Here is a 71,972-nt window from a genome sequence, read left to right on the forward strand (position 1 = left end):
AGGAGGACAATAACTGAAAAGTAAAACAGCTGCAACTGAGTTGCAGACACAACGTCAAGGGTTTTTACTCACAAAGAATGCATGGAAACTCCAATTACAACTGCTCAGCCATATTTTTTCGTAATTTATCACAATGTCAAAGATCACAACTACAATTGCTATTTAAGACCTTGTTTCCTCTGTGTATCTAGTTAAGCTACACAGCAAAAACAAGTTTTGGATGTGTTGTGTAATGGGGTGTCAAAAGTTAGGGATATTAGTGGTCATTTGTGGGTCTTAGTTGTCAATTGAGGGATGCCAATAGCAATCCCTTAACCAATAAATCAAGTTTTGGTGTTGTTGGGTTTGGGTCCAATATTTGATCCTATCCATTGTCACCTGCAAACTCTACTGCACAAGACTAGAGCAATTTAAAAGACAATGGTTCAATCAACATGGTTACTAAAAAACATTGTGTCATTGAAGAGCCGAAACCTAGCAACTAATACTACTTAAGCAATAATATTTGTTTTAGGATATATTTAGTTTAGAAAAAGAAAGTCAGTGAAAAGAGAGAAAAGGAAAATAATTAAAAGGAAATAGATGATTTTATATTATTTGATAATATTGAAAGAAAACATATATGCTTATAAAATAACATAAATATCCTAAATAAAAAAAATGAGATGTGAAACATATAAAGGTATTCTTGTAGTTGTATAAATTATAAAAAAAAGACTTTTTTTTCTCTTTTTCATTCAAATTGGATCCATGATTAGAGTGTATTAGCATTAGGGTATGTTTGTGTTGCTTATCCAAAAAATACTTTTAACAGAAGAAAATTAAGAAGAATTTTGTCCCTAAAATTTTTTTGTATATTTTTAGTTCTCCTAAAATTAAAATATGTCATAGTTTTACTCAAATTAGGTTTGAGTTAACCGAACTTAGTTTCAAGCCAAATAATGATATATTTTAATTTTATAACGACTAAAAGCATATAAAAAAATTTGTAGAGATTAAAAACGAATATTTCTATTTTATAGGGACAAAAAAAATATTTATTTATAATTTTTATTGGTTAGTTATAATTAATTAATCCAATTAATCACATTTTTCAGGTAAATATGGTCAGAGGTCAAGTCATGGATCTTCCCATGGGAAGTGCATCATGATTTAGGACTAGGTTGACAAAGTAGTAAGGAGCTAAAGAGAAAAGATGATAAATTAATTAATGGACTATTATCATTTAATTAAAAAAACTTATTACAAATATAAAATTTGAAATGTTGATTTTGATCCTTACAAAAAAAATTATTTTTTTATTAAAAAAATATTTTTTACAAAAAAATATTTTAAAGACAAAACATAAAATATAATTTACAACAAAAAAAAATTATAAATACGAAAAAGAAAAAATACTAAATTGAAACAGCTAAAAAGTTATTTAAACAATTAAACCTAATAATAATGAATCAATGATGATGATTCCATAAAAGTGATGAAAATGATAACCACGATTAGTTTTGACAGGCATGCAAAAGGCATTGGTTGGTGGTGACATGTTCTTAACTTAAAAAAGTTAAAATTAAATTAAAAACTAATCGTACTCTATTGAATCAAAATATATTTTACCACTAAAATTGAAAGCTTATTGATTAGCATGTTCCTCGGGAGATGGTGGTGGTCCTGGTGAGTTATATCTATCACGTGAGGTGGGTCCTACGATGATCCATCGACAAGAAATCCATATTTAAAAATTGAGCTTCGTTTTGCCCTAGCGTCACTGGATATACCTCAACTTATGGCTGTCCCTGTGCTGTTTTAAAGTAGTTGAAGTCAAATAAATTAACATTCAAGAATCAAGACTCAGCTACAAAAAAACAAAATAGTTGCATTCAAGACTAAGCTACAAAATACTAGTAGTTGCTTCCTTTTTCTTTATTGGAATCTACGAGTATTTGGAGGCTTTAAATGGTAATCTAAATTCTAAACACACTTCATCCACCCAACCAAAGTTGCAAAGTTAATTAAAAATTGAAAAATTAATTTATTAATTATAATATTTAATAAAATTAATTATTGGAGCAGTTGAAAAATATAGAATAACTATAAAATAATAAAATTATGATTTATTTAAATAAAATAATCAAAAATTGATAAATTTATTAAAAATTAAAAAAATATATAAAAAAATAGAAGCTAACATTTTTTAAAACACTAAAAATTACTAATAAATTATTAAATAACGTTTGTTTACTGAATAAATAAATGAATTTTTCACCTAATAAAAAAAATGAAAAATTAACTCGATATGATAACTCATGTCTCACATTGAGTTTTTGAAAAGAAAAAAAAAAGCTTAAATTCGACACTAGTAAAATATACACTTAAATTTCATCCTAATAAAATATTCTCCTCAGTAAGAGTAAAAAAAACACACACTTGTTGGTTTCAAGTATAATTAATTTAAATTATTTAAAAAATATTTTGTATTTAATTAAGGATTAAAAAATATAATAATTGAAATTGGAGAAAAATATCATTACCAAAGCAAGATTTGTTTGGAACAGTCAAATCAAAATGAAGTGAGTCACCCACCACGCCGAGTCGCCGAGAGAATTTTATTTTATTTAGGCCCTAGTTGTGAAAGCGATGACATGACCTTCCAAAGGAAGAATATACAATACGACACGAGTCACTTTGGTAACAATAATGGCATTTTTTATGGAATGAAAGAAAAATAAGAAAGGAAGAAAAAATGGTTTTGGTAAGACATAATCAATACAAATCCTTTCAATAATAATATTAATATTTTTTCTGAATAAAAAACATTAATATTTTAGGTGATTTGATGAATTTTAAAATTCATGTAAAAAAAGTGAAATCATTTTTTTACAGAACTCCTTCGCTTTAATAAGAGATTTGATTGTTTTCTATTCTTTTGCATTCAGTTTTTTTTTTCCATTAACATGAAAAGCCTCTTATTACACAATATTGATTAACGAAACGACTCTTTCTTAATTTAATTCGGAGATCAACCAGTATGTTTTATAGATGAATAATTAATTTGATTATATAAGGGAACTAAGTTTATGCATAAAAAATAACGATATTAGTTAATGATGCATTTAAGGGTTGATTGGTATGCACTTTTAATATCAATTAGACAATAATCAATTCATATCACTTTAATAATAATATCAATATTTTACATGAATTTTTGAGAGGGATTTACATACAAAAAGGGTGGAAATTTTCTCTGCATAACTTTTTCACTTTAATAATAAGAGATAAAAATATATTCGGTAAATGTAATATTTTTTTAAAAATAAATGGAACTATTTTTGGTGGACATACAATTTTTTTATTTCTATATTAAGTTATATACCAAAACAAATGTCCTAAGAACATATTTTTGAAATCAAATTTTGGTCCATTAAATTGTAATTAAATTATTTTTTACAATAAAATTCAGTGGAAATTTTATCATGCTTATCCATACTATTAAAAAAAATTATTTCATTAATTTCAGCATGTTTTTAATAATTTTTTTAAAATAATTTATTTAGTTCAATAAAACAAATTTTATACAGGAAAATAACTCAATTGTTATTTCATGGACCAAAAATTTGCATTAGTCAAAAATAATAACGGATGAATATAAATATGTAATAATTTATATAATTAGAATATCTATTTAAATATAAACCATATCTATATTATTTGTTTATTATCACACAATTTATGCATTTAATAGAATTTTGATAGACGTCCAAAAAAATTTAATAATTTAAAATTGAAAATTAATTTGACCTTAAAATGCATTGTTCATTTGTTAAATTCTTAATGGATTTTTTTTTTACTTTTCTTACAAATAATATTTTAAATAGAGATAAATTGTTTTTTCTTTCAAATCCACCCGTGATTAACATCCATATCAACTTAAATAATTATAATAATTAACATAATTTCAAACTAATAGTCCTATATTTTAATTTTAATTAATTAACATAATTATGACACTTTTTAATTAAAAAGGTAAGATTATTTTATAATAAAGATAAGACAAAAATAACCAAACAAATAATCACTGGCACAAAGAATATCAAATAACTAATTGTGCAATACATTTACGCTGATAATGAATTGCTCAGGGTCTTGTAGTAATTTGCTAAATAATTTATCAACAAATTGTCCTAAACACGTGAGACGACCCCATTAAGAATCTTCCGTTACTTTGACTAATTATTGTTCGACAACACATCAACACGATCGAATTTGTTATTATATAAACAAAACATTATATACACAACTAATATTTAGGTTGTTTTATTTAAAGTATATTTCTTATAACTTCATACATTAAAAAAAAACATTTGTCGAAATTTAAACTTAGCATAATTATAATTGTAATCTCTACATTTAATTTAGATTTTCATTTAATCTTCTAACTTTTTGTAATTCAATTTAATCCTTCAAAGTTAATTTGGGTTTTTGTTTTGCTCCTCTACCCATTTTTTTTCTTAAAGTTTAGTCTTCAAAACTTTTTTGTTTGACTAAGTTCTCCACTGATTTTACTCCGTCTTTGAAACTTTATTGATTCAGATAAGTTTCCGCGTTTAACATTGATGTGAGATTCCGACAAAAGTGATTTACAATAACAGAAATAGTGGCTGGACATTTGATCCACGATAATGACTTTACAGTAGTGTTTAAAAAGTATAACAAAGGAGAAAGTGTGAACAAGTGACTAAATAAAGACAATTTGCAGATATTTTCATTTATTAAGATATTTTCATTAAATTATAATCATTAACTATACAAGCTACAAGTAAAAGAAATCATAATCATTATTCAAGATCTTATCATTTATTAAGATATTTTCGTTAAATTGAAGGACGAAACAAAATTAAAAGAAAATATTTAAAACAAAGGAAATTTAGAAGATTAAGTTTAATAAAAACATTATTAAAAAAAATTAGAGAATAAAATTAAAACATAAATTAAAATACAAATTAAATTTAACAAACGAAAATTATTATTTTTCCTTTAAACTTTTTTCTCCTTAAAAACAAGTTTAACAATTTATCATTTTTTGTGTGAGCCTTAATAATTTATCAATTATCATTTTGGGTCGTCCAGCCATTCTTAATAATTTTATTGATAATTATTTTTTGTGAAAAGAAATTAATTGACTATAAATATGGTGTGACAAGAATGAAAAATAATATTTTTCCCTAAGTAATGACTTCAAGGATTTGATCTTAATCTATGCCTATATAAAATCATGTATTGGAAGATGAAAAAATGTTAGAAACACATTTGTGTGACATATTTTTTAGCACACACTCTTTGATTAGTTAAAATTTATTTAAAATGACAATTTTATGGATCTCTCATCATATTTGATACTTTTTCTCCTAAATTATTTGTAATTTTTAATAAATTTTAACTCATCATAAATGATGTATTTGAATGTGTATCTCTAGCACTCATTGTATAGATCTTAGTACTTTTAAGGGATTAGTTTTTATTCCTGAGTCTCCACCGAAACACATATCAAGTTTAATTATAAATGTTAATGAATCACCTTTAATAAATTCTCCTTCCAACTGGATCTTTTTATTTTATCGGTAGGAATCAAATATATTACTAATAAATTGAGGGGTTAATATCATTTTTGGTCTATTATATTTTACAATTATTTTGTTTTTATATATTAAGTTTCATTCTAATACTTTAAGTTTTCAAAGTGTCTAATTTTGGTCTTTTCTTTTAATTTTTTCTAAAAAAATTAGTATTCTATTAACTTTTAAATTTTAAAATAATTAATTTAATATAATGACAATTAAAAATTGTCACTTATCTTTATTTTATTTTAAAAAATAAAAAATCACCACCTTCTTCCTCACCTCACCTCTTGAGCCACCATTGTCTTGCTGCCATCACCATCACCTACGTGCAACAAATTCCTTATTAGGGTCTTTTCAATATTAGAGTTTTTCTTCTTCTTTTTTTTGTTGGTTTTCTTGATCTATATCATGATGTTGTATTTCTCAATTTTATTATTGTGGTGGCTAGCAAATGTGGTGGAGGTAGGGGAAGGTGCGGCACCAAGTTGGCCAGTGATGATTGCAACGAACACAAGCTAAGAGAAAGGGTCAAACTAGGAGAGAACAAAAGAAAAAGAAAAAAGTAGAAAAATTATCAACCATTATATTCTAAATAAATTAATGTAACAATAGAAACATTAGTTTAACCCGGTAAAACCCCTTTCAAAACAAGCTCGACCTATTCATACATTCTACTCAATTAATTAAGGGTCCGTTTTTGGATCGTTTTTAGGTTTTATTTTTAGGTTTCAAATGTAATTTTTAAAACAAGATCTATTTGAAAAAAAATGAAGCTAAAATAATTTTAAAATCATTGTCAAAACACTTTTATATTCACTCTTAAAACCAATAAAAAAGTACACATTCTTCACATACTATCATCCCACCTTTATCTATATCATCACTATTGTCATTAACACCACCAACATTGTTACCACCGCAACCACCACTATCATAGGGGCGAATCCACTTGAGACGCGATGGGAGCAATTGCCCCCACAAACTTTTAAAACCCTCTTAATGTAATATACAAATTAACTTTTTAACTTTGTACCCCATTGTCCAAAGGCTCTTCGCTATGCGAAATATAATTATAAATTGTTCTTGTAATATGAAATTTAATATAAAAATTAATTTATAATATAAGTATTGTCCTACAGCATAATATTTTTGTATCCATCACTAACCATCATTAATATCACCTTCGTCACCACCACCTTCATCTATACTAATGTCGTCATCACTGATCGTCACACCAACACTACTATCACCACCATATTGTCATGGTCACTATCTACATCACCACCACCACCAATGTCACCTCCACCATCACCATCCTTGTTGTTGTCATTATCATTATTCAGTCACGATGTTGGTATTTTTATTGGCTTTGTTATTAATGACATCATCACCATTATGATCACTATCATACAAAATTATTTTTAAAATAATTTTAGTATGATATAAAACTTTTAAAATAAATTTATTTGAAACAATCATATTTTAAAAACTAATTTAAAATTTTTTAGAAACTAAAATTAAAAACTGATTTTTATTTTTAAAAAAGAATAAAAACCAACCTAAATGGAACCTAAGTTAGAATCTGTAGGTTTCCAACTATACTTGGATAATTTGTACCATGAATTAATTGTTCCAATATAAAACATTATCATGTCAGGATCAAATTGCAAAGATGGCTACTATGACTCCCTCCACGACGACCGCTAAGCGTGGGAGCGGCAGAGAAAAGGTATCGCAATTTCCGCTCCCAAAATATCTTTTTGTTGGACTTTATCGTTGCAAAATACCCTGCAACGCAACCCTATTGTTACAACCCTGTCGTGCCCTACCCAAAAATATACACTAATAAGCCTCAGTTATTATTATTATTATTATTATTATTCATTTGAAGAAAGTTCGTTACAGCCACCCAATAGCTGGTTCCTTAAGTATAACAGGTTGGTTTGGTCTCTGACTTGGACAACCCTAAACCAAACCTTTTTTCCTTCTGTTTGTGTGGTGCTCTTTGTCTCACACATAAGTGCCCCTTCCTCCTCCCCAATTGCCAAAAGATTTTTAAATCGTTCATTTAATATTATAATTTTAATAATTTTTCTCTCTACCATATAATACTATTTATCCTTATTAAACCTTCTCTTTCCTATATAAACTTGTCTCCAAAACTAGTTTCTCATAAAAAAAAAAACAGATAGACACGAAGATACTCACAAAGAGGGAGATTGAAGGAGGGATATCAGATCCCTATTTGTATTTGGGGTTGTCTTTCTGAACAACCCCATCATATATCATTAAGAGGGGTATCAAGATCAATCCTTGATTAGCAAGATCATAAATTTTCATTCATATACACAATTTACATATCGTAACAAGATCACATTTGTTTTGTTTTGTGTTGTTTGTGTTGTTGTTGTGTTGTTGATCTCATAATAACAACATGGAGGGTGAGAACAAGAAGTACATCACATCTGAGGAGCTGAAGGAGCACAATAAGCCAGGGGATTTGTGGATTTCAATCCAAGGGAAGGTTTACAATGTTTCAGATTGGGCAAAGGACCACCCTGGAGGAGAGGTTCCCTTGTTGAACCTTGCAGGCCAGGATGTGACTGATGCATTCGTAGCATACCATCCAGGCTCAGCATGGAAGTATCTTGATCCCTTCTTCACAGGGTACCACCTAAGAGATTTCAAGGTCTCAGAGGTGTCAAAAGATTACAGAAAGCTTGTGTCTGAGTTTGTCAAAATGGGTCTTTTTGAGAAGAAAGAGCATGTTACTCTTTACACACTGTCCTCTGTTGCTGTCATGTTTTCAATTGTTGTTTATGGTGTCATAGGGTGCAGTAGTGTGTGGGCTCATCTTGGTGCTGCCCTTTTGTTGGGCTTGCTTTGGATGCAAAGCACTTACGTGGGTCATGACTCTGGCCACTATGAGGTTATGTCTAGCCCTGGCTACAACAAATTGGCACAAATCCTTTGTGGCAATTGCATGACTGGGATAAGCATTGCATGGTGGAAGTGGACTCACAATGCTCACCACATCTCATGCAATAGTCTTGACTATGATCCTGATCTCCAGCACATACCTGTCTTTGCCGTGTCGACACGGTTCTTCAATTCAATCAAATCTTGTTTCTATGGAAGGAAATTGGTGTTTGATTCATTATCAAGGTTTCTCATCAGCTACCAGCACTTCACATTCTACCCAGTTTTGTGCTTTGCAAGGGTCAATTTGTACCTCCAGACTTTGTTGCTGTTGTTCTCTAGGAGAAAGGTGCCAGATAGAGCCTTTAACATAATGGGGATCCTTGTGTTTTGGGTTTGGTTCCCTCTGTTGATCTCTTCACTACCAAATTGGGGAGAAAGGGTCATGTTTGTGTTGGCCAGTTTTGCTGTTTGTTCAATCCAGCACCTTCAATTTTGTTTGAACCATTTCTCAGCAGATGTGTATGAGGGCCCACCAAATGGCAATGACTGGTTTGAGAAGCAAACTGGTGGCACATTGGACATTTCTTGCTCCTCATGGATGGATTGGTTCTTTGGTGGCTTGCAATTCCAGCTTGAGCACCATTTGTTCCCAAGGCTTCCAAGGGCACAATTGAGGAAAATCTCACCTTTGGTGATTGATCTTTGCAAGAAGCACAATTTGCCTTACAGGAGTTTGACATTTGTTGAGGCCAATCTTTGGACTCTTAAGACCCTCAGGACTGCTGCTCTTCAGGCCAGGAATCTCAGTAACCCTTCTTCCCAGAATTTGTTGTGGGAAGCTTTTAACACTCATGGATGATTTTTGTGAAAAGATTGATGATCATCAATCAAGTTTCTCTCTTTTTTTTCCCACCCTTTTGAAAAGCTTTTAATCAACATCTTAGTTGTCAATTTGTTAGATCTCACATTTCTTAATTGGGCATGGAATTTTTAATCTCCCTTTTCTTGGGTAAGGAATAAAATGATGATCACTTGTTATTATGCAAAATTCATATCAGATTCAGAGGCTATTCTGGTGGGTTCAGCAAGAAATCTATTACTTGGTTAATCTCCCTTTTCTTGGGTAAGGAATAAAATGATGACCACATGTTATTAAGCAAAATTCATATCAGATTCAGAGGCTATTCTGGTGGGTTCAGCAAGAAATCTATTACTTGGTTAATCTCCCTTTTCTTGGGTAAGGAATAAAATGATGACCATATGTTATTATGCAAAATTCATATCAGATTCAGAGGCTATTCTGGTGGGTTCAGCAAGAAATGTAGTACTTGGAGGAGCGCAACTCGGATGACTTGTTTTGGGGTACTAATTGCTTTGCTTATTTTATGTTTTTATGATTTTGTATTTGTATTCTTTTATGGTGAATTTTTTATGATATTGTTGTAAACCCAACATATGTAGAAGAATCTTTTCATTTAGGTGTGCAACTTCGTGCTGAGTAGTTTACTACGAAGTTGGGTCCACCCGTGGTTGCTTCCACGTGAAAATTTCGTACATAATAATACTTCCAAATTCGTGTTGATGTCTTCATTGCTTTATTTTCTTATTCTCTTTCTCACTTTTCCCTTCTTTGCATTTAATTCACTGCGCAAATTATGTAATGTGAAATGCATATTGTGCGCATATGCTCGTTGCACGGATTATGTGTTTCAAGCATGTTTAGCTTGTAGGAAATAATTGGTTTTTATTTAAAAGTTCTATTGCTTATAAAATTAAACAGTTATATCTTCAAAATAAAACAAATCAAGCATATGACTAAGTTCTGTAAAAAAATTCAAATTATGTAAATTTTGATTGTTTACTAGTGCATTGGTAATAGGAAACAATGCATTTAGTTTCCAATTTCCAAAACTTACTAAAAATTGTTTTTATTTTTTATCTATTAAAGATGGAGATTAAGATTGAAAGGACTAATTAAATGGGGGAAATTTGAACTCTCATCTAATTTTAAGCGACAAAAAATGCGTCAAAATTTCCTTTAGTTACGGGCATAAGATTGAGTTATTGTAATATCTTAAATCTCTTATATATTTAATCAATCACACACTTCTTAAAAAAGGGATTTAAGTAATTTTGACTTATAAAATATCATAAGGTAATTGTAGCTCTAATTATTTTTTTTCTATTTTATAAAATCCAAAAAATATATTAATGTCATGTCTCATTTTATTTTAGATTTTAATTTTATTTATTTATTTTCTTTAGTTATTTCTTTTGCTATGGCTTTCTTTTTATCTCCCTACTTTTCTCACATTTTCTTTTTCTTAATTTTTCTTTTTATCTCAATTTCCCCCACTCATTCTAGACGTTCCAACGGATGTGAAAAAACATCACTCGTTATTTTTATTTTAAAAAATTACCAAAAGTGAAACAAAGTTCCACATCAAGTTTAGATTAAATTTTTTTACCAAAGTAACTTCAGTGTACAACTGCAGAATTCAAATGCTCAGTGTGTACACATTTAAAGTTGTCAGTTACTCTTCATGAAAAGTCAATATTTGAAGATTTCGAGACATTCAACCCATCATCATGACTTTCTTTAACAATCGTCATGGCAACATAGTCCGGTAAAAATAAAATGACTATATAGTATACTATTTAGATCTAGAAGAGAATATTTAACCCACAATATTTGGGTCAATTAGATTTTTATTTCGTCAGTCCTAGATCTTAGTGTAAGGAGGCATTTGGTAAACAATCTTGAAAAAGTAATGTGCCATCTAGGTTTTTTTTTTTTTCATTTTACAATTGTATTTTTTAAATTTTTGTATGCTTTATCTTTTTTCAATTTTTATGTATTTTATCTTTTAGTAACAAAAGGCCGTTGTTCAGCAAAAATTAGTGACAAAATACTCTTATTTTTAAGGAACGCATCAACACTTCATTACAATTTAAGAGATTGGTAAAATGTGTAGGAAAAAATTTAAGTGATAAAATTCGTCAGAAATGACAGTGATTGAATGGTGAAGTATGCAATTAAGTTAAAAAAACATAAAACAATAAAATTATGATCATTTTTAAAAAGTTAATTTGTAAAAAAAATATTGACATTTGGTAAAAAAAAATCTCAAAAAATAAAAGGAAAGAAAAATAATTTATGGGCATTTTTAAAATGCTAATTTATAAATTAATGAGAACAAAATTTTCTCATTTTCATAAATGAGGATAAAAAATTCTCATAAAAACCAATTATAAGTTTATTGAAGCTTTCTTTGATAGATAAAAAAAAAAATACATTTAGAAAACAGTAGCTGATCATAGAGTTTAATAATTATATGCTAATAATATAAAATAATTTAGTTTTTTTAGAATAAAACAATTTAGTTGGAAGCAAAATATTTCCTATTTCGCATTTTATAAAAAGAAAAGAAAAAAAATTTGATCCCTCACCAACTTTAAACAAAAATGCTTTCTTGCCATTACATCTCTCATGTCTCTTTAGATATATATTTGAGTAAACTACATTGACATTCTTAATTTTTTTTAAAACAGCACTCTTAAAAATTCTTTAAATTACATATATTTCTTTTTTTTAAAACATTTATGAAAATCTTAGTAGAAAACATTCTTTCATATAGGAGTGTATAAAAAAATATTTTTCAAAAAAGTAAGGAATATTAGTATAATATTTTTCAAACAATTAAATAGAGTTGATGTAAGAGTAAATAAAAAGGATATATACAAAGACAAAATTAACCAAACCTTAATAAGAATCACGATCCTTCAATTGTTTTGAATCGATGCAAATAAATACTAAGTTTAAAAGATTATGTCTGAAATGATAACAGATGAAATGTGTTGAATTTGTGTTTGAAATATTATACTATATTAGACCAAATTAATGCTTTGTGTTTGATCCTTTGTATTAAAAGGGAGAATAGATGAAATGTGATCAATCTAGAACATGCATTAAGAATAGAAGAAGAATAATAAATATAAAAACAATTGTATTAGAAGGAAAAAAATACATGAAATTAGGTTAGTCGTTCCAACCCAATAGATGAGGAGATTAGTTGTTCATAACTTGATTACATTCTTTCAAATTTGGTTGCCCACTATTTTCTCTCGCTTAAGTACCCTGTGTAACATTCTTAATTTTCAACTTATCGATGACTCTCACACTACGACACTTCACGCAGTGACACTTCACTCAACATCCTTGTTGGTCAAAACCTTCCATCGATCAGAACCTTCCATAGGTAGCCCTTTCCGAGACCTCGAAAATAAGTTTTGCCTGCTTCTAGGATCAATGACTAGCCCCACAAACCAACACAAAGACATTTCAACCTATTTTGTCCTCATTCACACGTTTTTCAGGAAACTTCTTAGAAGGTCACCCATTCCACAACTACTCCAATCCAAACACGCTTAAATATGAAGTTCTTAAGTGATGGACTATCATAAAGTAGATGCATCGTGTTGGTATAGGTAGTACCAATTAATTTTTTTAAGTCATTCTCAACTACATAGTCTCATACTTGTACATCCTTTGGATCATTTTCATTCTGGTGTGATTTGATTGAGGTGTTACATGCTCACTAGCTTCCGCTAAGTTTGTCCTCGAACCACACCGCACTAGGAGAGAGGTATGCTCTGATACCATTTGTAACATCCTTAATTTTCAACTTTTCGATGACTCTCACACTACAACACTTCACACAACATCCTTATTGGTCAGAACTCTCCACCGGTCAAAACCCTCCATTGGTAGCCTTTTATGAGACCTCAAAAATTAGTTATGCTTGCTTCCAAAATCAATGATTGACCCCACAAACCAACACAAGAATTTTCAGCATGCTTTGTCCTCACTCACATGTTTTTTGAGAAACTTTCCAAAAGGTCATCCATCTCATAACTACTCCAAGTCAAACATGCTTAACTGTGGAGTTCTTAAGTGATGAACTATTGAAAAGTATATGCATCTTGTTGGTATAGGTAGTACCAATTAATTCCTTTAAATCATCTTCAAATGTACAGTCTCATACCTACACAGTCTTTGGATATCTCATTCTGGTGTGATTCAATCTGGGTATTACACCCAAAATGTCGCGCTTTAGTGAAGCCTTTGTGTTTTTCTTGGCTTGTTGTCCTCGCTTAAGTGTCTTGTGGTGGGCTTAAGCGAGGACCAGTAGATCAAGATATGCTCTTTGTCTGAGCTCGCTTAAGCACCCAAAATGTCATGCTTAAACGAGTTATGGCTCTATAAATTGTTTAAATTACCTCTCTCTAGCGCCCAAAGGCTCACTTAAGTGAGATATGTTAGTGGCTTCTTCTTTTTAGTTTGTCTTGCTCACTTAAGCGCATAACAAGCCACGCTTGAACGAGCAAATGCCTACTTGTGATTTTTGACTAAATATCGGCAAAACTCCAGAAAAACATCAAGAAATCTTAACTAATTAACATCCTAAGATATCTAAGTGTAATTTCTTATTTAATCCTAACTTTGAGTCTAAACAAGGCTTATTATATAAAAAATAATATACAATCGCCTCAAATAATGTGTAGATTTTAAATGGATTTGATGATTATCACTTATCTTACCTATAAGATACCACTAATATCTTATTTTATTTATCCTAAATATAAATATAAGGTAAAACTAACATATTTAAAAAAAGAAGATAAAACAAATATTTTTTCTTATGTTGTCTTATCTGAACTATATATTTTCTATTATTGTCAAATATATATATATATAAATATATTCTCTTTTTGGGATGTTACACTAAACTTGTATATCTATTTGTAAGAAGGTTAGTTAGTCTGTGTACACCTAACCTTAAATAAATTTATTGATTTGTGTAAAGCCACAAGTAGCTTGGTAGGAAACAATACTTGAGTTTAACTTTGAAAAACTAATGTGACACTACTTGGGAGAAGTTAGAAGTAGCTTGTAAAACTAAACTTGTATATTTGTGAAAGATAGTGAAAATTTGGTGGATTGTCTAGAAGAAAACATAGTTTTAGTGAAAGAGATGAACCAATATAATTCTTTGTGCTTATGTTTTCTTTTCTTTACTTTATCGTCTAAGCCCTAATTAGGTTGTTATTATTTGTTTAATAAAAAAAATTCTTTGAGCATCTTCTAATCAAACGATGAAGCTTTTTGCAAAAATATTTTCAAAAATATTAAAATCACAATTTAAGTCTTCTTCTTGTGATTTTTTCCTTTACACTTCCCAAATAAGGCAATACCATTATATTCTAAATCAATCATACCGCAGTAGTTTAGGATAGAAGCAAAAATTGTCTATAGAAACAAATAACACAAGAAAGGGGATTGAATTATGTTTTCTGAAATTTAAATTTTTTTCTAAGACTGAAAACATGTTTATCGTCTGATGCAAATAAACCTAAAAATGGATAAAGAAGTTTTGATACAAATTTTATTAGATGATGAGAAAAATAATTTTCTTGGTAAATCAAAGCAAGATATAAGATCTAAAAACACATTTAAACTCTTTGTCAGTTAAAGCAATAAAGGAAGCACACAAAAAATTATGCTTGTTCATCTCAAACCTGAGACTACTATAGTTCTTAGCAACCCACCAAGTTTTCACTAACTTATCAAAGTTACAAGTATTTTTCACTACCACTTCTGGTTCTTACGCATGCAAGCTCTACCCCAAGCTTGACTTAAACCAAGTATTCTTTGTTCTACCAAGTCACTGTTGGCTCTAAACAAATCAACAAGATTTGTTGGAAGTGTGCGCATTGACTAAGTTGTGATCATCTTATAGACGGATAAATTACTCGACATTTTTAGTCTTTTCTCTCAAGATATGCAAAATGTTTTGAGAGCTTAATATATATACAACGATTTACAGAATGTTTTACAAGAAAAATGAAATAATATGTTCACATAGATGATTCGTGTCTTGTTTCTTCAAATTTTTTTCTATATATAGCCTTCGTATTCAATATGTGTTGTCTGACAATGGTTTTATTCTTCACTTTGCTTTTAGTCTAAAGTTTAGAGCCTGTTGGAGCATTTAATGCTTGCATTAAATGTACGTCTCTTCTTATGCAAAGTCCATGCTAATAGGCTAGGATGCCTTGTACTTCAGTAAGAAAGTCACTTCTTTTTTCATAGTAGGTTTGCAATAATAGAATGCGCCTTTTGATGAGGATCAATGTCTTCCAAATCGCGAACTCCATTTATTCTTCATAGGACTTTGACAAATCCTAGGAGAATGTTTTCTGCATAAAAGAATCTCATACACAAAGTATTAATTGAAGGTCTTAAATGCACTACTTAAATGTTATGCCAAATCGTTTTATGAATATATCATTTGAAAATGCAAACGCAGAGGTATAGATCATGATTTGATAGCGCATCAAACTAAACTTTTACCATTTGTATTTATTCACATTTATTCAAAATAATTAGGAGACATGGTTAAGCTTAAAGACATAAATGTCTTTTGACTTAACATTATCCATATAAATATGATTCGTTGGCCCTACACCCAACTTTTCTTAGATTCTAAATAAGCATTAAAATCACTAACAATCTAAGCTTTACTATTGTTATTTGCAATATATATGATCTCATTATAGAAAATGGCTCTAAAGGTTTGCCAAGAACTAGCATAAACACAAGTTAAACGGAAAGAAACATCATTTCCTTTAAAACTCACCTTGCAATTAGGGTGTTGAGAATGGATTGCCAAAATGGATATGACTACATAAGAGGAGTCCTAACTGAACCAAATGCCACTTGCAAAGCCTACAACATAAATCTTAAAGTAACAATTGAACCCTAAATTCATGATGACATGATTCTTCTTATCGCCACTAATTATGGTAATTTGATATTTACGAACCAAATCTCTCACAAAGGAATGAAATGTTCTACTACTTACGCACCTTGAATTCCATGCTAAAATGTTTATATGATTCATAAAATAAAAAATAATTGTTAGGGATTATTGACGACACTTAAGTATGGTCGATCTCCATAGCACACTGAGGTAGTTGCTTGCCAATGTAGACTCTTCAGATGATTGCTTCACATCTCCCTATTCATACATATAGCATGTTGATGGGTCCTTGTCATTTTGAATCATGGAATTTTCAGGGGAGCCTTTCATAACTTTATCTCCTCCTAGTTCTATAGCCATAATTTTCACTATCATAACATGATGGTTAGTATTGTTTTGAATTCCACAATCATGAGATGATGATGCCTCTTGAACCTTATTCATTACCCTTGTATTACAATCCTAACTCTATTAGGTTATTGGCTCTAAACACTTGGGATTTTATCAATGGAGATGTTAAGCTCAAGACTAGGACTAAGCCCAGTTTGGGAGTTAGTCTTGCTCCCTGTATCTTTCCCAGACTGGAAATGTTGGCTCGATTCTTTCCTTGATAGATCCAAGGTCAATTTTTTTAGCATTAACTTCATCTATTTTTTTTTTCAAAACACATTTTGTTTCCAAATCGGAAACTATTGCATATACAAGTGCTTGTTGTTCTAACCGTTTACCTCTATTACCTCGACATACTCTAGCACATCATTTTTGTCATTGCAATTCTCCCCTTGAGAATATCAAATTGTGATCCATCTGGTGAGAAATTTCTTATCCCTTTCGATGATACTTGTCCACCTTGCTTCTTCATGTGGGGTTTTCTCCAGATAGTAATCCATAGGCCAAATGTGATATCTTCTTGTGGGCTGAAATGGATCTTCCTTTCTTCTAATTATTTGTCAATATATTTGTCCCTTAACTTCTGTTTGTTCACCCTCTAATGGAATCAATAGATACACATCCTTACGATGTCTATATCTTTCACAATGGAAACATACAAGATTATAGATGTAACTATCATTAAGATTTCTACAGACACATAAATTAAAGAGTTATATGTTATCATGTAGAAGCTGACAAATAAATAGATAAATAAAAACTTAATTCCAAATATAATTAAATACAACTTTTTTCTTGCTGGTATTGTACATCACATAAAGGAATTTCATAAAAAGGTAAAACATAACTAAACCACGTCTTCTATGATAAGGCTTCATGCTTTGACTACACACGCCAAAACTTGTTTCCTGAAAAAGAGGAAACTGAAAGGGATGAGACATAATATCTTAATAAGTGCTCTAAGGACTCTACAATTTGGTTAAACTCCTATATCTTAAGAACCCTATCATTTATCTTTCACAATTTTACTCTTAATGAGCCATTATCAACATGCTTCATTCCTGTATATAGTTGATCTTATACCTTTTAATCATGACACATCTCATGGACTTCTTTCTTATTCTCAAACATCATTGTTGTCTCTCTTTCATTATTCCTTTAGGGTCTACTTTTCTCCTTCTAACACTTAGGGTTGTTTGACAAGATCAATTCTAAGGTTATTGATACTCTAGGATACACTTAACATTCACTTTAACCGCATAGTTCTTTTCTTCTTTTTGTATTGACCCATAGTCATCATTCTATCTAACGACTAATACACACATCTTATTCTCTTGTAACATGAACAACATATAAACATTAATATGATAACACACTCACGACTTAACATTCCATCAGTTCTAAGGTTACTCATAATCCACGATACGCTTAACATCTCCTTAACTCATGTAGTTTTATTCCTCTTATCGTATTGACCCACTCTCATCATTCTGTCTAACGACTAATACACACATCTCACTCCCTTGTAACAAGAACACCATATAAACACTAATATGACAACATACTCACTACTTAACATTCCATTAGTTCTAAGGTTATTGATACACTTAACATTGACTTTAACTCACGTAGTTTTATTCCTCTTATTGTATGACCCACTCTCATCATTCTATCTAACGACTAATAGACACATCTCATTCCCTTGTAACCAGAACATATAAACACTAATATGACAACACACTCACGACTTAACATTCCATCAGTCATATTACCACTCACAATTACTAATCTTATTCAATACAATGACATGAAATAGAGGTACAAGCACATCTCACACAATTTCAACACAACATAGTCCAACACATTGCACTACAACCTTATGCTCATTCATAACATGTTCGTAACTCTATGCTCGATGCTCATGTGATACCACATCTAACTCAGGAGAGTCTAGGAGTGCGATCTACCAAGAAGCGTTATCGATGTCGATGCACTACACAACCTAGAATGATCTACAGTGGTTGTTAGGGCTACTTGGATTTGCAAGTATGCTCAATCTCATGGAATCGACATGAGCTAATGGAATCAACATTAACTAATGGAGTTTCCACACCAGGTCTCTCAAACCCCTAAGGTTCAGGCTAAACCTATTGTGACCTCCACCTTCTTGGTTCACATATATTCAACAACTCTCAAATGTTATGATGCCTGTCTCAAACATTCATGCATACAACAATTCCATTGAACCTCATGCCACACATAAATAAGTCCATCCTCGTATCTCACATGCTAGGTCATTCACAAGCAGAAAAACATTCAGGCCCATTCTCGTAATCTCATAGGCTAGATCATCCTGTCAATGACATCCAACAATACCTTATACTCATACACATTATGCCTTCATCACTATATTGAGAGAAAAAATTGTTAAGAATTAATCCCTTATATAAGTATTTGTATTCCAAAGAATTAATCTTAGGCATTATACCCAAAAATACTCTGGTATCTAGATACATTAAAAGAAAATATAATCATTGATTTTTAAATCAAGTATATTTATTTTAATTATGTAAAAAATACATTTAGAAGACCCAAATCCTTTTCTAAATTCGTCTAATAATTAAAAAAAGTATGCAATTATGCATAATGCACTGCTTAACAACAGACGCGCTGAAATCATTCAAGTGCGAAACGCGAAACTTTGAAAAGAAACGATTCGTAATCCTTGAAACGAAGAAAAACACAGCGAGGCATCATCGTCATCCTCATCCTCTCTTCTTCTTTTACGAAAGCAAAAAGTTACTCCAAATCAATCCCAACTCACCTCCATTTGTTTCAAATCAATTTTCATCGCTAATCCAATCCTCTAATTGCCCCCGGTGAATCACCAACACCCCAATATATAATTCAAATTTTCACGTCAATCTCATCGATCTCGCGCTTTTATTTAACGTGAGGCGTTTTCGGAATCTGGGTTCGAAGAAAGCTTCGATTTTTGGGTTGTGGGTATTATTTATTATTATTATTGGGATTGGGATTAGGATTAGGATTAGGATTAGAGGGTTGAAAGAAAAAAAATGAGTAACCAGAAAAAGAGGAATTTCCAGATAGAGGCGTTTAAGCACCGCGTGGTGATGGATCCCAAGTACGCCGACAAGACATGGAAGATTCTCGAACATGCGATTCACGAGATTTACAACCACAACGCTAGCGGTCTCAGTTTTGAAGAGCTTTACAGGTTCCCCCCTCTTTATCTTTTTTTCTTATCATTTCCGTTAATTTAATAATAATCTTCATTTTTTTAAGAAGCACAAAATGTTTTTGTGTTGTGAGTATCTGTTTGGTTATGAGCTATTAATTGATGTGACGTCTTATCTTGATCTGAATAAGGGTCGGAGTACATGTGACGATTGGGGGAGTGTGAAATATGATATAGGGGCTCTCTTCGTAGGATTTGAGGTGTTGTGCTTTTGTTACTGTTCTTTAATCTTGTTTTGATCGGCAAACATTAGGTTGTTAGTTTTGTTAGAAGATTTGAACCCGCGATCTATCTCTATACCTTCTCCCTTCACCCTTCTCCAATCACTGGACCAGCCTTATATCTCCACTGTACTTTAATCTAAATCAGTGTTTTACATTGGTAATTTATATTAACTTTTAATGAAAGCCTTTGTTATGTTGATTATCGAGGTAAAACTTCAATTCTGATTAGATAATAGCACCGGAATCACTTATGGAACTACATCTAAGTTTTGTCCTTTGGATTGTTCAAATCGGAGTAGGAAGGCAAATTCTATCATTTTCTGGGTTTGATTTTCATGAGGTTATTGAGTCTATGATGAAACTGTATAATTTAAGGTACTGTAACGATATGCCCGAGAAAGACGATTTGATGTGCAATGTTTTGGTGTTGAGGATCAGCAGCTATATGTGACTGTGGTGTTGCGATTAGTTGTTTATGTAGTTGATTGCTTTATTCGGGTTACTGAACAACATTCAGGGTTTGGCACTAGATTTCTTCATTCAATTCTTGTTTTTCCTCTCAAAAAGCCAGTTGAATGTATCAAATTTCTGATGGTGTCAATTGATCAATGTGGTTGATACCACTAATATGACAAGGCTTGCTCATGGTTTAAGAGGATTTTTAAATAATAGATATGGAACCTGCTGTTGGAGAGATTTTATATGATTATTCATTAATCTATGATGTTGAAGTTTGTAGCCAAGCTTCCTTTACTGTCTCTCCATGATTGCTCAACTTTGATGATACTAAAGTAATAAATTATTTTTGGCAGTTAATATGAATTTGGTATGTGATTTTTCCTTCTAGACATGTACACATTAAGAGGGCAATCCTTGACCCAACGGTAAGGTTGTTGCCCTGTGACCTGGAGGTTATGGGTTCTTTAAATGAAAATAGCGTCTTTTCTTGTGGAGGTAAGGCTGCATACATCTGTCTTCCCTAGACCCCACCGTGTGGGAGTCTTGCACTTGGCTGAGCTACATGTACACATTAAAGGATCTTATGCTTATTTTTCTTTCCACAAGGGAAAACATATGTTTCTAATTTTCCTCCTTCTATTTATGTGTGGATTTAGAAATGCATACAACATGGTGCTTCACAAATTTGGGGAGAAGCTCTACTCAGGGCTGGTTGCGACCATGACTGGGCATCTCAAAGCTATAGCTCAATCTGTTGAAGCTGCTCAAGGAGGTTCTTTTCTGGAAGAGCTGAACAGGAAATGGAATGATCATAATAAGGCGTTACAAATGATCAGAGACATACTGATGTACATGGATAGGACCTACATTCCAAGCACCCAGAAGACTCCTGTTCATGAACTTGGGCTGAACCTGTGGAAAGAAAATGTCATTTATTCCAGCCAGATCAGGACTCGGCTATTGAATACACTTCTGGAATTAGTACATAGTGAACGCACTGGTGAAGTTATTGATAGAGGCATTATGAGAAATATAACAAAAATGCTTATGGATTTAGGCCCTTCTGTTTATGGGCAAGATTTTGAGACTCATTTTCTTCAAGTTTCAGCTGAGTTTTACCAGGCAGAATCCCAGAAATTCATCGAGTGTTGCGATTGTGGTGATTATCTGAAAAAAGCTGAGAGGCGTTTGAATGAGGAAATGGAAAGAGTGAGCCATTACTTGGATTCCAGGACAGAAAAGAAGATTACTAATGTGGTGGAGAAGGAGATGATTGAAAATCATATGCTAAGATTAATTCATATGGAGAATTCTGGCTTAGTGCACATGCTTTGTGATGATAAATATGAAGATATGAGTAGAATGTATAACTTGTTTCGTCGTGTTACTGATGGTCTTTCAAAAATTCGAGAAGTGATGACTTCACATATGCGAGAGTCTGGTAAACAACTTGTTACTGATCCTGAAAGATTGAAGGATCCAGTCGAATATGTGCAGAGGCTCTTAGATGAGAAAGATAAATATGACAAGATCATAAACTTGGCATTCATCAATGACAAGTCTTTCCAGAATGCTTTGAATTCCTCATTTGAATATTTCATCAATCTGAATCCTCGTTCTCCAGAGTTCATTTCACTATTTGTAGATGATAAACTCCGGAAAGGTCTAAAAGGGGTTAGTGAGGATGATGTAGAGGTTACTCTTGACAAGGTGATGATGCTGTTCCGATACCTGCAAGAAAAAGATGTTTTTGAGAAGTACTACAAACAGCATTTGGCAAAGCGGCTTTTGTCTGGAAAAACAGTTTCTGATGATGCAGAGAGAAGTCTCATAGTTAAGCTCAAGACAGAATGTGGTTACCAATTTACATCTAAATTGGAGGGAATGTTTACAGACATGAAAACCTCTCAGGACACAATGCAGGGCTTTTATGGCTGCCACCCTGAACTAAGTGACGGTCCTACGCTTACTGTCCAAGTTCTTACAACAGGGTCTTGGCCAACTCAGTCTAGTGTTACATGCAACTTGCCAGCAGAAATGTCTGCGCTGTGCGAGAAGTTTCGGTCATTTTACCTTGGCACCCATACTGGCAGGAGATTGTCCTGGCAAACTAATATGGGCACGGCAGACTTGAAAGCAACCTTTGGGAAGGGGCAGAAGCACGAGTTAAATGTCTCTACTTACCAAATGTGTGTTGTCATGCTGTTTAATAATGCTGATAGACTGAGCTACAAGGAGATTGAGCAAGCAACTGAGATTCCTGCTTCGGATCTTAAAAGATGCTTGCAATCATTGGCTTTAGTTAAGGGAAGAAATGTCCTTAGAAAGGAACCTATGGGTAAAGATATTGGTGACGATGATGCATTCTATGTTAATGACAAGTTCAGCAGCAAACTTTACAAGGTTAAAATAGGAACTGTAGTTGCACAAAAGGAATCTGAACCTGAGAAGCTGGAAACCCGACAGAGAGTGGAGGAAGACAGGAAGCCCCAGATTGAAGCAGCAATTGTGAGGATCATGAAATCCAGGAAGCAACTTGATCATAACAATCTTATAGCGGAGGTCACGAAGCAGTTGCAATCGCGTTTCCTGGCAAATCCAACGGAGGTAAAGAAACGGATTGAGTCTCTCATTGAGCGGGACTTTTTGGAGAGGGATGATAGTGACAGAAGATTGTACCGATATCTTGCTTAGAATTGGAGAACTAGTTTGCTTCAGTGATTACAATGTATCTTTATGAACCAGGTAATAAATTTACCTTTAAATAGCTCCATTGATTTTATTGTACATTAATTTGTTTTCCAATTCTTTGTGATGTTTCATCATTTAGTATCTGTATGACTGTATTCCCAAGCAAATTAGGGTCCTTGCCACCCATGTTTGTAGGATGTCAATGTGAGGAAGTCTTGTATTCAAATGAAGTAAACCATGATTTTTTTGTATCAGAAAGATTGAGATGACATTAATTTAGTCCCTGGAAGATGGGGTGACATCAATTCACTTTTCTAAATATCAATGTTGTCTTTCTTTTCTTGTTATGCAATGTTGTTTTCAATAATAATAGAAAAGGCTGCTATTAATTCAGTTCCTCCACATCACATATTTTGTGCACAAATGGATGGTTTAGAGTGCCAATCTTTGAGTAATTAGTGATATAATTAAAAACTTATATTTGTTCTTTGAGAGTCTTGTTATGTTATGGCAAGTTTTTCCTAAGTGCCAATAAGGTAATTGTTGCTGTACGCCTTAACCTAGAAGAATTTCACTAACCTTACAGCACCGTTAAGTTACTGTTAGAGAAGATACAGGTCAGAAAATCAGTTTGCTCTCATTTCATATGACTCCATGTTTTTGTGGTAACCAAGTCATGAAAAAGATTAATAGATATATATAAATAAAGGGAGAGGAGTGTTGACAACACACTGTTTAATTTTATTATTCATAAAATTTTATTAAAAATTGATATATAATCATGACTGAAACTCATTAAATAAAAAGTAAAACTTGTGATTGATTGAATGCAAGACATATTCTTTATGCAAGAACATTATGAGAAACCCCTAACACCACGTCCTCTAGTGCTGCCTCCCCTGCCCCCTCTATTTCCGTTGCTGCACCAACCACAAAGGAGACAAACCAGAAAACTCATAGCACTAAAAAAGTGAAGATTGATGGGAATGAAGATTTTGCCAGTGATGCTTTTGTTGTGGAAACTACTCCAACCCTATACAAGGACTGCTTGGTTGGTAAGGACGTGGCCATGAAGGAACACTTTTTGGACCTCAATATAGACCCTAAGGACATTATAGATGGTGTGAGAGAGGATATTTGTGCTTGCTTGGACATCGAGGATGAGGAAACTATGCACGAGCACCCCTTCAATCCAAAACCCAATATTAAGGTGGTTGTGGTCACTTATGATAGGCGGTGTCGGCTATGGCAACATTTGCTTATTGTCAAACTTTTAGGGAAAAAAATTTCCCTAAACTTCCTATCTTTGAGATTGAAGAAAATGTGGACTAAGACTGGGATATTGGAAACCGTGGACTTACATGAAGATTATTTTCTAGTCCGATTCACTTGAGGAAGCTTATAGGTTTGCTCATATGGAAGGTCCGTGACTTATTTTTTTCACTACTTGTCCAAAGATAGAGGCTCTTATCTAATCCTCTCCAACACTTCAATTCAAAATCGTGGGAAGTTCACCAGAATTTGCATGGAATTAGATCTCGAATGTGAACTTGTGTCCTCCGTCACGGTGCTTGGAACGAATTTCAATTTGGAGTACAAGGGTCTCCATCTTATTTGTTTTCATTGTGGCAAATATGGTCATAAGGATTCTCAATGCCTTTTTGCCTCCCTTACTTCTGGAACCACTCATCAACTAGGTGCTTCCTCTGGTGCTTGGAACGAATTTCAATTTGGAGTACAAGGGTCTCCATCTTATTTGTTTTCATTGTGGCAAATATGGTCATAAGGATTCTCAATGCCTTTTTGCCTCCCTTACTTCTGGAACCACTCATCAACTAGGTGCTTGGAACGAATTTCAATTTGGAGTACAAGGGTCTCCATCTTATTTGTTTTCATTGTGGCAAATATGGTCATAAGGATTCTCAATGCCTTTTTGCCTCCCTTACTTCTGGAATCACTCATCAACTAGGTGCTTCCTCTGAACCATAATTACAGTGTGGGTTAGGATTCCTATGTTGCCCATGGAATTATACAATAGTGAATTTCTCTACAAAGTTGGTGATCTTTTAGGAACAACATTGAAGATCGATGTTAACATGCCAATTCAAAATCGTGGGAAGTTCGCTAGAATTTGCGTGGAATTAGATCTCGAATGTGAACTTGTGCCCTCCGTCACGGTGCTTGGAATGGATTTCAATTTGGAGTACGAGGGTCTCCATCTTATTTGTTTTCATTGTGGCAAATATGGTCATAGTGATTCTTAATGCCTTTCTGCCTCCCCTACTTCTGGAACCACTTATCAGCCAGGTGGTTCCTCCGAACCATAATTGACTATTTCTATTGAGGTTTCGAAGGACCAAGATAATGCCACTATGCTAGCTGCTAATGGGGTTTTTGGTCCTTGGATGGTGGCTTAAAAACCAAGGCATCACCCCTTATTCTTAAAACCCCAAGACAAATTCCTGATGGTTCCCCTGAGGATCTTGAGCCTTCCTCCACTGGGTTAAGATTTGGTGTTTTGGAAACCAAACCAATCCTTCCTATTGAAACCCTTAAGCCCAATCCAGAATCTACCCTGAACCTGAACACTCATGTGCCTAGGTCTAATTCAATCACAAAGACCAAGCCAAATCCTAGAAAAGTAACTACGCCTAAAAACCTATCCTACCAGATTAAACCCTATTCGATGAATGCATTGCCTTCCTAGAAAAAACCCATCCAGTTAGACACATCTCTTCTGACCATCCTTAGCCCACAGATTCATACTCATCTTCCATCTTTCCAGCCTAATCAATTTCTCTTAACTGTTACTACTCCTTTCCAACCATCCACAAACCTCTAGCCATGGGCAAGATGGTATAATCTCCCCTGGTAGCCCTCCTGAGGTTCCTCCATTCATGGGCAATCCTATCCCTAGGAAACCACCTAACCCTCTTAGTGAAGTTCCTATGTTGGTGGATGGTGAAAAAAATGTTGAGGTTGAGGTTTCTCAGGCTATTGTTTTGGATACCCATTTGATGATTATCCCTGTCGCTGGAGCTCTATCTCATGATAACCAATCTATGGTTATTCCTGTTAATGAAGGCATCCCTTGAGTTTAACTCGGATTTTTAATCACAATTTTTTTTGAATTTTCTGATTTGGAATTGCTGTGGTGCAGGTAAGAAGGTCTTTCCGACCCTAGTTCGGGATCTTATGAGAATGCATGATCTTGATTTTGTTGGTATTCTTGAACCTTGAATCAGTGGAGCGGTAGCTGAAAAAGTTATTAAGATTGGTATATGGGGTTTAGTGGGCAACCTTTCACTTGGCATCATGGATCCCTATATCAACAATTAGACCGTGTTCTTGCGAATGATCCATGGCAAATTTTTTTTTTCAATTCCAAAGTTTCTCACATGAATATCCCATCTTCTGATCATTGTGGGCTTTGGCTCTTGGTTTCAGATGGGGTTAACAGGCATTACTCGGGTTATTTTAAATTTCTAGTGGCTTGGCTGCAGCACCCAGAATTTCCTAGTTTAGTCCATAATGGTTGGCATTTGAATAAGCATTGGAATGAGAATATGAAGCGAGTTACTGATCGCCTAAATTTTTTGGAACAAGGACTGTTTTGGCAGCATATTCAAAACTAAAAAGGGGATCCTGGCAAGATTAAATGGAATTGATGAAGCTCATGACAACAATCAAAGTTCTAGACTCACTGAGTTGAAACAAAAGTTGTGGAATGAGTACATTCAAATCTGTGACCATGAGGAGATGTACAGGTTTCAATTGTCGTGAACTAAGTGGTTGAATATGGGGGATAGAAATACTCATTACTTCCATCAATCTTTCCTCACTAAAAGGCATAAAAACAAGATTGATGTGTTTCAGGATGATAATCAGATATGGATTTACGATGAGGATCGTATCAGGAATATGGTCCAAAGCCACTATATTGATCTTTTCTCCTCAGAGGACCATGGGGTGCTGGCGCTACAAACCATATCTACTTTCCCTTTGATATCTGAGGGTGATTATGATTTTCTTAACATGGAGTTCACCTTTGAGGAGACTAGGTTTGCACTCTTTACTATGGGGAATTACAAAAGCCCTGGGCCTGATGGGTTTCACCCAGCTTTCTTCAAGTCTCAATGGGAGATTATTGGGAAATTGATTTTTGGCTTCATTGTTCATGTTAGGCATAATTCAACCAATATCACCTCTGTTAATCAGGCTCTCTTGACTCTTGTTCCGAAGACCAGTGATGCCTCCTCTATTTCTCAGTTCAGACCCATTGCATTGTGTAATGTGATATATAGAATCCTTACAAAAATGATTGCTATCCGCATTAAAAGAATTTTGCTTTACGTGGTGGGACCTCTCCAAACTAGTTTCATTAAGGGCAGGAATGAGGAATCCTGTGCATAACTACATTATTTTGCAGGAATCAATTCACTCATTTGAGACGAAGGTGACTTGCCTGGGATATATGATCTTGAAGTTGGATTTAAAGAAAGCTTATGATTGGGTAGAATGGGATTTTGCTATTCAAATTCTGGAGCATTTAAGGCTCCCACAATTGTGGATTAACATCATTTCAGCTTGTATTACTACTCCTAATATGGCTATTAATTGGAATAGGAATCCTACTAATTCTTTTGCTTCGTCTAGAGGCTTATGCCAAGGGGATTCGATGCCCCCTCTTTTTTTTGTTCTTTTCCTTGAAAGGCTAGTCCATCTCATTTGTGATCCTGTACATCAAGAGAGATGGAAACCTTTCTCCTTTGGTAGAGGGAGTGGGGTCAAGATCTCTCACCTTTTCTTCGCAGATGATATCATTTTGGTAGCTAAAGCGAATTATCAACAAGTGCAAGAGATAAATAGGATCATCTCTCTTTGCTACTGTTTCTGGGTAAACTGTAAACCTGAATAAATCTTCAGTGTTCTTCTCTAAGGGAGTTAGCGATACTCTTTCTAATTCTTAAAGTCGGAACTTGAATGTCCCTATCACTAAGAATCTGGACACTTACCTCAGTTTTAAGATTCTTCCTAAGAGGAAAACTGTTAGTCATTTCTCTTTCTTGGTGGACAAAGTTCGGAAGAAGCTTTCTGGTTGGAAAGGGAGAAAGCTTTACATGGCTGGCAGAGTTACTATGGCACAGTCATGTTTGCTCAGCTTCCCTCCTTATGTTCTTCAGGCTACTCTTATTTCGATTGCTACTTGTAATGAGATAGAAAAGATTTGTAGAGACTTTATTTTGTGCAGTGATGCTAATAACAGGAAAATCCACCTTATGTCTTGGGAGATGACTTGTAAACCCAAAGATCAAGGGGGGCTTGGATTTAGGAGTTTGAGGATGCTTAATCAAGCTTACTTCTTGAAGTTGGGTTGGTCAATGATGAAAGATCCCAATACTCTTTGGGTTAGACTTTTGCGGATGAAATATAATTGCGGGCCATCTGTTATTTCACAAGTTAAAACTTCTCCGAAAGCCTCCCACATCTGGAAAGGGATTGTAAATAATTGAATCCATATATCTAATAATATTTTATGGTCCATTAATAGTGGGAATAATACTCGTTTTTTGGAAAGATGCTTGGATCCCTGGAGTACCTGCAATTGACTCCCTGATTCCTGAGGATATTCATAGTCATGTCTCAAACCTCCCTGTTTCTGCATATGGTGTTGATGGTCACTGGAGATGGGAAGGTCTTAATGTGTTAGTGCCACCATATATTTGTGCTATGATTGCTTCTATTAACCCGCCTTCCGGAACTGATGATGATACGCCTCTGTGGAAAGACTCTCTGGATGGTAGGTTCACTATTAGTAATGCTTATCATTATTTATCTAACCTCGATGAACCTTCTTCTGGCCCTGTTAATTTGTTGTTCGCTAGTATTTGGAAGTGGCAGGGACCTTAAAGGATTAAGCTTTTTCTTTGGAAGCTCATGCACGCTCGTCTTTTGACGAATGAGTTTAGAGTTAGCAAACATATGACAAATGATAGTATAGCAAAGTTCTGAGTTGTTTCTCCAAAAGGCTAGGCTATTGTAATGTGATATTGGCTGAGCTTTGGAGCTTGAAGTATGGTATTAAGTTGGCCATAGATCTTAATACCCAGTTTTCTTTGTTCGAAATGGATGCACGTGAGGCTGTTCATATGATTGATGTGATCAAGAGTGTTCCTAGTTCTTTGAGACCTTTAGCTGCGGATATCAGGAGGGTGCTTTGGGCTAATGGTTGGCAAAGTTCTATTGTTCACATTAATAGGGAAGCTAACTCTGCTGCTAATTGGGCTGCCAAATTTGGACATCAAAGGAATTGGTCATCTTTCTTGGTGGATGAGATACCCTTTGTTTTAAAAGCTCTTGTTGCTAATGATGTTAGGAGAGCTGCTGCTAGCCCTCTAAGGCTGCCTTAGTTTTTGTTCTTTATCCTTAGTATCGAAAAAAGAAGTGAAACCTTTAAAATTACAATTTTTAATAAATAATAGTGTGTTTCTACTACTAGGACATAGAGCATTTTGGTATGGATAGTGAAATTAAATTTTCTTATTAGCTAATAAAACATCACAGACGATAGACTCCTAGTAGTTTGTTTTCAGCTCTTAATACACTGAATAGCGAGAACAAAAATAAAATAAATCCATGGACTCGATTGAATTTTTTCATGTTTTTGTTTTAAAAATTGTTGTCTAAGATAAATTTCTATTCAATGTTAAATTTTTCATTTGAAATATATCAAGGGGAGTATTGAATTAGGATTTTAAAGGACTATTTTAGCATAAAGGCTTGTAGATTTTAATGATTATATAGGAATATTATGACTTATTAGATTTTTTTACAAAATTTTATGATAGTTTGAATTTTAATGGATTAATATCATACAAATTTAAAGGATTTAAAAGAATTTTATAGATTTATAAGATTTTAAAGAATTCTGTGAATTTTTAAAAACACATTCAAAATTATGAGTTAGTGAAAAAATAATAAAAAAATAATAAAGTTTAAATAAAAAAAAGTAAAATCAATATAATTTTTTTAATCATTTAATAACTAAATTAATTCTAACTTTATATCCTTTTATACTAATTCTTCTTGTAATAACATTTTTTGACTTTTGAATTCAAATAATAGATATAAAATTATAAGTTAATTTTTTAATTTTTTTAATTACTAATAAATTTAATGACATATTTAAATGGGATAGAAGAGAGTGATGAGGATGAAAAATTTGTAAGAGGACTATTGAATTATGTCGATGACGAAATCAAGAGTGACAATAAGAAAAATATTGTGTTGAGCATGTGATTGACATAGTTAATACAAGACAAACATTAATTTAGAAAACAAATGAAAAAATAGAGAGAAGGAGTATATTTGATATTTTTATATTTCAAAAGAATAGAACAAACTTATATGACACACATCTTGAAAAATATGAAAGAGAGAAGCTGATATGTGTGATGAGAAAAAAAAAGTTTGATAACCAATAAAAAAAGAAAGAAAAAAGTATAGTAAAATCTCAAGAGTTTGAGAGATTTTTTTGATAGATATTTTATATTAAGGAGATCTATCAAAATCCTTCTTAAAAAATAATCCACCAAAAGTTATAATTTTTTAATATCAAAATATTTTTTATAATTTATAAAAAATCTTAATGGAATACCACCAGATTTTGTTGTCTTCTTTAAATATCTTAAAAATCTTAATTGAATATCACAAAATATATTTATACCATTTAAAAATGCTGATTGAATACCACAAACATTTTTTATAAAAAAAATCTTTTAAAATTCGTTAAAATTCTAATCCAATACACCCATAAGTTTTGAGAATGTTTTAAAAAGAGTGCTTAAAAGAAATTAAAAAAATAGAAACAGTTGAGAGATATTTTCTCATTCTTTTCCTCTGTTATCTTCATATGCTCTGTTCAAGTGTTTAGAAAACAAATATATTCAGATGAAAAACGCATGCAAATGTGTTCAGAGGATAAACAAACAAGGCATAAATCATTTCCTTTTCTCTTTGGTGCTCTTCTCTATGCTCAAGTGACCCTTTCAAATTTTAATCCATAAAGCTGAAGAAATATAGTAGCAGTAATTTCAGATAATTACGAATGGGTAATAATTATTAAATCAAATACTAGATTACAAGTCTCGTAATTCTTCATGGATCAAGATTCTCTGCAGTAAAATTTTTAACTACAACAATAACCCTTAAAAATGTTTATTTATTCATAAAAATATTTTTTTTTCAAAACTTGTACACCGTTGGATAATAACTGCATGGGGTGCAGTTCAATTCCAAACTCCAGAGGATCCAATTCCATTGTTTTAACGAGCGTGATAAATTTAACTGAAGCATAGTACAACAGAAAACAGACATAAGAGTACAGAAGAGGACAATGACTGCTTAAATTATTGTTTCTTAGAACAAATTAAAAGGAGAGTAGCACCAAAAAGAAGATCACAACAGAGAACAGACATAAGAAATGTTAAATAGACTAGTATAATTGTTGGTTGCTTAAATGGGGTCAGTATTAATGAATGCATTTTAGGCATGTAGTGGGAAACGAAGTGACTGCCAAGCAACATTCTTAAGAACAAAAGGACAATGTTTTTGGTAGGCTTAGTTGTCATGGCGCCACTATAAAACCTATTATCCAGCATCATGGTTTGCAAAGTAGCAGCTTAAATTGGTTGAGACTTGAGAGAGATATCTCCAGGCAAATCAATAGACAATGGCACTGAAATCAGCAATCTCAGTCACATTCTTGTGCTTAGTCTTGTTAGCACTAGGAAATGGTTCTAATGCTGCAAAATTGCAATCTACTGGGGCCAGAATGGCAACTAGGCACGCTGGACGAGGCTTGTGCCACAGGGAACTATGACTATGTGATCATAGCCTTTTTGCCAACCCTTGGCGATGGCCAAACTCCTATGATTAACCTTGCAGGCCATTGTGATCCATACAGTAAAGGATGCACTGGCTTAAGCTCGGACATTGAGTCCTGCCAAGCCAAAGGCATCAAGGTGTTGCTCTCTTTAGGAGGAGGTGCAGGAAGCTACTCAATTGCATCAACTCAAGATGCAAGCCAAGTAGCCACTTACCTTTGAAACAACTTCTTGGGGGGACAGTTGTCTTCTCGTCCTCTTGGCCCCGCCATTCTAGATGACATCGACTTTGACATTGAGGATGGATCAAACCAGCACTGGGGTGATCTTGCCAAGTTCCTTAAAGGGTATGGCATGGCCAAGCAAGGCAAGCAAGCGTTCATAACTGCAGCACCTCAGTGCCCATTTCCTGATGCTTGGATTGGAAATGCCCTCACAACAGGCCTTTTTGACATTGTTTGTGTCCAATTCTACAACAACCCTCCTTGCCAATACAATTCTGGGGCAATTAGTCCCTTGAAGATGCATGGAAGCAGGTAGCTGGAAGTGGTTTCATTCCTTCTGCTGATCTTATTTCCAAGGTGCTTCCAGCCATTAAGGGTTCTGCTAAATATGGAGGTGTTATGATGTGGTCTAGGTATTATGATGCTCAAAGTGGATATAGCTCCTCCATCAGGAGCCATGTGTAATATCCAAACTCATCATCTACTAGCAGTGTGTAATAATACGTGTTATTTATCTGTGTGTATCGGTATATGTTCAAATATTAATGCCTACAAGTATGTTTGGATGGTTCAAATGAATGCTGTCGGAGATGAATGTTGTGAACCATAACAAATCAGCATGCAAGAAATTAAGTAGATTAGAACCATAACATGTTTCCCTGTATTTAGAATTTATTCACTGTCGGTATAAAAGACTGAGGTATCATTATTTATTAATTACCTTCGAGTAGAAAAAGTGAATTAATAACAAATATTAACAATGAATGCACTTGTTAAATATTAGTAAATATTAATTAAATTCTGATACTTATTATACTAAGCATCAATTTTCCATTACCAATTATTTTTTTTTTAAAAAACATTACTAAAAAAAACATCAATTTTCCAATCTTACGTAGTTATAGGTGATAAACTACTTCTACAATAGTAGTAATTTCTAAAGCCCTTTACTATTTCTGGATAAGTTATCATTGTGCTCGAAGAATTTCAAATAGAACTTAAAATTAGTATTGTCACAATTCTAAACCAATTAGCCGGCGGTCTATTACTTTAAGAGAAAACATGAAAGTAGTATATTGAATGGCCTAGTCTAATCTAAAGAGTGTGAATGGTTAAGTGTGGTTACTAGTAAAGAGTATACAACATAAAAAAAGAACATTTAATTTGCTTATATAAAAATATTGCTAATAGAATAGAAGAGGAGTCAATGTTATAGCGAGTGTTTTTAGATCTAGGGTCTTTCTGCCAAAAACTAGTTATAGTTGAAAACAATATCTCATTCACTGAAGCAAATATTTTTTTATTTGTAAGAATCAAAGAAAAATACAAAAAAGTTTATAATAACGAACGCACACTTCTCAATTAATTTAGACCCCCTTACACTCTAGCAAAGGTTTAATATTAACATAAAATATTGGAGCTTCAAATCACATTCAAAGCAATCACAGGCAATTCATGTAAAGAAAAGCGGTTGATTTTTTATTTTGATGTGAGGACACCTTACAGAAAGAAAAATACTCTTCACCAAAAATGTTACTAAAATGAAAGGCAATTTACAGTTTTTATGATCAGCCAATACCCTCTACTTATGACTGGGAGAGGAAGGAGAACCTGTTGCATGTTTACACAGAAAAAAGAAAGTGTATTCTTACATGGTAGCAAAATCACCCCATCCCCCATATTTGACACTAAACATGAGGAAGCTGAACAAACTAAAACCTTGATCAACTTGCCCTTCCCTCATAAAGAACTTCCACTGAACCCCATAATGGAGTAAAATCCTTGGCCACAAAAATGCACCTGCAATCACTCTTCAGCCGAGGCTGCAAGGAATTATAAGAATCCACTGTTCTGCAAGGAATGAGTTTGCCTCTTTTTTTTTTTTTTTGAACAAGGAATGAGTTTGCCTCTGTTTGGTCCAGCTTAAAACATATCATGCATGTCTTGTCAGGCTAATCAAGCTGGAAGGGATGTCAAATATGATGACCTGTGCCATTAGTGTAGTGTGCATCCCTTCACATATCACATGTCTTGTTAGGACTGGGGAGCTTAGATAAGAAATAAGATCAAGAGTGTGCTTAGTGGGAAGACGTAAAATGAAGACTAATATTGTGAGGTTGAGTTTCACTCTGGTCATGAGAGGGTGGAAAATGAAAAAAGGGATATATACCATTTTCAACCATTTCTCAATTTTATTTTATCAAGCATTAGATGATTTTTTCTTCCAAAATTTCAACTTGTTCAATATAGGTTTTCACACTTTCAGCCAAAACAAGCAGTCCCTACTACTTTAGATGGAAGTCTAAATTGATATGTACAGGTATCCAAGTTTCAACTTCCTAATTCAAGCAACAGATATAACTTTAAATGACATGAATTCTATCATTACACAATTTATGAGATACTTCCTAAAATTTTATTTGCTTGAGTGAGCTAATTTATCAAAGAAGACAGTTAGTGATAACAAATAAATAATAAAGAACCATATTCTTATAATGGCACTCAAAATAATCAAAATGAACAGTACATGATCAAGAAGCAACAAAAGGCACCTTATATATCTGGAACTGATCAAGCAGTCTCTCGTGGAGATGGAAGTTCCCTATGCCGGAATAGCTTCAGTAATGCTCTACGTTCACAATCCTGCATAGTTTGATGATGAATACACTTTATAAGTTGCTATGACTACATGACTGCCTTTGAAGCAACACCATAGAGCAAAAAATTTCAGCTATATATATATATATATATATATATAAATCACTCTATATTTTACTTAGTGGAGGGAAATGAGAGGAAGAATGTGTTACTGAATTAACATGACAGAACAATATGACCATTGGAGGCTCAAAATTACGAGAATCGGGAAGTTTTTGCAGTAAACACTTTTATAAATTATCATAACTTATATGCATACAAAGTGAATGTAATCTGCAAGTAGCAGTTGAGAAGGATATCCTTGTCCAATTTGAACAGAAAACACCTTTGAAATAATAGGGCTTACAACAGAGATCACATAATACATTCAAATTTTGAATTTCAAAATGGGTATTGAACAGCATATGCACGTGCGTGTAGGAAGCGCACAAGGTGAGAACATGAGAGAACCTAATCTCGAAAAGACAATCAACAATGGATGGTCAAGATTATGTATTGTTGTATGGTTAAGACCAAATTCCCTCACCTTTGCCCTCTGTGTGTGTGTAGAGAGAGAAGCAAATCTTTACCAACCATGTAAGATTTAATGGTCTACATTTGTTCCTCTCACTCATAAAAATAGCCCTCACTTTATATGGCACTGCACTGAGTGTTTTATGCTTAAATGTGTTAAAAATTCACCTTGAACATATATAGCTGAATTGGTCTCTCTGGATTCATTCTCCTAAGTTTCAAATAGGTATAAGCAAAGCTTAGTTGATCACGAGATGTAAATCGATCAACTTCGTTGAACCAAAGACATGAAAATAAATTTGACATTGGTGTATGTGCCCTGATTATGAAAGAACCCTCAGGAACATCTGCAAAGTGAAAGACTCAATAGTTAGATTATTTTATTATGCACAAGACCCAACAGGTATTCCACAATGAACAAAGATGAAAAGGGTCTCACAACTCGGAAGAGGATCATTTGGCTTTGATGGGTCAACCTTGGGGAGGCCATCAGACTGGTAAAAGTTAAATTGTTCATCAATTGCTGTATGGTTGTATTTATTTAAGCGCTTATTTTGGAGTACCTCCTCCCAAACATTGTGGCGATCATAGTGATTTGAAATGGCATATTCTGCCTTCCTTCGCCACAAAAAATATTCAATAATCAGCATAGGGTCAGAGTTGAGTCGCATCTTGCTGTCAAGCCAAATTGAATACCTACCAAGGAATGATTTTTAAACATCATGGAAATGAGGAATAGAAAGCAAGAAAACTTGGATGCTAGAACAGATTACTAGAACTACCTAGAATGTGGGAAGAGGCGATGTGATAAAAATTTTGGCACCTTGCCAGTTCTCCGCATGTCTTCATATGGCAAGTTTTTTACAACAACTATTTTCCACAAGCCAATGTACCCTCTCTCATCAGGACTGCTTCCTTCTGATGAAAGTTTGGATAGAGTTTGATCATCCAGGAACATAACAAAACAAACATTGTCCTTTGAATATTGACTGATCTGCATTGCAGCAAAGAAACATATATAATCTTTTCCACATAATTAACATATGCTTTATAAATCAAAGACAGAATGCAGTAATGATTAATCTATCAATGAAATATCATAATCACATAATTCAGGTTGATATTTAAGTTCCAGTTTTCTACTACTTCACAGCATAAAATATAGTAAATGAGATCAAGCAACAAGCCAACAAATATTGTAGAAATATTAATTCCAAGGAAGGGCCATAATAATAACACTTATAAACAAATGCATGATCCATTATCACCATGAACAAAGGCAATATTTTAAGAAATCAAATCTACCTAATCACAAAAGATTTGATGTATCAAATGGCATACTTGTGGAATGAACTTTCATTTGAGATCCAACTATCCAAGTCTGCATTCTACAAGTTTCTCCTCTCCTATTAGTTTTTTTACTATATTGTTCTGCTCCATTGCTTATTATTCTTCAAAACCTATGACAGGGGGAGGGTGAAAAACAGAACACATGTAACATAGATCATCTGATTCTGACTCAATATCTTTCATATACATATTACTTTTCTGGCTCCAATAATTAAAACTTTCATCACTTGATTAAACTAACATGATTTTTTGGTTTCATTTCAACATGTTGATCAAACAAAACCTTGACTGAAGACTTTTGTTTATATTATGGATAATGTACAAAATAGCAAAAAATGTTTTAAAATAATTGCAGGATTACCAGTCTACTTGTAGGCCTCCGGAGGAAATCAGAGCTTCCAAAAATGCAAGAAGAAACTGCAACCTTACATCTGTACATATAAGCCTTATCTTTTTCATTTATATCAAATCCAGTGCTTGGATGTCCTGGTTTCCCTTTTACAAAACCACAATGAAGAGTCTGGTTTTTTGCATAAAATGAATTTTCTCTTTCCTCTAGAGTCTGATGTCCTCCAAATCGAGGTTCAAATAAATCAATTTTGGACGTTCTATCTTCATGGTCAACATACTCTAGAGAAAACCATGTGAAGTTCATATAATTTTTGGGTTCAACAAGGCCATCTACTGATTCCAGAAGTCCAACTTCACACGGAAAATCTGAAGCATTGATATTCAAGGAAAATATTGGAGGCAAAGAATCTAGTTAATACTAGACTCAGTTCTATGAGGAACATATAAATCCAAATAATCCTGATAGATCATGAACAATGTTGATTTATTTAGTTGACCAAATTCAAATATTAGCAAGTGATGTAACCGTGGTGTAAAAAATCCCAAAGATTTTTTCTTTTTTCATTTAACTCTGGAAACACCATTTGCATTTGAGATTTAAAAGTAATCAACATAATAACATATGCAGAAGCACACATTATTTGCAAAGTGCTAATTATCATAATGTCACAGCAACAACATCAACCAGATGAATAATCAAGTTCCGCTAGCAAAACAAATATGATTCACATAACACAAAGAAACTCTTTTACTTGATGCTAACAAAAATATATTTGTCATTATCCTAGAAAGAAGAATGCAACACACTCTCCTCCTAACACACTGATTGATTTAAATTTATTGGAAACTACAAAATCACGAGAGTCATTAAATAAGATGTGAGACCCATATTTTTATTTTGTAATTTTCAATAAATTTCAACCAATCAGAGAAAATGTGTTTAAAAGAGTATGTTGCTGGCATTTCTCTCCTAGAAATGTTCCACTATCTATGACAACTTTTTCTTGGACTTGATGTTTACTCCAGCAGCCATCCAGATAGCTGCTCATTTTTCCAATTTTGTAAACTTGCAGATTCGTCCTCTATCTGATGCTTCAGAACTTTCGTTTCACTATTGATTTTTCTAAAAGGGGTTTCTCAACAAATCTTTATTTAGAAATACAGGTTAGGGGATGAAGCATAGAACAGAACTAAAAGTGAAGTTTGACTTCAAATTCATAAAACATAAGTTAAAGATGACTTAAATATGTTTTTGATCCCTAATAAATACCTAATTTTTGTGTTTTCTCCCTAATAAATTTTTGTTTTGCGTTGAGTCCCTAATAAAACAAATTTTGTTTTTGGTACTTGATATTTTGTTTTAGTCCTTGATAAATTAGCAAAAATAAAATTTGGTAATTTATTAGGGAGCAAACACAAAATTCGATAATTTATTAGGGACCAAAAACAAAATTGTTTTATTAGAGACTCAACACAAAGCAAAAATTTACTAGGGAGCAAATGCAAAAATTAGTTATTTATTAGGGATCAAAAACATAGTTAAGTTTTTAAAGATAAATGAGGATCAAGGCAATGAGTCTTACGCTTTCGGCGCTTCCCTTTAGAAGTGTTTCCAACATCAGATACCACAATATTTTCTTTAGACGTATTTCCATCATCAGACACCACAATATTTTCTTTAGACGTCTTTCCATCATCAGATACCACAATATTTTCTTGTAGGTTACGTTCTTCTTGTATACTGTGTGGTATTGTTGAGAACTTGGATTCCATTTTAGCTGTGTAACGAAACCATTGTCAAGAAATACTAGAAGTGAAAATTCATGAAGTAGGATTTCTCTGATACATGAGGGACAGTGGGGAACTATTTGTATATAACCATACAAAGTACCAGAAGAAAAGATACATGTCTCTGTCCTCACCTTGAAAAAACATTTTCAAACCATAAACTGTTAGAAGTATTGAAAGGAGTGCTGTGAGAAGGAAAATCCAGCGTGAAAGCTTGTGTTTGGTAATCCGACCAAACCTTCGACCACGACGTAAAACTCTAGAGCCATGATCACTTTTTTCAAAAGAATTGAAAACTGCATCAACGATGTTTCTTCTCTCAGTGAACAATTCACCATTGGTTCTATGCAGAGCCATTCCAAAGCACGTCCCAAGATTCAGACACAGAACAGTTCATCTGCAGAAAAAAATATAGTTTCCAACTTCTAAGTCACACCAAAAAGGTCACTAGCAAACCATAAATCACCCATGCTGCCAGCTGAAGATCTTATGTAAACTAAACTCATACAACTCAAATCCACGTATGCTTAAATAGTTTTAGATTAAGATGTTAATGCATAATGAAATGTGAAAGCCTTCAATTTAAACCAGTTATTGCCAGGGGAAGCAAGCAGCTGCAGATTATAAAATCACTATCAGAATCAGAGATCAATATAAAAAAAACATGAAAATGTCAAGCTAAAACTTCCTCAACCATCCTTTTAGGTAGAGCTGTCAATTTGGCCCAACCCACAGGGATAGGCCCTGGCCCAAAATGCCCACTTGTAAAAAAGCTCTGTAGTTTAATTTTTCATCAGCCATACTGTTAAAGTTTAATTTTAAATTTACAATAATCATAGCATTTGGTTTACAACCAATGCAGACTCTTCAACGACAGTGAATCATACTCATTCAATAAAAAGCAATTGGGAGTTTTCATGACTGCACATATCATATGTGCCTCTATTAAACTAAATAATAATAAAAATCATATAGAAATGCCATATCAGATCACAGGAACAAAAATATATTAATAGAAAAAAGTAGCAAAAACAGCCGAGTATAAAAGTTATAAAAACATTGAGCTGATCACTGTTATTTACAACTCAGCAAACAAAGTCATAGCAAACATCAGTTATTTTCAACTCAGCAAACAAGAAAAAACTCTATCCTGCTGTTCCATAACCAGATTACAAGTCTCTTAATCACAAAAAAGAGAACCTATATTTCACTCACTCAAGTTAGAAGACATGAAAATAGACTCTAATGTCATGTCCCTACTCTCAAAATGGAATGAGAGATAAAGCTACTAAAAGGCAAACAATAAAGGATCCACCTGAAAAGGTGATCAATGCTGATGCAGCATTCCTGGGAGCTGATGATGGAGCTCCTCCTGGAGATAGCCCATTTGCAGTAGCAGTAGCAGTAGCAGTAGCAGATGCAGGAGAGAGGCCTGCAAGAAAAATTGTGATGATTCAAATCAGAAACATCAATCATGTCAGAAATTGTAAACTCAACAACAAAGATCAAAAGCTTCAAGATCTTTTACACATAAAACAAATAAATTATAGGATGGGAGAAAAACAAGTAATTGAATGGCAAGCATGCTTAATTGACACAGAAGATATATATAGGATGGATAACAACTTTTAATTTCTATCTACCTTATATTTTTATTTTTTAACTAATGCAACTTATTAGAATTTCTCTATGTAAAATTATACAAAGCCATTTATATATTAATATTAAAAAAAAATAATTCATAAACCACTCAATAAGTAAACTCGAAATTAGTAAAGAATGGGTCAACAAGTACAGTAGAACTTGTTCTGTGGGATGTCGGTTAACTTTTTCCCATTGTATATGTCTATAAAAGGCACAGAATAGTAGTAGTTCACTAATGCACTACATGGGACAGAATATATCAGCATCAATAATGTTCACTAGACAACTTTAAGCTTTTTTCTGCTGTGGCAGTATCAGTATAGTTCCAGGCAAATGCACACTAACATAAGAACTTTTGAAACTTTAATCATGGATGTTGATGACACAATCACAAGAACAATTTGAAAATTCTTTATTGTAGCATTACAATTGCTAGGGAAGTATAATATTTCTAGCAGCAGAAATGAGTCCAGACAACAATTTCAAGGCAATACAATTATAAATAAACAACAACCAGATCAAAGTTGTACACAACTACACAAAATAAAATAATCAAGGGACTTGTGTTCCTGAAACAGTGAAACTTGACCTCAATGCCATAACCAATTTATAAACATATTGACCTAGTTTCTTTGATTCACTTGTGACTATTGCTTGTCCCTGTTATCCATGATTGGAAGAAAAATCATATTTATATACTTCACATTTTCCTTTTTTAGGAAAATGAAGAATCTGATATATTATAAGAATGTAATGGTTGAGATTTGAGAAGAAAAGAAAGGAAAGTAAGAAAACACGAAAGGAACAGAACCAGATTAACAACTGAATGGGAAAAAAATATGCAAGCTTCCTAGTGAATATGTTGCTTTATGAACTTCTTTGATAGACATAATTATGACGCTAACTTTACTTTGGACTCATATCTAAATTCTAAACCAAAAAATACTAACTTTGCCAAAGTCTGAAATGGGTCTTAATCTACAACATCAAGTCTACATTTGTTTGTGAAAGTAATTAGAAAAACAAAACATAATGTGTGTGTGTGTGAGAGAGTTGAGGTTAAATTTATATATCCTATTCCTGTTTGAAACCAAACCAACTCTTGCTGTGATACCAGGCTTTGAGGCTAAGCCATCCATATTTATAAATCCTATTCTTGATTGGAACCATTGCAAATTTATCAGTGGTGCATCTACTACCGAACTGAAGGTTTAATTCATTTCAGATATATAATATTATAATCAGAAAAGCAAGAACAGTGACATATAACATTTCATATCAAACAAATTGGGGGGACGAGGAAATTAAAAAAAAGGGGTCACAATTTTGCTTCAGAGGTGATCTTATAAAGTAAACGAAGGGAGTTTTCTGAATTGGGTGGGGGGTCACAATTGTGCTTCAGAGGTGATCTTATAAAGTAAATTCAACTAATGGAAACAGAGAAAATATATTTTGGAGCAAGAAGATTGATTCTGTAAAAAAAAAACATCATAGCAGTAATAAATATACTTACTAGTTTAGATCAATACAACAACAACAAAGCCTTATCCCACTAGGTGAGGTCGGCTATATGAATCACACTATGTCATTTGACACGGTTAAAAACCAAAGTTTCAGAAATATTATTAAGTCTAAGATCTCCCTTGATGATTAAATATTAAATATACACTAGTTGTCACCTGTCAAGCAAAATAAAAAGAAAAAGAGACAAAAAAAGGGTCCAAACGGGGAAGCTCTTTACATAAGGGTCACTACTTGAGCTAATACAGCAGCAAGTAATCGTAGTGGTATGTTAAAAGGTACAAAAAATAAAGATACATTTGCTGACCAAGTTCATACCCCCCCCCACCAAAACCACCACAGTTATTTTTCCTTTCGAGTATTAAAAATTGAAAGAAAAGATCATTCGGATTGAAGCCTGCCATATAGTGTGTATGCATAGTCCCAACACAAATACTGCCTAATGAAGGGCTACCTGCATCCAATGCACCCTAACTTTATAGACAAGGTGAAGGAGGAAGGAAGAAATCACTCAAAACAGCATGTAAAGAAATGGTAGTCACTTATTATGCTAAAAATTAAGAAACGGTTATACTGTGGTTTCAATTAAGAAAATTAAAGTAATAAAACAGAAGCAACGGGAAGGAACTTTAGGAGCACGTGGATTAAAATTTAAAACTGAAAACAAAATGTAACTAACTGCAGAAAATTTTACCCGATATCCAACAATAAAAAATTGAACGAGGTGATGAAACAAAAACATATATACAGTAGTAGCAGGACTATAGCTAATGCAATCGCAAGGAATGTGAAAAATTGTAACATAATGAATGAATTAAAAAGGTGAATAAAAGTAATAGCGAATATTGAATAGACATGACATATATGCTTCGGTTTTCTATTTTCACATATTGCCACAATAACACTTTCTTTTTCAAATGATTTAGCCATTTCATGCAATCTCATGAAATAAAAAAGCCATTTATTTCACAACAGACATAGATGATATGAGGGAACAAAACTTACGATTTTTCCCTACCCATTTAGCATTCAAGCCTTATAAAAACAAACCCATTTGCACACTGCAAGTACACGACCAGAGAAACCCAGAATCGACCCAAAAGAGCAAAAAAAGAAAAGAAAAAAAAATAGTGTAGTTAGGGTTAAGGTAAGAAGAGAAGCATGTACCGGTGGTGGTAGTGGCGCGAGATTGCAGAACCCTTTACTGAACGCGTGGGATTCGTATATACGTGCAGGAAAGGTTGATTCTTTCGATATGCAAGGAACCTAAAAATCCAATAATAATGGAGCAGCTAAGTCACAAAAAAAAAACCCGGATCCTTGGAACAATCGAAAAGGGAGAATCAACATGTGTCTGTCGAAATTATTCGGAGAAACTGAGGATCAATTATGGCTGATGATGATGATGCATTGCCGGAGCATAAAAGCAAATGTATGACTCAAACATCACGATCCGCACACTTTGGAAGGCAAAGTTTCCATTTTTTGCCCGTTTCAGTTTCGTTTTCTTCACTTTGTGTTTGTGTGTTTTCTGAGCTTTCTTTCTTTTTCCTGACACCGACAGTGTAACGCAGCGTTTTTCGCTCGTGGGTGAGTCGGTGATGATACGATGATGCTCTTTCGATCTATATGCTAATGTGTGGTACGTGCTTATTATAATAATAATACGATGGTGATGCTTTTTTTCCGATTCTGTGTTTTCTGTTTTTGTTCACATTGCGTTAATCGGCTTTGTTAATTGAAAATTTGGCATGTGTATTAATCGACGATGTAAATTTATTAATGATATTTGTTGAGTTAACATGCTATGTTATTAATTGAAATATGCTTATAAGTACTGCTAGAGTTCACATTGTGTTAGAGTGAATTAAGTGATGCAAGTAGTAGTAGTAGATTATTAGATTTAGACCTGTCTAAAATAGGTGTATTTTTGCATATGATCAATTAAAGACTGCATTAATTGAGAGTTAATAGATTTTTTTATTAAATTTTACAAAGAAAAGTCTAACAATGCATCATGTATTCTCTTTCTCTCTCTCTCACACACACACAAAATGCATTAATTGAGTAGTGAAGTTTTGAATATTGATTTAAATTTAATAAAAACTATAAAATTACAAGAGAGATCATTAAAACCTAGAATATATTTTTGGTTTCTTATTTTTTTAAAAAAATTCTTTCTTTATCTTATAAAAATTTGTTTTAGTTTTTTATATTTATAATATAATGTAACAACGAAAAATATTGATGTGACATCAAATCTTTGTCCGGTTGTAAGGTTCTAGATATAAATTTTTTGAGGATTAAAAATAGAATGATTATTTTAAAGACTAAAAATAGAATTTTTTTTAAGTGACTAAGACCCATCAAAATAATTATCAGGGACAAAAAAATCATAAAAAAATCGAGATCAAAAAGTTAATAAATCTGTTTTTAAACGTGTACATACAAATAATCGCCCTTATATGTAAATGGTTGGACAATTTATATATATATATATATATATATATATATATATATATATATATATATTAATGTATTTTATTTTTGTTTTCAAAACATTTAAATATTTAATTTTATTATTTTTCCTCGCACTTTTTCATTTACTAAAATGCCGTGTATTACACGGTTCCAATGCTAGTTTTTAATAGAAGCTTTTTTCTTATAATTTCTTAACAAGTGCCTTTAGCATTACCCTTTAAAAAATTCCTAGAGGATATTGTGAAATTAAATAATTAATAAATCAAAGAATTATCACAGAAAGAAAAAAAAAAAAGGGCAAAACGGTGTCGTATAAAAGTCTAACAAAAAGCAACTACAATGACTTATTTTGTGTTAACAAAGCCGGCGGCAACAGAGTAGAGAAGAGTGGGCAAGAATGGCGACGGAGATGGAAGAACTCGTCTCCTTTCTTTCTTCCACGTCGCCTCAGGTAATAAACTCTCCAATTCTTCTTCGCTTTCACTTTTTTTTTGTTTGATTTTATTTTCATAAACTCTTACCATCAAGCTCGCGACTACATCAATTGGTGTGAGATTATTCTAATTTAATTCAAAGTTTGAGTTTTGGTATGCAATTACGTTAAATACTCGGAGAAAAAACTTTAATTTTATCCGATTCGAATAAGATTCACTTGAACATAATTCTGTAGTGTATACCCAAAAAATTTCAGAAACTCTTCTATTTATGCCCATTATTCACACGTGCGGCTTCTCGTTTCAGATCACAAAAGCCGCCGTTGACATAGTCCGCGGCTTAACCGGCTCCATGGAGGGCTTGCAGTCCCTGGCAAATTACTCAAACGCCCTCTTACCCGCTTTGTCTCGCCTCTTAACGTTACCCAAGGTAACACACATACATGCTACTATTGATTCGATACCGCCACCACTTCTACTTATGCTAAAACGGCATGTCGTTTTTGCAGGAGGTTTCGGAGGCTGCTGCGGAGGCGCTGGTGAACCTGTCGCAGAATTCGAGCCTCGCGGAAGCGATGGTTGGAATTGGTCTGGTCAAAACGACGATGGATGTTCTGTACAAGCCCGAGTGTAGCATTGCTCGCTTGCTTGTCATGCTGTTGGTCAACCTCACTCAACTCGAAGCTGGTGCTGCTTCCTTGCTTCAGGTGCGTGTGATTTTATTCAATTAAATAAATATATTTAAAGTGTACTCTGGCATCCAATCACAAACCCTCATGTATGATAAGTTTGTTTGACTTTATATATAAAAAGTAATCACAATGATGATTTCTAATTGGTTGACAGAGTTAAACTACTTTATGCGTAAGTTAATTTGTAGAAGTTTTCTTATATTGGTTTCTCCAAAAGCTAATTTTTAACTTATGCATAAGTTAATTTTAGCTTACTTTTTTCATTTTATCTTCTTATTTTATTCTCCTATAATTACTTCTGGAGAAGTTTATCCAAATAGACACTAAGAGCGGTTGAAGTCTTAAAGAAGGTGTCTTAGGTCTTGTTTGAATAAATTACTTCGCAAGGAGAGAATAAGAAAAGAAAAAGTGAATTAAACTTCTCCTGTAAGTTAAAATCAATTTATGCATTTTAACTTTTATAGAAGTTTTCTCATCTAATTTCTCTAAAAACTGAAGTGCATCGATTGATTTTAACTTATGAGAGTTCAATTCATTTTACCTTGTTTTTTTTTCTCCTATAAGTGTTTATGGAGAAATTTATCAAAACAGGACCTTAATCGTTATATAGTGTTGTTAATGGGATATTTTTTGTGATTGTCAGACTGAAGATGAGAAGGTGCATGGTTTATATGTTATGAAGCTTGTGAGATCATTTTGTAGAACCTCCCATGAGAGTAATGGTGAGTTCTTCTCAACTTAGTATAATAGTTATGCTTAATTTTGTAGAAGCACTCTTTACATCTGTGTGTTTTCTGTACCACTGTAAGTTTTCCATGCCTTGTGTGTCTGTAGATAATGGTTTTTAGCCCAGTGGATCTTGTGACATGTTATTGAATTCTGAACAGTTTTCTCTATGGACTGAAACACCTGTATTGGAGAGTTCAGATTCAAAGACATGGTTTCTTTATGAAATAACTATATAATAAATATAGGGAGACACAAAACTTGGCTGTTCAAAGCTTAATTATTTTATTTTTGAAAATTTTCTGCACCTTTTAGATGGTTGTTGTGATTGTTGACAATTCTCTCCTAATGCTGATTCAGCGAAAGTGTTTTTTTACCAGATGATGCTTTTGAACATGTTGGTTCAATACTTGTTAACATCTCAAAACAGCGGAAAGGGAGGGAGCTTCTACTTGACCCTAAACGGGGTCTCTTAAAGCAGATAATCAGACAGTTTGATTCCAACAGTTCATTGAGAAAGAAAGGGGTATGTGCAATAAATGCACTCTAAACGATTTCTGTTTCCCAGCCTTGGGTAATGTTTGAACTGTTTTATTTTTAATTCCATTGGTAAGTACTTTATATTCATTTTAATCTGATTTTTAAACTACTTTTGAAAGAAGTGGTCAATGGATGATTTAGTTGCATCCTCAAGAGTTCTTTTCTGATGAGCTGATGCTCAATTAAGCATACATTACAGGCACATGGACTGATGCTGCTTTTGAAGTTGGTATTAGTTAATAAACTTTTTTGCCCTAAAACAGTATTCTTATAACTGAGTATAACCTATCCTCGGTATTGTTTGGTTCTTGTTGAATTTCCACTTTACGGAACTGTTTATGTAATTATGGTAACAGTAACATTGATTTTTGTGATTATTTTCAGTTACTATTTCTAAAGGCTAAGCCAACATGGGCAGCTCTTTACTAGTCAATTTTTATTGCATGCAACTTTTCTCATCTGAAAATTGTTGCAATATTTTATTGCTTGCAGGTCTCTGGAACTATTCGCAATTGTTGTTTTGAAGCTGAGAATCAGCTACAAAATTTGCTTTTGGTATCAGAGTTTCTCTGGCCTGCATTACTTCTTCCTGTAGCTAGCAACAAGGTTACATGCTTTACTTTTTCTGACCTCGTAGCATTCTTCTGCATATTGAGGAACAGATTTTCTCCAACGTCATCCACTTTATTTTTAACTACTTGACAAAGTGAAGCTAAACTATTTTCAATTTAGTAACATCAGTAGTTTACCTGAGCCTGACATCTATCATTGCATCATGAGTAACTTCTTTGATGTGTATAAAGATTATATTAGTTTGTCCATCTAATATTTTTGAGGTCAATTATGGAAGGCAATCATAAGCTCAATTTATTAAAATCATTTTATATATTTTATTGTTCTTGGAACTTACAGCTTCAGAATGTAATCTTGATTAATTAATTTTTATGCAGATCTACAGGGAGCAAGACAGATTGAAAATGCCACTTGAACTTGGGACTGCACTCTCGATTGAACGTGAACCAGTTAATGATCCAGAAATTCGTATTCAGGCATTGGAAGCCATATACTTGATCATATTACAGGTAAATTTGAAAGTTTTGCTTCTTTTCTTTTGGCTCGTTTCGAGTGGTTTTTAGTCTTGAGTTTCAAAATTTTTAAAAATAAGAATCAGTTTTTAGTTTTAGTTTCAAAAGAATTATAAACAAGTTTTTAAAATATAATTTCAAAATTAGTTTAAAAGTGTGTTTGTGTGGTGGTGATGACAATGCTGATGTCATCAGTAACAATAGCTATAGAGATATCAGTGATTGTCGTGGTGACGGTGGCAGTGGCGGCAGCGGTGGTGGTGGTGGCCATGACAATGTTGTGGTGGCAGCCAATGGTGGCGATGTTGGTGTTGTTGGTGGTGATGGAGGTGGTATTAGCTGTGGTTAGTGACGGATCCAAAAATATTATGTTGTGGGGACAATACTTATATTATAAATTAATTTTTTATATTGAATTCCATATTACAAGAACAATTTATAATTACACTTGTGTATTACATTAAGAGGGTTTTAAAAGTTTGTGGGGACAATTGTCCCCATTGTGTCTCAAGTGGATTTGTCCCTATGGTGGCGGTGACGAAGGTGGTATTAGTGGAGGTGATGGTGGTGTCAACAGTATTGGTGGCAATGATGATAATAGTGCCGGTCATGGGGTGGTGGTGGTAGCAAATGGTTGCAGTGTGGTGGTGACAATGACAATGGTAGTGATGGTGACAGTGTTGGCGGTCGCAGTGGTGGTGGCTACAAAAGGTGTCATTATCAAATGTGGGAAATGTTTATTTTTTTATACAAAACTCTAAATTCACAACTTTGTTTTGTTTTGAAAATGAGTGTAAAAATGTTTCGAAAATGATTTAAAAACCATTTCAGCTCCATTTTTGTCAAGCACGTTTTGTTTTGAAAATTACATTTGAAACCCAAAAACCAAAAACTTGCAATTACCCCAAACGGACCCTTAATTATATTTTATTTTTCTTTTTCCTTTGTTACCTATTAATTAGATCAGACTAGATTTGAATAGAAATGTGTTTTGAAATCTAGCAAGTACATTATCGGAATTAAATAGTGTAACTCAGTGCTCAAACAATATTAGCAGGAAAGTTACAATTATCTTTTTGTCTTTTTGGTATATTACTTGTTTTATGAATCTATTACAAACCCAGAATTGTGTCAAATCTACTTCATATCATATATATAAGTCTACTATAAGAATCTCTCTTTCTCCCCTTATCCTGCCTTGGGATTAGTGTTGGAGATGATTACTTTTATCCTTAGCAAGAGGGAGCTTGATAAATGGCTGCACCTGCAAAGAGTTTTTGGCTTAATTGGTAGGAATTTAAATGTTCCCACTGTACATTGTTATTGATTTGTTTTGGATTAGGAGATCAAAGATTTTATCTGAATCTTGGCGTAGGAAACATGTATGTTACACGTTTTGACCAATGTAATTTAATAATATGTATAACTGTATAACAAACTGATCTTAATATTCTTTTTGAAACTTCTATCAATCGTCGTTTCATCAATGATTAATACAACTTGATTAAGATGCTTTCTGTATGTTGTATCAATATGTTATATGTTATAATGCAATAATTTATTGCTGGATTTTATTAATCCATTTTTTTCACACGGCTATTTACCCTATCAAGTAATATATGGCTTTGACTTTCTTGTCAACTGGTCCAGTTTTCATGTATTTCAATGCTGAGATATATTGCTTCTCAATGCATCAAATTTATGCTATGAGCTTTCATTGTTTTGCAGGAGGCAGGTCGAAGAGCCTTTTGGTCTGTAAATGGACCTAGAATAGTTCAAATCGGTTACGAAGACGAGGAAGATCCAAAGGTGATGGAAGCATATGAGCAACTGGGATCCTTGGTAAACACATGTTTTATTATCAGTGTTGTCTTCTTGAATCTCCTCCCCCATCTTTCTCTTTTAAATATATAGCTAAATAATCTGCATATTTTTGAATCCATGTTTTGATCAGTTGGTTCACAGTAGCAGTGCAGAGGAACCACTCAGTGATACCACAAAGTAGTTATTTTGTATTACCATCAATTGACCCTGCAATATCTCTCCATAAGAACTCTGTAATACTTATGAGGGTCATTCATTCCAAGTCAAATTTCCATTTTGAGGTTAGAATTACCAATTTTAGAAATATGTAAATTATGCGGCTCGGAGTAGTTAGTCAAAATTATTTATACACATGGCAGAATGAGTGAAAGATGTTCTCTTGATGCAAAAGTTCAGTTTGCTTCTTCAGTTTCTGTATTTGGAATTTTGAATTCTCTAAACTGCAGGTACAATATTTCACTTTGGAGAATCCCGTTTCTTATGTAGCCTGTTTTCTTTGGATTATTAGTAATCATTCATTTGGCTGGTAAACGCCACTGATAATTCCCAGCACCTGTGTCATTAGTGTGCATTTGGTTGGAGTATTTGAGAATTTTAAAGAATTTAAAATTTAAGAATTTTAATTGCTTTAATTGAAATTTTTATTTTTTAAATTCTTTTGTTTGAATAAATAATGAAATTCATTCATTTTTAAGATTATGTTTGGATAAAGTAACGAAGTTATTTCATTTATAAAATTTATTGTTTTAATAAAAGAAAAAAAATTCATATTGTAAATTTTGTATTTGGACAGGAAAAAAAAAGATAGAAGAGGAGAGAACGCGTGAAAAAGAAAGTCTTCCATACACTGATAAACACCACACTAGTACGTCACATTTGCGCATAGCCACTTAGAGAATGACACCTGAGTAAAATTAAAAATTAAAAATTAAAAACTCATTATGTAATCTAAAACTAAAAGAACGTGAGTGTGACATCCTCCTCTCTTAATTTTTAGATAAACTAAAAGATATGGAGATAAGAAAGAAGAAAAGAGAAGAGAGATTTTTTTAAGAAAATTTTGATTTAAGGATAAAGTTTTAAATTCTTAATTTTCAATTAATTAATTATTAAGTTTTCCTGTTAAAATTCTTAAATTTTGAATTTCATTAACAAAATATATAAAACAGCAAATTTTAGTCTAATTTTAAATTCTTCTCAAATTTTCTTTTCCCTCTTTAAAATATTTTATTCAAACACATGCATCCTTAATGACTACCAGAGTATCATTGTAAACTCATCTCCCTTCGTATACCAAATGTGATTTACATATTTTTATAGATACAAAGTCTATGGTAGATAATACCAAAAAAAAGAAGTCTGGTAGATATGTGGGATTTATTTTTGTTTTTAAGAAACTATTTATATTAAAAATATTTTAGATTAAATTAAAAAATTAAATACTTTTTTAAAAATGAGAAATATCAGTTTAAATTGGCCTTTTACAAGAATGAACAAAAATATAAAAAATTGTTTTTAGTTTTATTGAAATATATGATTTTAGTATATTTTATTACTTATTTTATCATTTTTTTATTTGTATTCTTTAATCTCTTACTAATTGTGTAAGGAAATCTAAAATTGACAAAATAATAATTAACGCTCCATTATGTTCTCCTTTAAAATTTCAATTTTTTTATATAAAAAATGAATGCTCGAGAAAAGGAGGAATAAAAAATAAAATATTTATTATATTTCTTAATCATCATAATCTTAAAACATACTATAAAAGAAATGTAAATGGTATTTGAATGTTGTTTTAACCTCTGTTATTTAATACTTTGATATCTCTCTTATTGACCAATGTAAATAAAGAATTATAATTATGAAAATGATAATTTTTTATATTAAACTTTTAAAATAAGATATAAATAGAAACGAAACAAAATTTGTTCTAGAACAATAGACAAACAAACGAAAAAAAAAATCAACAAAATGAGATGAAAAAACATTGTATAGTAGAAACTCTTTAAATTAATACTCGGTAAATTAATAAACTCTCTAAAATAATAAATTTGTCCGGTCCTAACTTGGATCAATGTAAAAAATTGAAAAACTCGATAAAATAAGATAATAATTTTTCGTAAGATCCCTTTATAATTTTTGGTCCCAAGAAAATCATAAATTAATAATTCATAGAAATTGAAAAAAAATATATTACACTCTATTGAAATATAATTCAATAGTTGTCTGTTTTCCTTTAAAGTTCAAGTCTATTTGAAACTCATCTCTAACTTCTTATTACATCCAATAGCTCATGTGTTGTATTTTTGTATTGTATCATAAAGTTGTGAAGAGTGTTCAAAAGTCATTATTGATTTCCAATGCATATAAATATAGTACTTACTAATTTACGTTGAGTCCCAAGGTTTGTTACAACGTAATTCTAAGAGACATAAACTAATTTGTCTTTTATTAAAAACTCTTTAAATTAATAATTATTAATTTATCAATAAATTAATAACTCTCTAAATTAATAAATTTCTCCGAACATTATTAATTTATAGAGTTTTAACTGTATATGTCATGAAATTGACAATTTGTCTTGTGTTGTGTGTGTAATAGTGCAGTAGAAATTAATCCCAATTAATCTCACAACAGTATATTTATGCATGGGACAATAGAGTTTGCATCAGAGTTCACAGAGTTGCTTGCTCCAAATGTGTTATGCGATTTAATTGTTCCATTAGGCCTTAGGTGATAATGGAATATTTAATAGGATTGTTTAAGTAACAATGTTTCAATCTCTATATTCGATAAATAATTTTCGTTCCGTTACCAAGAGAAGGAATTTATACATCAGGATTTTATATGCAACTAGGTGAGAAACCACATCTCAAATCCTTCATACACATGCTGCTCTCCCTCGTTCTCATTGCAATCTTCTATTAAAAAACAAAATTTCCGTGTCCATATATGAATACATCAAAAGCATATTGTGACCCATATCATATCAAGTGCCTACAAACAAAACTCAATTTGACAGCAACCCAAGATGCTAATTGAACAAGTCGACATAAAAAATGTATTGTTATGGTTCACAACCGACAAAACCAGCAAACAGAACAACACACCCACACCCAGCAAACATTCAAAAGCTAATAACATAAAAGAAATTGAATCAAAACAAAGATAAGGGATAGAAGATGAACACAAGTAATTACGTGCTTCAATCACAAAGAACCTATATCCACAGGAAGGAAGTGAATCTAATATACCATGGTGCAAGAGTTACAAAGATCTTTATGTACAAATAAAATATTGCTTGATTCTTTGGTTATTGAGATAACAACATCAAGGATCCCCAAGTTTCACTCTATCTCTCTCAGACACCTCGATCTTCCTCTCTTTCATTATGATTACATAAGGAAATACTCATGTTCATATAACACTCAAGAAAACAAGCTATCAAAGAAAAACTACCAAATCAGAAAAAGTAAAAAAAGGTACTTGTTGGCCACCAAAATTAACTTATCAGAAAACTGTCCCTAAGTAACTTGACAGCTTGCAAACTATTAGAGACACATGTTCTCATGTATTGATGTTAAACTCAAATGCTTATCATCTACAGTAGAATAATAACAACAATAACCCTGATTTATTAAAAATATGCTAACCGTGAGGACTACATGTTTAAGATTAAGATGCCTCAATAAAAAATAAAGGCATTTACAGCTTTTAGTTGACTTGGAGAATATGACAATAAAAATACATGACAACACACAACAAGCAGCTCACAATGCTAAAAGGGGTGAAAATGAAAATGGATTTAAAATTAGATGACTATAGTGAAAATTAGATGACTATGTGCTTAAAGGGGGTGAGAAAAAAAAACAAGATGGTTGAATTTGTTAAATATTTTGACAAGTAAAATTTACTTTGTTAATCTCTTGAGGGTTACACTACTACAAAAGGTTGTTTTTACGATGTTGTTTCTAAGGCGGTTATGAAGGACCATCTTAGAAAAAACGCGGTAGCATTTTTGTAATTCAGGGGTCAAATATTCAAATTTAGGATGCACATTCTAAGGCGGTTATAAATAACCGTCTTAGAATGTAAAGGTCAAACAAGTCAACGACGGGTAACAGAATAGACCGTCTTTGTATTTTGGCTAATATTTTCGTTTCCCGCGTGCGCCCCTTGAATGTAGTTGCGAACATTTTCCAAGCCCAACCAGTCTACCCCGCTGTGCCCTAGCTGAAACCCCAAACACTCTACCTCGTCCCAAAAAGCAGTAACCCGTGAACCTTGTGGACCTCGCGCCGTGAAGATTGTTGGTGTGGAGCTCGCGCATTGAAGATTCCTCATACTACATTTATTTCATATCCTCAAATATCAAGCAAATGTAGCATTTAAATAAGAAATGCAATATGCTTTGTTAATGTAGTTTCAATTGATTTTTTCAATTTTGGTTTTTGTGGTTTGGATTTTTAATCATAGGTGAAAATGGTCATTGGTGATAATGTCAAAACTGCAAAAGCAATTGTTGTGGAATGTGGAATACTTAATTCATACGCTGATGCTACAGAGCCAAACATCATGAAATTCTGGTTACGTTATCTCATTTTTCTCTTTATTTTAAAGGTTTCAACTATCATTCCAATGCAGATGTTTTGGTTGTAATGCAGTAAACTAGCTTTTATTCTTTTTTTGTAATTCTATACATTTTGGAATATAGGTTTCAACTATCATTCCAATGCAGATGTTGTAACAATGAATATCATGATCACGATGCAAACAACAAAACAAAAAAGTGCCTACAAATTACATTGAAGATTAGACATCTTTAACTAACAACTCTTAAGCAACAACTTAATAACCACTTATTAGCAACCAATAAAATTGTATCCCACTAAATAATGTCAGCTACAAGATTAACAAAAGAATACACTCACTTCTAAAAGAAAAAAAGAAGGAGAAACTGAAATAATTTTTTTTTGTAAGTTAAAATTAGCTTATGCATAAGCTAATATGTAGAAATTATCTCTTATTAACTCTTCTAAAAGTTGATTTTAACTTATGCATAAGCTAACTATGGGAGAAACATTTTTCATTTTTCTCAAATGGAACCTTAGGTGAGAAACACTTGTCTTCTCCTTCTTATCTCTTTTTAATGTTTAATTTCGGCTCATTTATCCATTTCTAAATTCATTTAACACAAATAAAAAGAAAATGAACAGTTAAACCCTAATTCCATATTATCCATATAGGTTGAACTCAACATATCATAAACATAAAAAAGAAAAAAAAATCATAATCAAAAGCAAAAGCAAACTTGTACTATAGTAAAGCTAGGACAAATCAAATCTAGTGGAAATTAGAAGAAACCAACTTTGTTGAACTCACTATGATGATTATATGATTAAAGTTTTCAACTTTCTTAATTTTTTGGCATATGTAATTAAAGAATATAAAAAGGCAAACCTTTAGCTGCTACAAATGCTGGTACAGCTAGGAGCTAATTTATAGTGATTCAATCAATCACAATGATATACAATACCATTCACCACCTCTACACCAAACAAGTACACCACATAGAATGAACACATGCTAATTCATAGACAATTTTTCCTTAGTTCATATTCATCTCATTATAGTTACAAGTTAAAACATCCTAGCATTAACTTAATTACCTCTTCTCCTCATAGTGAAGGTGTATGGATATAAACTTCCCGTCAACACCGTCCAAAAACAAAGCAACAATCCAACAAATAGCTCAATCACCACCTGCATTAATCATCATTCCCATAAACATATATACATATAGATACACCATAACTGGAAAATGCATCTAGTTTCAATTAATGCCTAATGAATGGCACCTGCATCCAGTTTCAGAAAATGCCGGCGGTGATGGAGTTACAATGCCACAAAAGGTTGCAAATCAGAGTGCCAAAGTGTTATAGTGAGAGTGATGAAAGTGAGAGGTTTCAAAGTTACTGAACTTCAAGGTTTTTGGCACCAAACAATGATTAAAACTTAAAAGATCTCACAACATCGATTTTTTTTTATAAAAAAACCGATGCTAACGAAGTAACCTCAACATTGGTTTTTCAAAAAACCGATGTTGAGTTTTCTCTACGTTCTTCAGTAACATCGATTTTTGGCAAAACCAATGTTATCAAAACTCATGTTATTTATAAGATTGTCACCGTATTTTTGTTAACATCGATTTTACGTAAAATCGATGTTAACTTAGCGATGTTAAAGCCATTATTTGTAGTAGTGTTTTGTCAAACAACATGATAATGTGATAACATTAGGGATCTTTTGAAAGCTATTGATGAACAATTCACTACAACTAACAAGTCCCTTAGCAGTGCACCTTTAGAATGCAGTTTTCATCCATGAAACTCACTGGGATATGAGGTGTGATGGTCACATTATGCACATAAGGGATATAGTGGCTCAACATAAAAGGTTTGGTGTAACACTTAGATATTTGTTTTCCTATATTAAATAAATATAAGATATATTGTGAAAATGTTTTTAATAATAAATAAATAAATGTTATTTTGGAAAAATAAATGGGTTTATGTTAATAAAAAAAAGTTTTATTAGAATGTGTTTTATGAGTTAACTTTTGGGTTTTGTCTCATGGATCAAACTTTTTCTTGTGATTCTTAGTTAGTATATGTTCAGTCATTACCAATGAGAGAACATGACAAATTTTCCTCGTTTTAAAAAAAAAGCTTGAAACTTAAATCTCTACCTTTCTCTCTCTAGATTTTGGTGCAACTGTAGAGTCAATGAAAGGATCATTGCATGAAATTTCATTGCTAGAGTTGTGAATTGGAATCAGAAGGAGTGTTTCTTCTCTATGTTTCTCTATTAACAATTTACTAATTCCAAATTTGATTACCAAGAACCCTAAATGACGCAAAAAGTGGAAAAATACAAAATTGTAATCTCACTCCTCTAATACCTAAATAGAAGAGAAACACAGAGAAGAGACACTCCTTTTGACTCTAGCTCACAGCTCCAGTGGCAAAATTTTGTGTGATGATCATTTCATCATTGACTCTATGATGGCACCAAAATCCAAAGAGAGAAAGGAAGAGGTTTAGGTTTCAAGCTCTTTTGGAAAAAGAGGAAAAAAAATGTTTTGTCCTATATTGGCAATTACTTAACGCACTAATTAAGGGTTGGAGGAAAAAAGCTTATGAGTCATGAGAGAAAGCTTAAAACTTAACTCATAAAACACATTCTAATTTTTTTAAAATAAACTCATTTTATCTTTCCACAATAGTAATTTAAAATAATATTTATTTATTTAATTATTAGAAAAAAAAATCAATTTATCATATATTTATTTAATGTAGGAAAACAAATATGAAGGTGTTACATTTGGAGCTTATCATGTTAGAATCTTTTTTGGTACACTACATTTATGCATCCTATCTCACTGGTATGTCATTTTCAAGATCTCTAACAATACACATAAATATAAGTGATCAATTAATGAATTACTGATCCTATGTGTTCAATAGGAGGAAATATTGATAATGCAAAAGGGTGAGAGGCTGAACTTGACTACTTCTGGAAAGAATAAGAGTAAGCCAATATTAAGGACAAGATTCTTGCTCAGCAAGTCATAAAAAAAGACTCAGTGTTTTCTTTTATAAAAAGGAGGCACACTTGAAGAAAACTACATAAAGTTGGAAAATTGACTTGAAAAGAAAGATACTCTTTTGGTATTTATTTGTTTTGAATCTAATATGGTTAGTGTCAATAATGACGCATGGTGGGTTGATTTTAATTCAATAATCCATTTTTACCCAAAAAAATCATGTTTCTAATACCTTGTAGGATATGAATATCGAAGAAAACCAGTGGAAAATGAAAATTAATTTCTTAGAAAAACATGGAACATAGAATTTTTCTTATTTTTCTTCTAAACTTAAAATAAAACTACTACTTAAACCAAATTTCACGTCCCAATGGCTTCCACATGTGAACTCGTATTTACTCTTGAATAAATGTATTGTTCATTTCCCACGAGATTTTTTCAATTTTTCATACCATACAAGGTATTAGAAACATGAATTATTGAATTAAAATCAATCCATGGTGTGTCAAAATTAGCACTAAGCATACTAGATTCATAAAAAACAAATGTAAAATATCTTTATTGTCAACTCAGTTCTTAAACTTTATACAATCTTTCTTCATGTGTGCTTTCTTGCATAAGAAACACTTTAATTCTTTCCTTATTACATGCTACTCAATAATCTTTCCCTTATAATTGGTCTGATTATTATTACTCTTTTCTGAAGTAGTTAAGTTCACTTTTTCACCCTCTTCCATTATTGATATTTTCTCTTCTTGAACACACATGGTTAGTAACTCATAAGTTGACCACTTATATTTATGTGTGTTGTAAGAGATCTTGAAAAAATGAGATAGGGTGCAAAAATGTAATGTACCAAAAAAGATTCTAACCTGGTAACCCCAAACCTTTCAATTAAGTCACTATATACCTTATGTTTATGATGTGATCACACACTCACCTCTTATTCCAATGAGCTTCAAGAATGAGAATTGCATTGTAAGAGTGTTTGTAAGAGACTTGTGAGATGTAGTAAATTGTTCATCACTATAGCCTTCAGGAGATTATTAACATTATTATGTTGTTCGACGGAACCTTAGATACTAGTAGATATCTTGGTCTTTGTGTAAATCATAGAGGTGATTAGCCCTGTCACTTTTCATAAAGATCAACATCTAGAGTGTTGGTTTGATTAATATTTGTTGGTTCATTCTTCCTAATAACATAATATATGTCTATCTAATCTAAATGAAGAAGAATTTTGTCTATCTAGTCTAAATGAAGAATTTTTCTTTCCTTCCAGACATTATAATTATCACCTCATAATTAGGGATTACCACACTTAATATCTAGTCCAGAATTTCATACTCGTTATTCATAATTTGAGACCAAAATGTCATGGTTACCAATATAAATTATGCTTTACTTTATGAATCTAGAAACATAAAATTTTGGATTAAAGTCTTATTCAATTAGACTCATTATATATTTTATAACAAAATTATCAAATTATGTTCCTTTTCTTGATTCCTATTGCTAGATGAATATGTGTTCATCCAAGAAAAGATGGGACACAAATGATAACAAATTAAGGAGATTTTGACATATATAAAGAAGGCTCTATGAGGTATTGACGAGTTGAATAGATTGTTGGGTTTGTTGTTTGATGAAGAGGATGAGAGGAAAACTAAAAATGACATTTTAGATTTAGTTAAGATGGTTCTCAAGGTAAATAACATCTACCGCAGTGTCCTATCTTTATTTTTCTTTCCCTATTGTCCATACTTAGTTAGATTTTTAATAAAGAATTTGAGGAATTGGCTATCTACAGCAGTGTCATTTTCACTCTCTTGTTACTGACTTCAGTCAGTTCAGTGGTTATTGGTGATATTTTGCGTTTCTGCCTGCTAAGATCGTGATTCTATTATTTCCAAAATATTTCATTGTTGTTGCTTACTGTGTGTCTCGTTGATTCTATTTTTGAGAAAGTTTTACTCGTGTCCAAACAATGGTATGAATAAGATAGATTTTCCCGTAACGAATAAAAAATTCGTAAAAGACAATTTTTTCTTATTAAATTATAATTTTAGTCTTTTTTAAAAAATTTGTGATTATGATCCTTATAAAATTTTACTATAACATTTAATCTCTTAATTTTTAAACTTGTGTAATTTTGATTCTTTTATCAATTTTTCTATCTTGACTGTTATATTATTGACGTTGACGGTCTATTTTGATGACTTATTTCTAATATGTGTGATTATGGTTTATTTTAATTAAATTAAGTAAAAATAATAATAAAAGAAATTGTGTTAAATTGAAGAGATTTGACAGCTCAAGAACTCCCCCCTCACCACGCTTAGCTTTATCCATTCATTTGTTATCATCTTCATCATTTTCTTTTTCGTCTCCGCTGATGAAGCTTCCAAAATCTTCATCTTCTGCATGGATTAACGTGTTTCCTGGCTTACTTAGTTGGTGTCGCAAATGATATTGGAATTCCTTTAACTTTTTTAAAAAATGTTTTTGACTTAATTAATTAAAATTAAACAATAATCATATTTTTATTTTAATAAACTCATCTTCAACGTTCCAAGTCATCTTGATAGACAGTCAACACCAATAATATAACAGTCAACGCATAAAAATAAAAATTAACGGAAGGATGAAAATCATAAAATTTAAAAATTAAGAAAATTAAATATTGCGATAAAATTTTAGAAAATTAAAATCAGAAATTTAAAGAACGAGAGAATCAAAATTACAATTTATTTATTTTTATCTTGGAACCCACACCTAATAATGATTCAATGACATGATGTATGCATTTATCATTTGTATTCTAGTGCACCCTATTATTGTGATTGTGGACATATGGAGTAATATTTGCGTGGGGGTTTATGCACTATGCAGGATGTTATTCTTAGGAACCAAAGAGATGTGAGCATAAAACATTTTAAGTAGACAGTCCACACAAAAATTAGTTTTTTTTTATTGATACGAAGGATATTTTTTTAATATGATTTATTTTATATCTAAAATCACAATTTGAACCCAAACTATTTGATTGAATCACATTAGTTTTTCAATCTGATTTTAGATAATTTAACAAGAAATAAACAAGTATATGATTATTATGTTTTATATAGAACATGAAACGTACTTTTAATATTTCTTATACATACTTCCAGATTCTCCAAAAAAAATAAATTATTACTATATAAAAAATAAAAAACTTTTTGGCTTCCCAATGGACTAAAGTAGTTTGTTGCTGGATGGATGACGATAATTGGTTATCACGATATACACAAAAAGTTAAATAACACTTATAACTGTGGCTCAGGCGGCCAACAAGGCTTATTTTTTAAAAGTTATTTTGTTTTCATAATATATTTTATAGTATTTTTTATTATCTATCTTATCATTTTTTTTATTTTACAATTCTTTTTTCTTCTCTTTTTAATCATTTTGTTAAAGAGATTTTGAAAAACGTATGGGGCATTGGCCCCCTGATTTTTTTTTCCTGAATATTAAAATCAATGTATGAATGTGTGACAGTGTGAGTGTAAAAAAAATGAAAGAGTAGGGTGCGCTTAACAAAAATAGTGTAAATACTAATAGCGTGACTATTGCGTAAATAGCTTATGTGCAGGTGTTAAAGGAGAATTTTGATTTTAGGTTAAAAAACTATAAATCAATAAATAAGAATTTAACTTTTAGGACTAATGATACTAAATCAAAGGGTTTTTTGTTTTCAAACTAAGTAATTGTTTAGATTTTTAATTTTATAAATAGTGTATTTCTTAGAAATTTATAATAAGAACAAATTTTATAATGGGTACGAAACATGTACTATGGTTATAGTAGTTGATTTTCACAAATATAAGCACTTTTGGTATATAAATATAAAATAACACTTGAATTAGCAACACTTACGAATACAATGGTATATTTGTAATAAGACCATATTGTAAAACATGCATGCATATATAATTAAAAGTAGTAAAGAATGAGTTATATATAGACAGAGAAAGAAGTTATAGAAAGAAAAAAGAAATTATTGAAAGAAGGACATGTCATATAAAGGATTACTTTACTAAAGAGAAAAAAAAAATAGATAAGAAGTACATGTTTTCATAACTGAAAGTCATGAGCGTGATAGAGTTTGATGTACAAGAAATATGTAAATGTTTGTAATCGAATAAAAATAATACATTTTTGCCTATTTGTAAAAAATACAAATAACCAGTCTTCGAAATAACATGTGTTTTCAAACATTAGTTGACTCTTTATATACTTTTAAATGTTATAAAAACATGTATATTCTTGACCATTTTTTCTCTCTTTACTAGAGTAATAATCCTTTTAATGACATCTTCTTTCAATAACTCTTTCTTCTTTTTATAACTCATTTTTTTGTCTATAGCTCATTTTTTACTGCTTTTAATTATGCATGTTTTACAATACGGTGTTACTAAAATATACTAATATATTTGTAAATGTTGTTAATCCTAGTGTTATTTTATATGTATACAAAAAGTGCTTACATTTGTGAAAATCAACTACTATACCCATAGTATACTCATTTTGTTAGTACTCACTATAAAGTTTGTTCTTATTATATGTTTCTAAGAAATAAGCTTTGTTAAATTGAAAATCTATACGATTGCTAGTTTAAAAACAAAGAACCTTAAAAGTGTTTTGGTTTAGTATTATTAGTCCTAAAAATCAAATTCTTTTTTATTGATTTATAGTTTTCAAACTTAATACCAAAATTCTCAATCAACCGTAGGTGTTTCCTTGTGCGTAAATTACTTATGGGAACTAGGAGAAGATTGTCAATTTGGTTGTTTAAATATCTTTGTTTTTTTATTTAAAGTTGTAAACTATCATATGAATAAGAAAATCTTTTTTTTTTCAGAAATTTTATTTAAATATTATATTTTATTAAATTTTAGTCACTACTTACTATACAATCAATGTTTATCCTTGGCTTTTTTTAATTATAAAATTTATAGTAATTTTATCTTCTTTTTAAAAGAAATTTTATCTTAAGATTATATTTTATTTGTTTTACTTATTATATAATTTTTTTTATCTCTTGACTTTTTTCTAAATTATAAAATCAATAATAATTTTATATTTTCTGAAAAAAATATGTAAATATTATATTTTTTAATCAAATTTTAGTTATTATACAATTAATTTTTATCGCCTCACATTTTAAATTATAAAATCAATAGTAATTTTAAAAAAATTATTTGAATATTATATTTGATTAATTCTAGTTATTATATAATTAATAATTATTTTTCTTGAGCTTTGTTAATTTATAACTACTAATCTTTATATGATCAAGTTTACTTATAGAAAACTATTATAATTTTCAAATTCTTGAAGGCCCATCAGCCCAAGACATTATAATTTTTATTGTTATAATTAACGTTTTGGAACATCAATTTATGAATATTTTTCATGATGTATATATTAGATGAATTTTATTTTATTATTGGTCTCTCTTGTCATTTAAGTTTCGGTCTACCTCTAGTGGTGAGAGACCTGACATAGATTTCTTTAGATTAATTTCATACTCGATCTAAATGAAAGAAGTTTGTTAAGACATCTCAAGATTCTATCTTAGAATCAATGGTCTTAATTACAATAGTTGAAAAAAATAGAGTTGTGAAAAACATGAGTAAGGATTTTTTTTTAAAAATATAAGTGGAAAATAATATTTTTTTAAAAAAAAAAACTTATATGTGAAGTACATAGTTAAGAAAGTATTTATTTTTATTTAAATTAAATATATTATTATAATTCTTAAAAATTGTAAAATAAAATATTTTATCTTGTATTATTTACAAATAAACTCATTTTAAAATTTATATTTATAAAGTCGTAAAATCATAATCATTTTAGTAATCTCAAGTTTAATTTGCATTTTTTCCTTATAGTTTGAGATTCTCACTGTTCAAATATTACTTCGAATCTGAATCAATTTGAGATGAGATGAATATTTTTTAAATGAGATTAATATGCCAACTTAAGTAGATAAAACTGTTTCAATGTATTCAACAACAAAAAAAATCTTTCAATGTGTATTGTTTTATTCATCAAATTCAACTCTTAAGACATGATTTTTCTTTAAAAAAAATCAAGGTCTTTAAAATATTACTTGCCAATAAATATCTACTAGTTAAATTACAGTTTTTTCCAATTCTCTCTCTTCTTAATTATAGCTTCTTCATTATGAATTTCTTAACATAGTGTTTAATTGCAAAAAAATAGAGAGGGATAGATTTTTTTTAATTTTCTCGTTTGATTCAGAAATTTATATGAAAGGGGGTAAGAATGATGAGTCAAAATCTGGTTAAGAAAGTTTAACTCAATTGTTAAACATGATAATGAGTTTTTATAATACTATTGATATTTGTTTTTTATACTTACGGATTAAAAAAAATCTTATCTAGCTTTCATATTTTTACATCCCCTCAATATTATTGAAATAATTTAGATAGAAGGAAAATGATTTATAATATTTAAAACATGTTGATAGAATTAGCTTAAGATGTTATTTTTTACGGTTATTAATTTTATAAAATATAATATGTTACTTTTCATTTTCCTTTCATCGTCTTATAAACCAAATAAGGAAAATAAGAATGACAGTGTACAAAGCCATACCACATGGTAACGTATAAAAAAGAAGTTCCCTTATAACAATGCCTATAATATTAGAGCCGTGATTTTGTTCAACATATCAAAGTCCTCTTAAAATTTCTTTAATAACAATACATAGGTTATCTTTTCTAGCCGTTATTGCTTGATTCCAAAATATTAAACATTATCCATCTATATCAACATTCTAAAGAATTTTAATGTGTAGCCAGAATATGTGGTTATACTTTGAATAGTGATCGATAGGTCGTATTCATCTTTTAAGTTGGAACAAATATACCTTTATAAATTTCTTGGCACATGATGAAGATATTAAATTTCTAGAATATGGCCCTGGGACAAACATTAATTTCTTTGGATATTTAATTTTTCAAATTCTGAATTTTTGTCAGGCTAATTTAGCTCCACGAAAGGCTTCTGTAGCAAAATCAAAGACCTTAAATGTCATCACATAGTTAGTCAATTATTCAACATTAATGCACAGATTCCTAAGAAGTTGAACAATTTTTAGCCTTCCAATTTGCAATACATATCTGGTACTACTATCTGGGACATTGACCTATGCCGCTAAAAACATTATTGTAGCTTGCATGGACAGCCTCATTTAAGAGGTGGTTTAGAATTTATTTCAGAAGATAAAATTCATTGGTTCTCATATATAGGTGTCGCTTTCGTTAGTTGCATGTCACTGTAACGACATTCTATTCTTGAATCTTGAAGGTTCTCTATTGAATAGCTGTGTGATCAATAAAGCTCGCAATTAATTAGTAGTATTCCCCATATCATCAATGGAAAGAATTAATAGTGAGCATGCAATGTAACACCATCATATAATTCAAATGAGCCCCTAGCATGAATTTTGCATTATTGATTACAAAATAGAAGAAGAAATTACTAGCATATATATACTAGCATATATATAGCTTGTTTCAGTGTAGCAGCTTTAGTGAAGAAGACTGAAGTGCTAAATAAGATAAATGCATATTGTGCCTGTACTTTTTCCATGTAAAATATTTCATTGTATAATTAAAGAGTAATTGTTGAGGATCTCATGTGTTAATTAACTAGTGATATATATAGCCAAAATAATGTATATATATAAAGAATAATCATTTCTGACACATAAGCTAACTTTTTTGAAATTGAGTTATACAAAATTTCTATGAGTACGTTGCGGGGTTTGCTATAACTTTATGGTTTTCTTTTGTTTGTTGGAATTGAATGTACTATTTCAAATATAGCCGACAATTTCACAGTAAGAAATTTGGCAAGGTATACTGTTTTTCTTTTACAGGTGGCCCTTTAGAAAAATATCTTAAAAAGTAAAAAGGAAAAAGTGTTTGCATTTATGCTAAATGAACTTTCTGGACATGATTCTAATCCTAGGATCACCAGATCCAACAAAATGCATAAAAACTTTCACATCCCTTTCTTTTTATGAGACCAAAAGCACGACTACAAAAAACATCCATTTTCTTCATCACTTTCTCTTAACCAGAAACTGCAAAATCGGAATGAAAAAAAAAAATATATGATATCAATCAAAAGCCAACAGAAAAATACAGCAAGATTACTAAAAGGGATATGGTAGTATAGTAGTACACAAGAGACACCTTAACCCTACTTTTGACGTGGGAATTTTAAGCCCATAAGATGCACACTTTGCTTTTTTTCTCTCACTTTTTCCATATACTCAAACTTAACATAATTGAACAAGTTCCAAAACCAAAAAATATCTCAAACTAGTGCTAAATGTAAAGTAGTTTTGAGGCATGTGGTGAGTGAGAGTGCTGCAGTGGTGATGGTGTGGCATAAGCATGATGATGATGTTGTCCATGTTTTGCACCAAAATTTCCCAGTTTTGTCTCTGAAGGAAACCTTGCCACCTGAGAGGAACTATTAGTTCTGCTCCTAAGTTTTGGTGTAGAACTTGGATTCTCATATGTTATATAAGCATCACCAGCAACTCTAACAGATTTGTGGTTCTTGCAACCCAACAACATGCTAGGGCGCCTAATTCTCTGAACTTCTTTGGTGGTAGATTTTGCTTTTCCATTAGCAAATGTTGTTTTAGTTGTTGTTCTTATTGGACTTCTTATGGTTACCTCAGACATCTGTTCTTCACAGTCTGACATAACTGCAGCACTGGCAGTGGCCACACTCCACTCTATGCTAGCCTCACTTGGTGCGTAGCCATTTGTGGGGCTCACACAGCTTGAAGCAGCAGCATCTGATGTTTGCCTTGCAAGAAAAGGGTTGGTTTTGCTCTTTATGCTCTCAATCTCAAACAAGTCTGAACTTGCATCACTAGCAGCATCATTGATGTAGTTTGAGTGATCAATTTCCTCCAATAATAGTCTAGGAGTGCCATCTCTTGATGAGGCCATTGCAAACCTTGTTGTGGTTCTATCAAAGCTCAATGACTTGAGCTTGTTTTTCAGTATTGTTGGGGAGCCAAACACCTCTATTGAGTTTCTTGGCTTCTCAGCTTCTACTACTTCATCTAGTTGTTGTTGTTGCATTTTTGTGACAAGAATATGGTTTTGGTTTCCTGAGGCAGAACTCAAGGATGAGAATGCCAAGCTGCTTTTTTGCCTATTCCCAAAAGTACCCTCTTGCGTTTGGAAGTAAACATTGTTGATTTTCAAGAGTTCTGCATTAGGCTTGCTTATTTTGATTGAATGGCTAGCATCAAGAGCAGCAATATCCACAAGCTTTCTTCTAGTTTTTTTGTCATGAACTGCACCATAAGTGGCAGGTTTGCTGAAACTGATTTCACCTGCATCAACAGAATCCTTGTCAGAACAAGAGCATTTGAAGCTAAGGCCAGCTAGCACACTCTTGGCTTGATGACCCTTCTTGTTGTTGTCCTTTTTGTTTCTTAAAGAATTCCTCATCATCATTCCACTTTGAAGTAGTGCACTTTGGCTGTTGCAAGTTGTTGATTCAGATCGAATGCTTGGAGTTCCATAAGGAAGTCCGTGCTTTCTAGTTGCTATTATAGCCATTGGTTCATCTCTCTGGCGGTGCAGGTACTTTGGAGTGGCTATGCTGCTGGTGGTAGATCTTGGGGTCTCAACTTCCACATTGAAGTATTTTTCAGCACCAAACACTCCTATTTCTCCATTTTCTTCTTTCTTTTCTAGCTTTTGAAGAGGGGACTTCAAAGGGTTAAGCTTTTGGCTTGGTTCACCAAGCCTTCCTACAATAGTGGTCCCTTCATTGTTGCCATTCAAATATGGAGAGAAAGTGGCATCATAGAGGTGATTATTGTTGCTGTCATCATAGTTGAAAGTATGCAACTGATGATAGAAGTTGCTGTTGGTTGTGGATGATATGGTATTAACCATAGTTGAAGGAAATCAAATTTGTTGGTAAAAGCCAAAAGAGAAAAATATAGCCAAATTGGAGATAGCTAGGTTAATAGAATAGGCAAGAGGAACAAATTATAGGCAAAATAAAAATGAAGGAAAAGACCAACAACACATGGGAATAAAACAATTGATGATTAAGTGAAAGTTAGCATAAAAAGGGCTTAAAAAATATGGAACAATTCCCTAGGTGCTTGAGGATCAAGGTTGAGAGAGGAAAAGAAAATGGATGAAAAGCGATAGTGTGAGATGAAGGGTTGAATATGCAAAATGGATGCCTTTCCAATTTAGGAGTGGCTCTATTTGTAGGAAAGTGGAATATGCAAAATGTCACGTAGTAGGGTCATGTGTTAGTAGCTGACCTGTCACTTCAGCCATAGTTTTCACGCGGAAATTACTTTCAATTCAGACACAACTATTTTTTTATTGGAGAAAAAAGAATATATATATATATATATATATATATATATATATATATATATATATATATATATATATATAAAGGGATTGGAAGAGAAAAGAATGTTAAGATAAGTATCTAACTGAGAGAAATAAAATAAATATTATAAGAAATATTTTGTGGATTATAATTAGTTTAGTTCGTTAAATAACATAGAAAGCAAATAATATTAATTAACATCTAGGAGGCTATTTGTTTTCATGGAAAATCATTTTTATTTTTAAAGAAATAGCTTTCAAAAAATTTAGTGCGCTAAATATTTTCAAAATAATCAAACAAAAAAATCAAATTTCTGATTATATTGAGAAATATTTTATTTTGCTAAAAATGTATAATTGTAGCTAATTTTCAAATTAAATAAAAAAAATACTTTCAACAATTATAATCAAACAAAAATATCTTTCACTTTAATATAATTTTAAAAACTAAATAACTTTCCAAACATAATTAAAAAAAATTAAGTTTAAACAAATAAGTCTTTTATTTCTTATAAAAATTATACTATTTTTATTCATAATTTTAATAATAAATTTTAGAATTTATTTTTTATTTTCCTATCATATTATTTATCTTATTTTATACTTCCCTTCGTTTTCTATTTATCTTAACTGTAAAAAAAAATCTGTTAAAAAAACTGTAAAACAAATTATACAAAATTAAAGTTTCGTTGAAGTAGGATATTTCTCTTCTTAATGATTTGTCTCTTTACGGGAGAAAATAAGGATAACAACTATTGAATAGAAACTGATCAATACCCACTCTGATCACCTAATTTGTACTCCCATCACCTTAATTGTACTGATTTTTCCTTTTCGTTGTTGGAAAATAGTGCAAGGCTGTAAGGGATTACTTCATTCTACATGTTTTTCAAGGACATTTTTTTTATCATCATAGCCAATCTTACTCAAAACAGATAAAACTATTATAAATAAAAAAACTTCATTTCAAAACCATCAACTAAGGATCCGTTTAGAGTGCTTTTTAGTTTTGAGTTTCAAAATTTTAAAAATTAATATTCAATTTTTAGTTTGTTTCAAAAAATAATTAAACCAAATCTAAAAAATATGATTAATTTTAAATAAACTCATTTTAAAAGTTTCTTATCATATTAAAATTAGTTTAAAAGTATTTTTAGATAGTGATGATAAGTGTAATGATGGTAATGTCAGTAACAACGATAGAAATATAAGTGGTGATCACAATTGTAGTGACATTGGTGGTGGTGGTGATTCAGGAGGTGCTGCAATGACAATATAGTGGTGACAACATTGATGGTGGTTGAGGTGGTATTAGTGGTAATGATGGTGGTGACGACAGTGACCATGGTGAGGTGGTGGTGGTAATGTGGTGGTGTGGTAGTGATGGAGGTGGTATTATTAGTGGTGGTGACAATGACGGTGATAATGACATTGATGCCGATGGTGGTGGTGGTGGTGGCACTAAGTGATGTTGGTATGGTTGTGACGACATTGATGATGATTGTAATGACGATGACAATAATGATGACAAAGGTGGTGGTGATAATGATTCGTGACACTAATGATTGTGGTAGTGAAAGCAATGTTGGTGATGATGTTGGTGGCGATGGTGGTGGTAGTGATGTTAGTAGTCATGGTGGTGACAACCAATTATGATGGTGACAATGATGGTGATGACAACAATGATGTGATGGTGATATTGAGGAAGTGATACTAGTAGTAATGGTAGAGGCAGTGATAGCAACACAAAATATTATTGTCAAATGTGTGTTTTTCTAAACTAAATGTGTATTATATTTAATTTTATTTCTTACTTTTTTTCTTTCTAATATATCTCTTAATTTATTTTAAATTTTTATTATTTTAAAACATTCTTAATTATAATTTAATTTAACAACTTGGGGAAAAAAAATTCTTCCTTACTATCTCAAAACACTCTACTTTAAAAAATTAAAAAAAATTATCTTTCTTTTGTGAGTGAATAACTTTTTTTATCTTATTCGTTTATCTCCTTTAATTTATTATTAAATTGAATTTCAATATTTTTTAAAATAAATTATAAAATAGTTTTAAAATATATTAAAATAATAGTAGTTAAAATTATGAGTTGTGTAAATTAAATAGCTGAATCATTCTCACACCTAAACATGCAATAAATTTACTTTAAGGTGATGTTCGGAGAATTTTTTTTTCATGAACACTTATAAAAAAAGAAATTAATGTAGTCAAATAAATTAAACTTTTTTACAAATTGAAATTAACTTATATGTCTTGGCGTTTTCTTTTTGTATTGATATATCTAAGCTTTTAAAGAAGTTAATTAGGCGAGGAAACTTTTATAAAAATTAAAATATATAAGTTATTTTTAACTTACACGAAAAGATCAAATTATTCTATTTTCTTATATATTTATGAAAAAAAAATCAAAGAAGACCTGAATAATTCTTTCTTTCTTTGAAAAAAAAATGTTTTTTGGTTATATTAGTAGTAATTAGAATGCGAACAAAGTATGAGCTGGCTGCTAGCAATACACCAACAACTCATATATTTTTTATGCATGGAATGCCAAAAGCCACAAAATATTTGGTAACAATGAATAGACAAAGTTTGTGGCTGGGATCCTTACACGATCTCTTTTTAATCATTTGAATTAAAAGCCAAAAAATTCACTTCAGGACTACATGAATATCTCCACCTTAACGAACATATTAGAATCCTTATTATTTGGAAAGATAAATTAACTCCAATTAATTCTTCGAGTTAGAGGAAGTAAAATTATGTCTGTGTCATTTTTTTTTCATAAGATAAAATTCAAGACGTTCCTAACAAAGAAAAACAAATTAAATCTTAATCGATCGCTTAAGTCAGCAAACATCAACATTATATTATTTATTTGATTAATAGATATGTTGTACACTTAATATTGACTAGTTTAACAATGATAAATAAATAAGTTTTTTTCTTAAATTCTAAATATAATTAAAATTAATCATTAATTAGAGGAATGAGTCTTGGGTTATGTTTGACAAAATATTTCAACTAATTGAAAGGTTTATTTAGTTGCTCGGAAAATTCTTTTTTTTTTAATAATTTAGTATTTTTTTTAAATGTTAACTTCTAATTTTTTATATTTTCTTTTTTATCTATAATATATTTATTGAATTTTCTAATCATATTTTTAAATAAATCATGATTTTATTTCTTTTTTTGACATTTTACGTTTTCCAGTTATTTCAACTAATTTTTACTGAACAATTATACTTTAATTAGTTAATTTTTCAACTATCAGCTTCTAATCTTTAACTAGTTTTTTAACTAGTTTTACTGAACATGACCTTAGAAAAAAAGTATCAAAGAGAGTATCACTAACATTTTTCAATTAATTAATCACATAGTATATGTCTAAATTTAAGACAACTAGTAATTAAAGGAGAGAAAAAATGAGTATTATTTAACTACTACTCAAACTTTACATTTTTAAAAATAAACCCTAAAATTCATTTCATCCTATCTAATCCTTAAATTACAAACATTCATCTGATAGTACATCTATAACATTGTCCATCAATCTTGGCCTCCTAGGGTGTATAGTTAGACTCATTTAAGTCTCTTCAGCTTAAAGGGGACTACATCAAGGGGATCCATTGGCTCATTTTCTTTTCTTGGTTGTGACGGAAGGATTGAATGACTTGATGAGAGAAGCTAAAGGGAGGAACTTTGTTTGGGATATTTGGTTGGCAACAATGAGTGTGAAATTAGTCTGTTATAATATTTAAATAAGTCAATAACATAATCTTTGTT

At 31.7% G+C, this 71,972-nt stretch overlaps 5 protein-coding genes and 1 pseudogene across 8 annotated transcripts; 4 read left to right on the top strand and 2 right to left on the bottom strand.

The window, feature by feature from the left end:
• The first annotated feature begins 7,504 nt into the window (after window positions 1-7,504).
• SLD1.3 (delta(8)-fatty-acid desaturase 2-like) lies at window positions 7,505-10,124 on the top strand. The gene has a single exon (NM_001363921.1). The coding sequence runs from the start codon at window positions 8,047-8,049 to the stop codon at window positions 9,391-9,393; it is 1,347 nt and encodes a 448-aa protein (NP_001350850.1). The 5' UTR covers window positions 7,505-8,046; the 3' UTR covers window positions 9,394-10,124.
• Window positions 10,125-19,293: 9,169 nt separating this feature from the next.
• LOC100794520 (cullin-3A) lies at window positions 19,294-23,685 on the top strand. The gene is made up of 2 exons (XM_003532012.5): window positions 19,294-19,985; window positions 21,346-23,685. Exons 1-2 carry the CDS (start codon window positions 19,825-19,827, stop codon window positions 23,381-23,383), a joined length of 2,199 nt encoding a protein of 732 aa, XP_003532060.1. The 5' UTR covers window positions 19,294-19,824; the 3' UTR covers window positions 23,384-23,685.
• Window positions 23,686-31,581: 7,896 nt separating this feature from the next.
• Window positions 31,582-43,950, bottom strand: LOC100807624 (probable hexosyltransferase MUCI70). 4 transcript variants are annotated; one of them, XM_006585958.4, is made up of 10 exons: window positions 43,482-43,950; window positions 40,465-40,581; window positions 39,284-39,546; window positions 38,945-39,139; window positions 37,372-37,727; window positions 36,443-36,654; window positions 36,100-36,356; window positions 35,829-36,007; window positions 35,042-35,132; window positions 31,582-31,726 (listed from the first exon to the last, which is right to left on the bottom strand). In XM_006585958.4, the coding sequence occupies exons 3-9, from the start codon at window positions 39,504-39,506 to the stop codon at window positions 35,061-35,063; spliced, it is 1,494 nt and encodes a 497-aa protein (XP_006586021.1). In that variant the 5' UTR covers window positions 39,507-39,546; window positions 40,465-40,581; window positions 43,482-43,950; the 3' UTR covers window positions 31,582-31,726; window positions 35,042-35,060. The 4 variants fall into 4 exon arrangements, with proteins under 4 accessions (XP_006586021.1, XP_006586022.1, XP_014634838.1 ...); XM_006585959.4 differs by lacking the exon at window positions 31,582-31,726 and adding an exon at window positions 33,990-34,502 and having other exon boundaries at window positions 36,100-36,278; XM_014779352.3 differs by lacking the exon at window positions 31,582-31,726 and adding an exon at window positions 33,990-34,537.
• On the top strand, window positions 31,723-34,377 carry LOC100795044 (acidic endochitinase-like; annotated as a pseudogene).
• A 1,065-nt stretch (window positions 43,951-45,015) lies between the features above and the next one.
• LOC100795580 (protein FAM203A-like) lies at window positions 45,016-50,639 on the top strand. Its single transcript, NM_001254331.3, has 9 exons — window positions 45,016-45,246; window positions 45,537-45,659; window positions 45,739-45,936; window positions 46,565-46,643; window positions 47,028-47,173; window positions 47,680-47,793; window positions 48,138-48,269; window positions 50,001-50,114; window positions 50,227-50,639. Exons 1-9 carry the CDS (start codon window positions 45,193-45,195, stop codon window positions 50,275-50,277), a joined length of 1,011 nt encoding a protein of 336 aa, NP_001241260.1. The 5' UTR covers window positions 45,016-45,192; the 3' UTR covers window positions 50,278-50,639.
• Window positions 50,640-66,110: 15,471 nt separating this feature from the next.
• Window positions 66,111-67,712, bottom strand: LOC100808154 (protein PHYTOCHROME KINASE SUBSTRATE 1). Its single transcript, XM_003530649.5, has one exon. The coding sequence runs from the start codon at window positions 67,710-67,712 to the stop codon at window positions 66,111-66,113; it is 1,602 nt and encodes a 533-aa protein (XP_003530697.1).
• Window positions 67,713-71,972: the final 4,260 nt, after the last annotated feature.

The sequence above is a fragment of the Glycine max genome, chromosome 8, assembly GCF_000004515.6.
Source record: "Glycine max cultivar Williams 82 chromosome 8, Glycine_max_v4.0, whole genome shotgun sequence".
Classification (NCBI taxonomy): Eukaryota; Viridiplantae; Streptophyta; class Magnoliopsida; order Fabales; family Fabaceae; genus Glycine; species Glycine max.

Coding starts and splice junctions, on each gene's coding strand:
- LOC100794520 (XM_003532012.5), top strand. CDS start 19,825: ATGAGTAACCAGAAAAAGAGGAATTTCCAGATAGAGGCGTTTAAGCAC. Junction 19,986..21,345: donor AGTTTTGAAGAGCTTTACAG/GTTCCCCCCTCT, acceptor GTGTGGATTTAG/AAATGCATACAACATGGTGC.
- LOC100795580 (NM_001254331.3), top strand. CDS start 45,193: ATGGCGACGGAGATGGAAGAACTCGTCTCCTTTCTTTCTTCCACGTCG. Junction 45,937..46,564: donor GTGCTGCTTCCTTGCTTCAG/GTGCGTGTGATT, acceptor TGTGATTGTCAG/ACTGAAGATGAGAAGGTGCA. Junction 46,644..47,027: donor AACCTCCCATGAGAGTAATG/GTGAGTTCTTCT, acceptor TTTTTTTACCAG/ATGATGCTTTTGAACATGTT.
- LOC100808154 (XM_003530649.5), bottom strand. CDS start 67,712: ATGGTTAATACCATATCATCCACAACCAACAGCAACTTCTATCATCAG.
- SLD1.3 (NM_001363921.1), top strand. CDS start 8,047: ATGGAGGGTGAGAACAAGAAGTACATCACATCTGAGGAGCTGAAGGAG.
- LOC100807624 (XM_006585958.4), bottom strand. CDS start 39,506: ATGGCTCTGCATAGAACCAATGGTGAATTGTTCACTGAGAGAAGAAAC. Junction 36,357..36,442: donor CGCCTCTTCCCACATTCTAG/GTAGTTCTAGTA, acceptor ATTCCTTGGTAG/GTATTCAATTTGGCTTGACA. Junction 35,133..35,828: donor TTCAGCTATATATGTTCAAG/GTGAATTTTTAA, acceptor CAAACTATGCAG/GATTGTGAACGTAGAGCATT.